The following is a 61404-nucleotide window of genomic DNA, read 5'->3' as shown; positions in this document are numbered from 1 at the left end:
TATTTCCTAGCCAACAATGTGTTTGTAGCACTAGACATGCTGCATGGAAAAGTAGATTTTTTAAAATCTGTTTCTATATTTTGTCTGGTTCCAGAAAACTCATTGATATTTACTGCATGATGTGTAATAAATCTGGAATATCTTCTCTTAACATTTTCAATACCATGGAAAAAATACCTCAAATTCATCAAAGGAACTAATTGTTGTCATTAGAAACTGTATGTCATTTTTAAAAAAACTGAGTGGGAGTGGGGGTGGCATACACATATGTAATAAAACAGCATGCCAAGAGTTGCCTGAAACAATTATGAAACGTTTTTTAATCAGTCAGTATAAGAAATTTCCATAGCAACTAAATATGATACATTTTCTGTTAACTTTGGTGGTGAGCATTCAGTTGTTTGATTAGCTGAAGTAGAACTATTGAATTAACCTGTAATTAACTAATTGTGACTAATGTAATTTTAAGTCCAAATCAGTGTGCCTTTATATGTCAAAAAAGCCTTTGAATTACAGATCCAATAATCCTGATGGGCTTTCACACCTTTTCCATCTATTCACTTTCACTCACACAGCTTGGGTTGACCCAGATCTATTGTCTAAACATGCAACTCATTGGAATTGAATCTGGGACCTCATGACTCTGAAACAAACTTCTCTTCCTAGGTGTCCATGATTAACTGAATAATCTTTTCTCTCATGTATGTTGTTGCAATCTGTGAACTTTTTCTGCTTCATACCTTCTCAAAAAAGCTCTCTTCACAATATGAGTGGTGTCTTTAATTACATCTATAATAATGGTGAAATATTTTGAAGAGACCTTGTTTCCAAAATATGTTGCTTCATTGGATTAACTCTTTAGAATTCAGATTACTCTGCTATCAAATGTAATGCTTATTTATTCACATTGTTTTGACTTAATCATGCATTATCTCATGCCTTTGGAATTTTAATGATGTGATTGTTTATTTTTAGAATGATGGTGCAGGATAGGGGTGAAAGGCTGGATCTGGCCAGTTTGAACATATTTGGACTGGATATGGCTGGTTTAAATGCTAAAGGGTTAAACTGATTCTGTTATCCAAGAGATATGTAGATTCTCTGGTATTCTTCTAACTGTTGTACATGATCTTGCAGGAGAGAGAAGGTTGTAGTTGAGAGAGAAATAAAGGATAACATATTTTACAGTAATATAAGCTTTTTCATGAAATCTGCAGTTAGATCTTTGAGAATAAGATCTCATCTTCTTTGCAGCTCTGTTGGATGTAAGATGTTTCCATTGTTTGGATCTTTGAGTTTATCTGATGATTCATTAAATGTTAAATCGTGTTCCCTTTCTGTCACTAAGTCTTACCTGTTTCCAAGCGAGGTGATATCTCTTCATGACCAGACATGTTTTCATAGAATATTGAAAATGAACAGTATTTATTTACAACAAACATGCAATATCAAGAAGACAAGGGGATACAAGCATACATATTCACAAACAACATATACATACTGTAACCACATCAATAGGAGATATAGTAATAACTCAAACCAACAGAACTATAATAATTGTGCTTTTTTAGACCCTGTTCACAGGATCTGAGATACTCCAGAGTACCAAACAAACAGAAGTCAAAAGTAATAAAAATTATAAATTTGCCAAAGAAAACGTTAACAGTAAGTGCAGGCATGGCTGTGTGATAAGAAGCTTCCTTCCCAATTATATGGTTCCAGGTTCAGTTCAACTGTATGGCACCTTGGGCAAGTGTCTTCTATTATAGCCTTGGGCCGACCAAAGCCTTGTGAATGGATTTGGTAGATGGAAACTGAAAGAAGCTTGTCATGTATATATGTGTGTCTTTGTGTCTGTGGTTATCACTCAGTACTGCTTGACAATTGGTGTTGGTGTGTTTACATCCCTGTAACTTAGTGGTGCAGCATGAGAGACTAAGTACCATGCCTAACAAAATATAAGTCCTAGTGTTGAGTCATTTGGCTAAAAGTTCTTCAAAGCAGTACCCCCAACATGGCCAGTTTAATGACTGAAACAAGCAAAGGATAAAAAATTTTAAAAAGTGCAGCAAATTACCGTACTCTCTAAAGGAGTCAAATTTACACCAAACTCTCAAAGATACAACTATGATAAAATGAAAGATAATATTTCAGAATTCTGCAGAAAATAATGATTCACAGAAGAGCCTATATGATAAGAATAATGAAGACAAACCAAAGGTAAGAAACAACTGCAACCATACTTCACCAAAAGATAGAAACAAAACATTGATGATTTTAGTAAATACATTTTAGATTACCCATGTGAATACACATGCAAACAAATACCTAAATCAAACTTTAGCAAGAGTAACATAAACAAATTAAAAAAGGGATGAAGAACAATTAAAGAGGCCAATATAGAAAAAATAGTAGTCTTGATTGAATCAGAATTCTACAAAAATCTTTTAGCAATATTAGAAGACAAACTCTATGAAAAGGCCCCAAACCACAATCAACAAGTGATCATAACAAACTTTAGAATATTAAAAAACTTATACTGAAAGGGACTCACTGACAATATGGCTATATTACAGATATTAAATGTAAATCTAGCCTCTCCTACAGCATATCAAATTTTCACAAAAGTGAAGAAATAAGGAACCAAACATACATCAATGTCCCCTAGCCAAATGACTTGAAATTAAGACCAATAATAAATGGTCCAGTGTGTGAAATTCATTGTTTGAATAACTTAGACATCCTCCTCAGGCCATTCCTTAAACACATTTGAGGAGACTTGACTAGCCTGGATTTTTTCTTGGGATACCTGAAAGAGGGTTTATGTCAACAAACCAGAGACCCTCGTGCAACTGAAGGAGAACATCAATAGAGAAATCAGAGAAGTGGGGTCTGAAACTCTTGAGCAAGGGCATGCGAAACCGAAAATGGCTGTCATTTTTTATATGTGATGTAGTGGTGGTTGTAAAATTTGACTTGTGCATATTAATTTCCATCATGTCCTTTATATTGTATCAAAATATCATGCATTTATATGTAAAGTCAAGGAAGTTATTGAAAATTGAAACCCATCAGTTACTTTTGGGACACCCTGTGTATGTATATATATATATATATATATATATATATATATATATATATAAAACAAATAATAAATGAGTATATGCATATATACGTACAGGTATGTGCATACCTACGTCTACCTGTATATATATAGGTGCATATCTAGGTTCAGTACATTGCAAACAAAACGTAGACAAGAAAATAATCGTTTTTTTAAGAAATTTGGAAACAACATGCTGTACTGCTTCGCATTCACGTCAGAAGCTCCAATATGAACATTTCAGGGTTTTTGGGGGTCAATCTGAGGATAGGTACCAAGAGTGACAAAAATCAAACATCCAGCCAACTTCATGTGATGGTGATGTTATGCCTCTATTTATCTTCTCACATTGCCGCAGACTCAACATGGAGGTCTACATCAAGTGCCAGGAGGAGATAGTGCTGCCCTGGGTCAAGAGGGTAGCTGCTGAAAGACAATATGTCTAGTAACAGGACTCTGCACAAAGCCACACAAACAGGAGAACCCAGTCATGGCTGTCAGACAATTTTTGTGACCATATCACTCCTAACATCTGGTCACCTAACTCCCCAGACTGCAACCCCCCTTGATTATTATGTGTGGGGCACAGTTGAGCAAGAGACCAACAAAACTCTTTGTAACGCCAAAGATGAACTGAAGGTAAGGATTATGGCTGTATTCACCAATTTAAACAAGGAGACCATCCAGAAGAGTTGCAGGAGATTCCAAATTTGTCTGGAGGTCGTGGTTGAAGCCAATGGCAATTTTATTGAATAAATTTACTCTTTAGTATTTCAAGATATTTTAATATAATTTTGGTAAATATATCTGTTAAAATGAGATGTCAATGTTATTTTCATTTTTGCGTTATTTAGATGACAGTTTGTTCACCGCACCCTATACATATACACTCTTCTTAAACCCGAAAAAGTTTTACAAACTCTATCACAAAGTTTCATGTTACCGTTCATCAGACAGCTGTGGTCATAGAGTATGACCACAACTGTCCAACAGATGGTAATGTGAAACTCTGAGTAACAATTTGTGAAGATTGTTTTGGCTTTAATAAAAGCATATTACTCTGCCTTTGATATTTGAGTACTATTTTTTACCACTTTGATTAGCATTTATGTGCTTACTTGAGGGTGTGGGCGTGTGTGTATATATATATATATAGAGAGAGAGTTAACAGTTGTAATATATACATACATATATAGAGTTAGTGGTTGTAGTAATATAATATATATATACATATATATATATATAAGTACATGTGTATATACATGTACATCTTTCTAACATTCCTATCATTTGCTCTTCATATCACACTTCTCTTATCATTCACCTTCTGTTGTGCATGCTGCTGTTATCCTGGCCCTCATCTCTCGTTTCTATTGTTATTACTTACTGCTCTTCTCACATTCGTTGTACTTTGCTACCAACATCATTAATAAGTGGATCTTTTTGGTGCACTGTCCATTACTTCCAGTGTAACTACGGATGTCACGAGACCTATCTAGCTCGCTCTCCAGCACTCCACTTCCCCCTCTTTCATTCTTATAACTCTACCTTTCTCACCATTTTGAGGTATGTAGTTAAGAGATCTCATTAGATATGCATGTACTCAGTGCATGCTCACCATTTATCCACCCCTTGCTGTCGGTCACTTTCTCACCCTTGTTCTCTTTAGTGCTAGTTCCACAATAAAATGCTCTTAGTTTACAAATGCTTACTCTGTGAAGTGTTTGTGGGGACTCTTTAGTTTTATTGAACATATAACCTCTCTAGTGCTGCTGCTAAGAAAAATGCACTTTGTACATTCTGTAAAGTGGTTGGCATCAGACAGGGTATCCGACTATAGAAACCAGGGCAAAAATGAAACTTACAAACAAGAAATGGCCTCTCAACACATTTAAAAGCGTAGAAATTACCTGTTCAACTCAATCCATGGAAAGTGAATTTAAAATGTCAATGATGATGTATATATGTACATATGTGTAGGTATGTGAATGAGTGCATATATGTATGTAAAAGAGTACTACACATACAGACACACACATAAACATAAATTAGATTGGAGCCTGGTGTTGCCATCCGGTTTCACCAGTCCTCAGTCAAATCGTCCAACCCATGCTAGCATGGAAGGCGGACGTTAAACGATGATGATGATGATGATGACATGCATATATGTAATATGTGTGTGTTTGTTCCTTCTTCTAATGCTAGTATGGGTTTTGGCCAGGAATACATTTAAGGCAGGATTATTTTATAACCAGATACTCATCCTGTTTGTCAAGCCTTGCCTGTTTTTCAAGTGAGGGCCTTCTTTTATTCCACAGATCTTTGAACATTCAGTTTGATGGTTATAATGTCAAAAGGTAAACGTCGTTCACTGTGTTCCTCAAACAAAACTGAGGAACGTGAACATGCACACACACACAACAAATATGAATAAGAGTATATTAAATAACTCAGAAGTTTAAATTTTTGATTTACTGAAATTATCCCTACTTTCAGAGAAGGGAAAACAATCATTTGGTGACAACTTAGACCAACTCCAAATGACAAAGGGAGATAATCTCAATCCCAAGAAACCAGAATTTTCTAATATTGATATCATCATCATTTAACATCCGTGTTCCATGCTAGCATGGGTGGGACGATTCCATTAAGAAATAAATCTGAAATCAAGAAGACAGTTGTGGAAATGTTTCTACCTCAATAGGGATCATCAATATGGCAAATGCTCTTTTTTATCTCTACTTATTTCCAGCAGAATGAGGCTCTTAGACATATACAAAAAAGAGAAGAGAGCTATGACCTGGCTAATTTGCAAAAATGAAATAAAAATGAACTAAGAGAACTCTGAACATGGATATAATTAAAAGAAATCAAGACATTATCTTGCATGTTACTTGCCTTTGTTCTTCAAATTCATGCCACTGGCCAAGAGTTACATTTTTTTTGCATCATTTTTGCTTAATTTATGCAAATTACCTAAACCATAAATGTGTTTTTATTCTTTTTTGCATATGTCTAAGTGTTACATTTTGTTGGACATAACGTAGGACAATGTATATATGTGTAGTATGCTCTGCTGAATGGATAATATCAGAGTGTAGGTAATTTGAAAGAAAAACTGCCTATACAAGGCATCAGATGTAGCATGCAAGAAAGAAGACTGTGTTGCTATGGTCATATAATGCATATAGATGAGGATAGCTGCATCAAGAAGTGCCGATCTCTAATTGTGGTGGGAACATGTGGAAGGGGTAGACCCAGGAAGATGTGGGACAAAGTGGTAAGAAAGAATCTTCAGACGTTAGGATTCACAGAGTGGGTGGCAAAGGACTGAAAGTTCTGGTGGTTTGCTGTACTTGAGAAGACGTCAAGCTAAATAAAATTGTGGTTGTCCTTGCATATAGGCATGTTCTCCACATACCTCTTTAGTTGAGTGATCCTAATCTTGCAGGCTTGTGAGTGCTGGTGTCATGTTAAAAATAACTATGCTGGTGCTGTGTAAAAGCACTTAGTATGCTTTGTAAAGTGGTTGGCTTTAGGAAAGGTGTCCAGTCATAAAAACCATGCCAAAACAGACTTGGAGCCTGGGCAGCTCTCCAGCTTCTATCAAACTGTCCAACCCATGCCAGCATGGAAAACATGTTAAATGATGATGAGGAGGAGGTCATGTCAAAGGTTTTATAACCAAAGGTCTGCTACTGGCATTTCTTTGGTTTGGTTGTAAGATCTACCAGTATAACCTGCAACTAAACTATTGGCAACTTATTTTGCAACCCCATACTTTAGGAGCTTTAGCAAGAAGTGTGAATTTGGATCACTCTGCAGGATGCAAGATAAAACGTGTCAAAGTGTAGGTGAACTCTATTGAATGAAGTGGTATTCTATAGTGTGTGTGTGGGGGGCGGTGAACATGCATGAGTATGTGTATGTATTTTTGTACGAATGTATGCATGCATGTATGTATGTATGTATGTATGTATGTACATGTGAATGCAAATGCAAGTGTAGTTTTCTCTCTCCATGCACCTGAAAGAGTATATGTGTTGCATGAATCTTCTTTTGAAATAATTGGCTTTTAGGTCAATATAATTTTTAATTCGATTTATGAAACTTAATACGTGAACAACAAAAATATTTTGTATACATGTATATGCATTATATATATATGTGTGTGTGTGTGTGTGTATGTATAGTGTACACATAGTTTATAAATGTTACAGTGGTAGATTTAGCCATGAGGATAACCGTTTTTAATAATGTCAATTTCTGTAGTCTGGGTGTTGTCTGACACAAATAAAATAAATTTATAACCAAAATTTAAAGGATTTTTTTTCTATGAAAGAAACAAAGGGCTGAAGAACTGAAAATATTAAAAAAATATGTAAGCAACTACCATAATCATTTACATGAGCCAATTTATAGAAATAAAGAGTTGTTAAACTAAGAATGACTTTAGCTAAGAGTTAGGTTTTATTAATTAGACAATGGGTGGTAGCTGGGTACATCTGTATGTTTGGGAAAATCTGAGCTGTAGTCGGAGAAATTTCAATGGTAGTAGGGAAAACAGGTATCACAGGGTATATTTGGTGAGAGGCTTCATTTGATGGAGCTGCCGATGTAGTTTGGTACATAGTTACTGTTTTAGTTTCATCATTGGGATCCATTGTAGCATGGGTTATGACCATATTGGTGCCATCACTTTCAATCATACCAGATGGATCTGCTGAAATCACAACTGCTAACTGTTGACAGTTTCCCTCAGGTGTGATAATATCTTCCTTCAGATCAACAAATTGCTTGGGAGGAACACAGCTCAGTTTACGTTCTCCTTGATTATTTTTCTTATGTTTTAGTAAGTGGTCTTTCCGTGAGAAAGCAAAACCACACCTGTCACAGACAAAAGGTTTCTCCCCTGTATGGATGCGATGATGAACTCTGAGATAAGACTTGCGTGAAAAACTCTTTTGACATATATCACAGCTGTAGAGTTTCTCATTAAAATGGGTTGACTTATGACGTTCCAGATTATCTCGTCGAGAAAAGTTCTTTGAACATATATCACACTGATAAGGCACAACTGTTTTCACATTAGTGTTTGCAACAGTATTGGTAGACTGATACACTTCTGTCTGTTGAGTTGACTCACTAGAAATTTGGTCTTGATCTAAAGACACACATTGGTTGGGGTGAATAATACTGCATGGATGAAAGGTAGCTTTATCATCCACACTGGTAACAGTAGTTAATAACTGTCCTTCTGAATTAGTGATAATGCTATTCTTATTATTGTTGCTTGTAATGTCGGTGCTTTTAAATACTTGTTGGATTTCAGCTATTTCAAGTTCACTTGTTGATTGTACACTAACAATTTGCACCTGTCTCACAGACGATGGCAGTTGTTGCTGAACTGTAGGTTCCACAATACTGGTATCTGTATTGTTTTGGTTTTGATTAACATCACTGATTTCTAAAGTTCTAAGAGTAACTGCTGCAGGAGTAGAAATTAGTTTTGACTCACCATGTTGCTTGCTACAATGTCGAAAAAGATGGTCTCCACGGTAGAAGGCACACCCACAGACATGGCATTTATATGGACGAGTATTGGTGTGGATACGTTGGTGAACAGTTAAGTAAGACCTATGAGCATAGGATTTGTGACAGATTTGGCAGTTGAACATTTTAATTCCTTGATGTCCTCTGATGTGGATCACTAAATGATCATTGCGCGAGAAAGCACGACCACACAAATTACACCCAAAAGGTTTTTCTCCTGTATGAAGACGACGATGCAACTTCAGATAGGATTTCTGACTAAAATCTCTGCCACATGTTTCACATTTGAAGACTTCACGGCGCAGATGACGAATGCGATGTCTCTCCATGTTGTCTCGGCGAGAGAACATCTTTCCACAAAGGTCACAGGTAGGCTTCTTCATTTTGTGTTATGAGGTGCCCAGATATATAAAGTAATTCTTATGGACCTAGAGAAATAAAATAGACAAGAATTATGCAACACAACTTTGAAAGCTTTTACCATTAAAATTTAGAAGCTTAATAAAGGTACATACTCAATTCATATCTTTGAAAACACTCTTTAATCAAACTTAATACAAATGGTAAAGAGGAAAATAGTTGAATTTTTGAAAATAGATATACTGTGGATTTGGGTCGTTTTTCAGTAGATTTTACTGAAACATTCATGTGGTATATTGCAAATAAATGCAATGCATTTCTTTTCATTCAAACAATAAAATCAAATCTAATGTTTATAATGGATACACTAGTAAAATATTTGTTCAAATTTCTTACATGTATAATAAGTATTATTCAAAGTGTTTTGCAATTTAATAACAGAGAAAATATAGTTTGGCTTGAGGGAAGAGGTTATTCTTATGGCTGTTTTATGCGAAGACCAAAGAGATTAACATGATTAATGTTCCTCTGGAATAATAGCTGTAAGATAATGCCTGTAGGAAGAATTATAAGCTGAGAGAGAATTCCAGAAGGTTACCTTTCTGGGGAAGAAGGAAATTTAGAGAACTGAAATTTATAAAATAATTTCAATATATTTCCAAACTCAGAAATTTATAAAACAAATATTAGCCTAATTACATGCTTTTTCTGTGGCATATATAGGTTTAAACACATGACAGCTACTGATAATATATCAATCTATTTCTAGTAAACTACTTTTCGATTAACTTGAAAGAAAGGATGTCACAGAATTTCTTGTAAGAAAATCAAATTAAGTTATATATTTACCACACAGTGATTAACATATTAAATCAAATAATCTATAAATCAACAATATGATGGTTTGCTTGGTAGACAGACTGAAATTAAAGTGGTGTTGTAGCCATAAACATCAAATAATACTTTTCTGATCAAAAACACCCCTTTCTATCAATAATACTCTGTGGTCTCATAGAAATTAACACTCTCAGTTAATTACAAAGCATATCCTCTAAGTAAATTCTTGGGTTCAAATATTGCTGAAACCATTTTGCTTACAATAGTATCTATATCCTGTAGGCAAAAACTGCAACCATCCTATATTGATTAAAATCAGTTGTATTCGTTACTGGGATCTTCATATTTCTGTCTGGATTAAGAAAAGAATACAACAAAATACTAACCTTTAAAACAACTCACTTCTTAAACTCTCAGCTTCCTATTCCAGGAAAATCTGAAAAAAAATTCTAAATTCTGATATTGAAGAAATTTTTTATTCATGGTGTGATCATAAAAAATCTTGAAGATCAAGTACGATGGTAAGGCAAGAGAAAAACAATAAGAATCTAAGAATCTTTATAGAAACTTTGCAATAGATAAGATTTTATTTTAAAACAAGGAGATCACTTTGTGGTTGTTCCAGCTCCTGAAAATATCTCCCTCATATCATTCTCTACTGTCTTAAAAAAAAAGAAAACCAATGTTGTTTACTTGAGACTAAAAACATGACTTATTTAAATGTTTGAATATGAAATAATAGCTGCCTTGAATTAATATAGTCAAAAAAATGTTTATATCATGAAAATTTGAAGCTCTACTTGTAAAAGAGACAACTGCGACGTTTAGTTAATAAAAATTACGATTGTCTCCCTTGAATTGCTGATTCTTTCCGAGATGTATTTTCTATTCGTTAATCAAAGCTTTCTTTAACTTCTTCCATTACTGAAAATAACCAAAGCAATTTATACTCGACAGACAATACTGTATTTATATACTAACTTCGTTGACTTCTTTCTTTTTAATTATTATTTAGATGCTATTGCCTAGATCTTGATGCAGCTGACCTATGATTGCCCTATAACTTAATATCCAGTCTCTTTTCAGTCATGGTGCTAACAGGAATATATTATCCAATTTGTAGCTTTTCCATTTATTTTAATGAATGATTTGAGGGATATTCAACTACTGTTTTAAACAGGTTAGTAACTATAAATAGACTCTTTTGTTGATTTATTTTATACCTGTTTTTTTTTTTTTAAGTTAGGAATGTCAATAACAAGTTCAACTCTATCCTTGGTGCTATATATATCTCAACTCAATGTAGTAAACTATTATTAATCTAATCTCTTTATCAATATAGCATACAAGGAAGTAAAGTTCACAGTTTTATGAAACAGAAGGACTATAAATTGATAAGTGCTCATTAGCTTGCAATGTTGAGTTCAAATCCATTCATTTTTATCAAGTTGTGACCATGTAGATGTTCTCTAGTTGGGTCAGTAGTACCCTAATAATTGTTAGAGTAGTAACAGTGAATTTTTAGGCAGCTGAAGCATGTGGCTGGTTCTAAATTGGTAATAATCAGCTGAACAAACAATAGTTCATCCCTCTAACATGTCCAATATCCTAGGCAAGGGTTGGCTGAAAAGTTCATAGGCTGACCAAGGTACTCTCATGGAATGTGACCAAATGAGTTTTATTTTTCAACTTGGTCCCCCTTGTCTACACACTTCTTCCATGGGTGTTGCCATGCTTGGATCCCACTGGCGAAGAAGCTTTCATCCTGTTGAACAAAAAGCCATCAACAACAAAAAAAGATGTCATCATCACTGTGATATTGGTTCCTAGCCAAGAGTTTTTTCATGTTGGGGAACAGCTGATAGTCAGATGGGGCCAAATCAAGAGAATAGGGAGGGTGACCAACCAGTTCAATGCCAATCACACATAACAATGATTTAAACCTAGAACATCGTCCTGATGAAACATAATGCCTTTTGTCAGTTTCCCTGTTTTTTTTTTTTGTCTTGTTAGCTTTCTATAACTGCCTTGGCAAGTTGGCACTTTCCATTGATGGTATGTACCTTTTGAAGATAGTCAATAAACATAATGCCTTTTGCATCCCAAAAACTGAGGCCATCACCTTCCCTGCCAATAAAACAACTTTAGCCTTCTTTGGAATAGGTGAGGAAGGGTGTTTCCACTGCATGAACTGTCTCTTTGTCTCTGGCTCAAAATGATGAACCCAATACTCATCCTGTGTTAGGAAACGTTGAAGAAAACCAGCTGGATCTGCCTCAAACAATGTCAAATTTTCCCCGTGATGTGATCAGCCTGGTGCACTTTTGATCAGGTGTCAGAAGACATGGCACCCATTGTGCAGAATATTCTCAACTCTCTCACAGAATGTGCTAATAGCATTGACTATTAGATTTATAATCAATCATCTGTCATCCATCACCATGTGTAGTGAACACAATCAATGTTTTCCTTTGTGATGGCAGTTGCAGGACCTCCAGACTTTGGATCATCTTCAAGTCTCTCCCTACCTCTCCTAAATTCAGCTGCCCACTTTTGCACTGTTGATAAAGCTGGAGCATCATCCCTTATCAGCATGAATGTCCTTGGGGGCTAAACCCTTTTCTGCACATACTTGATAACATCACAATGCCAAGTTTTGTTCATTTTCAAGAGAAGTCACTACTAGTTACTTTTGAAATCTTCTTTGAACAGTCAGATGTCAGTTTACCTGGAAAGAAACAATGCAGTTATTAATAAGATGAGTTGAAATTAATGCATGCCAGATTTCACAACTTTAGTATCACTCCTTCAAACTTAACCTACGAACTTTTCTCCCCACTTTAGTATACGATGACAATACCAAACAAAATACTCTAATTCATTTGTAAAGTCAGTAATCTGAGTTCAGATCTTGTCACCTCCACCTTTCCCCAATTTAATAAACAATGACATAAAATAAAATTCTTAGAGTACAAATTTATCAATGTTTCCTAGAAATACGACATCTACAGAACTATGTTTACATTAAGGAATAATACATTAAATTCCTGTATAGTATAGAAAGAAACACCCATTCAATAAAGAATTTATAAAATTCTATAATGCATTTTTATATTTTACGCTCACTCTTTCCGAACTTGTGGGTGAGGGTTACGCTACAGCCATACATTTGTGTTAATTATTGAAACGCGTTTTAAAACTGTTCTTACCATAACGAAAATTGTTGATCTGCGAATAGGAATGGCAGAACCATGGTAATTAGAGCAATTGTCTTACCTAATGTCACGAGAGAACACAAGAGATGTCTTTATGAGCTAATTCAAATGCAGGTAGATAATGATCTTTGTAGAATGGATCACAAGAAATTTTCAAGTTTTAGTAATATTTTCTACTTGATTAAAACATGGAAATATATCAGCTGAATTGATTTCTATAACAGGATTACTAGTATCGAATGCAGGTAAAACTCATTCTGCGACAGGTTTTTTTAAAAAAGGGGTTGGTGTACCTTACATGTAGTTTGTTTACATCGACTACCACACTAACGACACGACAAGATTCCAAAGCTATATGCCATTTTAAACCCTCTACAGAATTCAAAATTATTTTAAAATGTTTCATAGTAAACATTAAATATGCAATTTCTCTAGATGCTAGGGAATTTAAGGGGAACGAAGTACACGTATAAAAAGAGCTAATCCAGTAAAGCACAAACTTTAATATAGAATAAAATATTACTGTATGACGTGTAAGTCCGAAGTAACAACCGGAGTTATCTCAGTTGTTTAAAAGAATATATAATTTCCAAAAGTTATTGATTTATTTTTCTCTTTATAACTAACAAATCCAAAGGAGATCTATAGCCATTTGAAGTCTGGAAAAGGGATAGTTTTATTAGTATTATTATTGGGTCTGAGAATCCTTATAAAAAGAACTTTGGCGTTTGTTGATAGATGCATTATCAGTGTAACAGTTAAAGGGCAAAAGTAAATAAACCTCCAAACACAAAATACAATGGAACCACATTCTAATCTTTAGTGATAGGAAGGGAACGACCAAAGTATTAGAAAAAAACATATATATGTTACTTTCATCACAATGTATGAATATATAAAAATAAAGTTTGTGGAATTTTATTTCGAACACTGTAGTTCACAAATGTTTCTTAACGTTGAACCGATTGTGTAATGAAAAAATTTTTTTGTTCAAATAACACTCTGTGAACATGAATTAGAAATGTTTGTTGTTCTTATATTTTAATCCTTACGTCAAAAGTTTAATTTTTTTTAAAGAATTACCCACAGGTGTTTCTGCGCAGAAAGTTGACAATGTGAAGCAATAAAGATATGTACGCAAGTTTTTATAAATCCAGGAAAAATAAGTCACCAATATATAACTGATTTAATTGTTTTCTTTTTTTTCTTCTTCTTACTTTGTTTTACTTGCGATTGAATAAACATGCGATTTTGTAACATAGGCATGACGTTTATATCAACTGTTTTGTTATTGTGTACAAGTCAGATACGCCAGTTAACAAGCAACTTGAAATATCGTTTAATTATCTTAACTATTACTGACGCTATTTAAATAAAATGTGACATATTTTTCCTGTGAATTTTCCTGAGATTTTATTTCTGTCTATCGTATTTAGATCATTTGCTCTTTTCAGCATTCAGACTGGAACAGCTGAGAAAACGAATCAAGATCGAACCAATTTGTGTGCAATATACAAATAATCTGCAATATAGCTGTAGAATTACGTGATAAGCGAATACGGTGATAAGCTGTAATTAACTAAAACCGATATTAGCGAAAGACTAATTGAAAGTTATTATCTCTTTAAAGGGACGGAAATAAGATAGCACTTACCATAAACTGATTATATTTTTAATTGACAACAGTTGACACGCATAAAAATGATATGAAAAAGCAACAAAAATGCATGTTACATACGAACAAGATAATAAGTTTCTGAAGTCACATGTTATAAATGAGAACAACTTACTAAACGCAACTCTGGTCACATTCCAGACAAGATCAACATGAAACAGCCATCTTACTTTCATTTGTTTATGTTTGTTCAGGTGTTCTCAGTTTCTTGACTTTTTTGGTTTTTCATTTTTGGTTCTAGCATTCAGTAGTTACCTCCCTTCTATGCTCAACAGAAGAATGCGCTTTTTCATTGCTAGAAGTAATTCTTTGGCAGACTCTTCAAGGCCAGTGACAGTTATGACACCAACGTTCCGCTTAGCCTGTTGCACACTGGCGGCCTCGCAAAAGAAGAAAATGCACAAGGAGAATATTCATGATGACTGACATTCTGAAAAGGACTAGTTTAAGAGGGAGAGTCAATGACAAATGAATGAATGGAGGTGACACAAAAATACTCAACACCAACATGCAGAAGTCATTATAATAATGATAGAAACGGTGGCTAGAAGAGAGAACACATCTGCTGGAGTCTTTCTCAATGACTTTATATCAGTGGCCTTTATTGAGATGGGCTGTAGGATACCTGTGTGAGAAGCTGCAGCATCATCCCTGATGTGGAAGCTATATTCCATTGTGGTCTCATCTGAGGCTCTTAGAGCGTCAGTAATTGTTTAGAACTAAAGTATTTTCTGCCTCTGAAGAGATATGACTGTTTATGAGATACAGTCTTTGCCGATATTCTCAGGAAACTGTATTCCATTATGAATCTCACCTTAGAGGGTCAGTAATTGCTTGGAACTAAAGTATTTTCTTGCTATGAAGAGAAGCGATTGCTTATGAGATGCAGTCTTTGTAGATATTCTGTGTAGTGAGGCCTAGCATTTGAAGTGATCTTGAGGGTTCTACTCATATGATGTTGCACAATGTTAAAGTTTGAGAGAAGTGAATGAAAAGTGACAACGTTTTTTTAATATGTGAGGTAATTGTGTTTTATTTACTGTTATTGAAAGAGACAAGATTGTGAAGTTAGCGTTGGAAAAGTTTTTGAAGCCTCTCCACATGGATACAGGGCAGATTTGGCATGATATTTTTAGACACTTAACTGCCAAAGATTAGAGTAGACCAGTGATTTCCAACATGGGGCTTATCTCCAGAGAATTTTTGTCTTTTTTGTTTAGTGGGACATGGAATTTAAAAAATCTGTTTTTTCACAGCAAACATACTACACCTATACTCAGCCAGCCAAACCAATTCCCCCAGCTAAGTATACTGTGTGAGGATTGTTTGCTACATTATAGTTAGAATCTCACAGAAAAATCAAGGAGGATTTGGTGCAGCTGTTTGGACATTGACAATTTGACATGCCTAATTGGACATTTAACTTGCTTTGGTGACAGTACATTTTGGTATTCGCTAAGAAATATACACATGCAGACAGAAAGAGTCAGAGAGAGAGAGAGATTACAATTTATTAATTGAACATAATTGATATAAATGCTTTCTTTCTCATACACATAAATGACTATACACACATTAACAGAAAGAGAAGAAAAGACAGGGAGGGAGAGAGAAAGAGAAAGAGAGGGAGTGGGAGAGAGAATGACTGAAATATTAAAACATCTAACTTCAAATAAGTCAGTAATGGATCAGTGATGCCAAATAGGTGTCACCAAAACAGCTGGACCAAAATGTCTCCTACCTGTATTGGAGGATATTACCAAGTGTATGCTGAGTGGTGCTGAATGCAAATCTGGCAGCCAATGTAAAATCATTCTCTGCTTCCAGAACTATCATGTTTGAGAAGTGGAAGAAATGAAGATTCTGCAGTATCCCTTGTGGTTTGAATGATAGTCTTGTAAGAGTGGGTGACTTTCTCCAAGTAGTGTAGACTGAGAATAATTAGACTTAATACAATTGTTTCAATTTCTAATCAAAATATTCAATGAATATACTGTATAATATAAATATATCATCAATAAGTAATTTGCAATTATTAAAGGCAATGATCATGCAGAATTGTTACTGTGTTGGACAAAATGTTCAGTGGCATTTCTTCTAGCTCTCTACATTCTGAGTTCAAATGCCTCTGAGAGAGACTTTACCTTTCATCCTTTCAAGGTTGATAAAATAGGTACCAGTTGAGCACTGAGTTCGATATAATTGAAATTGCTGGCCTTGTGCCATAATTTGAAACCATTATTATAATTAGTTTGGTTCTGGACTGTCTCCATGTGGAACTAAAAACAGGTAATCATGCACCCCCTACATGATCAGGGTGTCACCCCAGGACATGATCAGGGTGTCACCAACTAAAACAACTCCTCTCTTTGAGTATGTCCCTTTGAGAAGGATGTGATGGGTAACCAGCAGAATTAAAAATAAAATCTGTCAAAGGAGAGTCACAGGCTGACTCTCTTCCATCAACCAGCAACTCACCAATCGCAGAAGAACTCTGTATATTGTTATGATGAAATGTTCTCAATGGTTTATGCCAGCAGAAGCGGGAAATTCCAGATAGACTGGCTATGATGGTGCAATTCAACCATAACTTAGAATCTGTGGTAGTCCATTGTAGTTTCATCTCCAGATCCTGTCTGTCTCATGCTTCATGTACCACAGAAGACGGTCTTGAAATCACAGAGCATGGGTCACCTCCTGGCAAGTTATGGCCCACTTTAATCAAACCCATACGATTGGCTCTCTTACTTTCTACAAATCTGGATTTCCTGTTTCTACTGTTCAACTTACTTTCCTGCTTCTTCTTTCCATGCTTAACCCTTTTGTTACTGTATTTCTTTAGAGATGCTCTGTGTTTCTTTCAGTTACTTTAAATATAATAAAGAATTTAGTAAAATAACTTGGTTATCATTCAGCTAGTGTTAGGAACATAAATTGTGACTAAGGTTTGGTGGAAGATTTTATTTTAAAACTTATGAAAACAAGACATTTGCACTCAGAGCCAGAGCCAGTTTCAGCTGGGTTGGTAATGAAAGGGTTAATCCGAAATGTGTAAAGTCCAATGGTAGTGGGATAAGGATAATAGAAGCAGGCTTAGGTGAAATTGGAGCTCCTAGTCCAGACCTACACATTGGCAGAGGTTGTATGATGGTTGCCTTCCCAAGACCCAGTGACTACTTGAGACTCCAGTCCTGCACTTGTGTCTGTTCAAGCCGTTTGAGGACTACCACTGCCCACCCCAAGTAGGGAAGACCTGATAAAAGGAAGACTAAACAATGGAGGTCACTTTTACTATCTGACAAAGTAGCCACATCTGGTGGGCCCCTTCATGTGGTCATAACACTAAATCTGGAACCAGCTGAAACCCTAAGGCCAAAGCAATACTGACCTTAGGAACCGGGAATGTGAGAACCCTTTTGGACACTGACTGTTCAGATAAACCTGAAAGATTAACTACCCTTGTCTCTAAAGAAGATGCTAGGCTCAGTATTAACATTGCTGCACTGAATGAAACATGATTTTCAGCTGAAGGAGAGCTTGAAGAGGTAGGTACTGGATATACTTTTTTTTTGGAAAGAAAAGGATCAAGGAAAGAGAAGGACCTGTGTTTTTTGGGTTTGCTGTCAAATCTTGAATCATGCATGATCATCAATTAACTCCAATTGCCATCAATGACCAGCTTATGACTCTTCATGTAACACTTGCAAAAGACAGTTTCATTCTCACCATTTCCACCCATGCCCTGACTCTTGACACCAATGATCAGATCAAGAATGAGTTTTGCCAACAATTTTCCAACATTGTCCTTAAGGTGACGCTTCAGATACAAATAACTACAGCTGTTAGATCAGGTTATGAAAGTTACAGAGAGGGTCATAGCCCAACTAATTAGGGAGCGAATCAATTTAGATGAGATGCAGTTTTGGTTCGTGCCAGGTAAAAGCACTACTGATGCCATATTTCTAGTAAGACAGCTGCAGGAGAAATACCTAGCCAAGGATAAACCTCTGTACCTGGCTTTCGTTGACATGGAGAAAGCCTTTGACAGGGTACCCCAATCCCTTATCTGGTGGTCAATGAGGAAACTAGGGATAGAAGAATGGTTAGTGAGAGCTGTGCGAGCCATGTACAGAGATGCTGCCAGTAAGGTGAGGATTGGAAATGAGTACAGCGATGAATTCCGGATAGAGGTAGGGGTCCACCAAGGTTCTGTCCTCAGCCCCCTCCTATTTATCATAGTCCTCCAGATCACAGAGGAGTTCAAGACAGGTTGCCCCTGGGAGTTCCTCTATGCTGATGACCTTGCACTAATTGCGGAGTCACTATCAGATCTAGAGGAGAAGTTTCAGGTATGGAAGCAAGGACTAGAATCGAAGGGCCTTAGAGTCAACCTAGCTAAAACCAAAATCCTAATAGGTAGGAAGGTAGATAAAACACAAACCCCTTCAGGTAGATGGCCCTGCTCAGTATGTAGAAAAGGAGTAGGTAGTAACTCTATAAGATGTACCCGGTGCAAGCTATGGACACATAAGAGCTGCAGCAATATCAAAGGCAGGTTAACTAGGAAGTTAGTTTTTGTATGTGGCAGATGTTCAGGTGCAATAAAGACTGTAAACAAACAGGAAACAACTCCTATCTCATTCCAGGGTGAAAAACTAGAGGTAGTCGATAGCTTCCGCTATCTGGGTGACCAAGTTAGTAGTGGGGGTGGGTGCGCTGAAAGTGTAGCTGCTAGAATAAGAATAGCCTGGGCAAAGTTTAGAGAACTCTTACCTCTGCTGGCGACAAAGGGACTCTCACTCAGAGTAAAAGGCAGATTGTATGACGCATGTGTACGAACAGCCATGCTACATGGCAGTGAAACATGGGCTGTAACTGCTGAGGACATGCGTAAGCTCGCAAGGAATGAAGCCAGTATGCTCCGTTGGATGTGTAATGTCAGTGTGCATACCCGTCAGAGTGTAAGTATCTTGAGAGAAAAGCTGAACATTAGAAGCATCAGTTGTGGTGTGCAAGAGAGACGATTGCGCTGGTATGGACATGTGGTGAGAATGGATGAGGATAGCTGCGTGAAAAAGTGCCACACCCTAACAGTTGAGGGAACCCGTGGAAGAGGTAGGCCCAGGAAGACCTGGGCTGAGGTGGTGAGGCAAGACCTTCGAACATTGGGCCTCACCGAGGCGATGACTACTGACCGAGACCTTTGGAAATGTGCTGTGCGTGAGAAGACCCGGCAAGCCAAGTGAGATTGTTGCCAGTACCCCTGGACTGGCTCTTGTGCGGGTGGCACATAAGATGCACCATTTTGAGCGTGGCCGTTGCCAGTACCGCCTGACTGGCCTTCGTAGGATTTTTGAGCGAGATCGTTGCCAGTGCCCCTGGACTGGCTCTTGTGCGGGTGGCACATAAAAGAAAGCATTTCGAGCGTGGCTGTTGCCAGTACCGCCTGACTGGCCTTCGTGCAGGTGACACGTAAAAGCACCCACTACACTCTCTGAGTGGTTGGCGTTAGGAAGGGCATCCAGCTGTAGAAACTCTGCCAAATTAGATTGGAGCCTGGTGTTGCCATCCGGTTTCACCAGTCCTCAGTCAAATCGTCCAACCCATGCTAGCATGGAAAGCGGACGTTAAACGATGATGATGATGATATCAAAATAAGCAACACGGATTTTAAAGATGACTGCAGTACGCACGTTTCATGCTACTCCATTTATTTAAGTAATGCGAGCATTACATTAAATGCAATATGTAGAGCAATCTTCAGCTGCTAGCCTTGGCTATGTCAAGATGGATTTTTACGTATTCTTCTTCCCACTTGGATTTTAAATGTTGCCACAATTATAATATGTTTATTCTACTGTAATTTTCTACACTTTGTGCAGCTGAAGATTGCTCTACATATTGCATTTAATGTAATGCTCGCATTACTTAAATAAATGGAGTAGCATGAAACGTGCGTACTGCAATCATCTTTAAAATCCATGTTGCTTATTTTGATTTTTTGATCACCTTGCTTTTGGAATGGTTTTTGGATAATATCATACTATATTCTGGTGCCCAAACATAAGTACCATATTCAATTTTGAATCTAAATCTAAATCTATATATATATATATATATATATATATATATATTTGTGAATGAATATTGAGTGGCATAACAACTTTAATGAATAACTGGGCAAAAATATCCCAACTGAATTCCCTACTTAAGTAATGTAATTAATTAAAATTTCTTTGTTTATTGCCAGTTATTTAAAAAAACCAACTTCACTATTAAGTTTCTTTCAATAACCTAAAATCCATACATTTACAACACATAATGACTAATAAGTATCACCATTAAAACAACTCATACACATGGTTGAAATATGAACAAATACGATAGCAATAAAGGTAGAGTGTGTGATTAGGAAGGGATTGCTAGTTTGTAAAGAGATTCCAGCTTTTTTTTTTAGTTAGTTTAGAACCATAGCCATAAAAGGCAAGATCAGCTATGGGAAATTAACTGTATTACCATAAAAGACATGAACAGTCATTCAGTGTCAGTTAGTATATAAGCAATAAAGGGGTACACTTGAAAGAAAGTTGTGTGAAATTCCCACCAAATAGTTTTGCCAAAGGTTCTGGAAGGTTTACTGAAAGTTATAAAAAACTGAGATATTGAACTCCAAGACAGAATCACCTTAGGTGCTGCATTGGACTCTATCACTCAGATCCATGATAGGTGTTTCCATTTTATCTGCTTGTTTTGCCTATAACAACTATCTTTTATCTGTTTCAGTCACCAGACTGCAGCCATACTGGGGTACTGCCCTGAAGAGCCCTAGACAAACAAATCAACCCCAGTACTTATTTTTTAAAAGCCTGGTACTGATTCTATCAGTTGCTGAACCATTTAGTTACAAGGACTTAAACACACCAAGTCTGGTTGTCAAGTGATGGTGAGGGACAAACACATACACACACGCACACCATATGCTTCTTTTAGTTTTTGTCTATCAAATCCACTCACAAGGCTTTGGTTGGCTTGAGGCAATAGTAGAAAACACTTACCCAAGATGCTACACAATGGGACTGAACCTGGAATCGTATGGTTGGGAAGCAAACTTCTTACCACACAGCCACACATGCACCTATGAACATTTATCCATATGATTAACTAAAATATTATTTTTCTCTTATGCAGTGTAAACTTTTAAATATCACATCCATGATAGCATGTATGTTTTCCAATTCTATTAATCTGTAGTGCATATGTAAATACAACTGTTTGGAGTTATAAAATAAGGAAATATATATTATTATTAATGTGGTCTTTCTCACTTTAATGCATTCTACAAGCTTACCTTCTTACTATAGTGTATTAGCAATGATGATATGATGACCACCACTAAAAAGGGAAATAATGTCCATGACTTTTGTAGGCCCCTTCAGATTGGTGAGGGCATTATTGTTTAATTTGAACATCTGAAGGTCAATGTCTGCAGAGGAAAAATAGTAATGTGGGAATTTCAGAAATACTGGGCAAATAGCCTAGAGTAGAGTCTAAAAGGACAAAAGAACAAAATGAAGAAAGTTGAGAGATGGGATTGGGGAAAGAATGTATGCACAGAACTAGTCTAGAGATGCAGAGATCATTGTAGTATGGATAGTAGAAAAGGAAACAATGCGTCTGTGAGCGGTTATTGTAACAGTTTGTGGATTGCCTATTTGCTAATCTGCTGGATGATCTTCTTTCAGATGTAGTCTAAAATGTTTAGATGTGTAGCAACATTGGTTACAAATTTAGACACAGAGCCAGAAACTTTGGAGGAAGGGATAAGTTGGTTATATCGACTCCAGTGCTCAACTGGTGCTTATTTCATCAACCCTGAAAGGATGAAAGGCAAAGTTGACCTCAGCTGAATTTGAACTCAGAACACTGAGACAGACAAAATGCTGCTAAGAATTTTACCTGTTATTCTAATGATTCTACCAGCTCGCCACCCTAATGTGTAGCCATATTGACATCTCAAATATATGTCAGTATTCCAATATGGGTCACAGACTTTGTAGAAATCACTATATGTCTATATGCTATATAATCCTACCTAAAAAAAAGAAGCCTCACTTTCCTCTGATGAACTGTTTTTAATTTTTAGATAAGCTTATGATACATATGGAGATATGAGCATTGACATTCTGAATAAAGGTCTTCTTGGGAGAGAAAAATTCAAATGTGTAGAGTGGCACTGAATAAATGCTATCCTGCATCATTTCCCACATCTTTGTTTTTGATGTTATTTGCTTTTTAAGTAATTATTTATTTAAATGCGACCATGTTTTCAATTCTGCTGAACTCTTACGATTGATGAGGCGAGATCATGACATCAAACATTCCCCACTAAGAAAACAAGCCAACATATATCAGATTTAGTGAATCAGAGCATAACATTGCCACTTGCGATCATCATCATCATCATTATCATCATTATCATCATCATCATCACCATCACCATCACCATCACCATCATCATCATCATCATCATTTAACATCTGCTTCTTCATGCTGGGGTGTACTTAATACTTTTTATACAGTACCAACATAAGTGAGGTGCCACCATAGATCATAAGAGTGAGATTCTCCTCAACTGGGTGAAACAGCTGTAGAGAGGGAGGTTGATTCGTGCTAGGTGATGCAAGGTTGAAGTATGAAAGATGGGAGCTGGAATAGGTTTCTGCTGTAGTGGAGATACATGGCTACCTTGCATTATATAAGAGTAGCATGAGTTACTGGGCTGGAGCTGGAAAGAGAAATAAGAATGGTGGTGGCACAGGGCCAAGGTGAGTCCTCAAGATAAAAGAAAGTGAATAGAAAAAAGTGAAGGAACAGATGAACAGGAAGGGTGGCTGGTAGAGACTGAAAGAGTATATGGAGAGAGTGAGAGATGACTAGAAATGGAGTAAGGGTAGAGGAGTAGTCAGTAATAAATATAATCGTAGAGAAGGTAGGAGAGAACAGGTGATGACTGTATAGATGAGGTAGGAGTTAAAGATGAATTCAGTGAATGAGGAACAAGAGTTGTTGATGATAAATGAGTTGGAGAAAAGATAGGGGAGAATAAAGGATAGCTGGCAATACTGAGGGGGAAGAGCAACAGAATAGTAATCATACAGTAGACAGGGAAGGATGAGAGAAAAGGGGATGAAAGAAAGATGGGTATGTTGTAGGAATGTTTAGGGAGAGTGAGAAACATGGTGATAAGGGTATAGGAAAGTGGGTTATACATCATTAGATGTATACCTGACTTTCCTATATAAAATTTAAAATTAAACGGAACGCTGAACTCCAGACTATCAACTTAAACAACATTTATTCAGGTGGTAAATATATACATCTTTAGCTCTTGTTTGTTGTTACAGCTTCTGTGTGTGTGAGCATTGTTGTTGGGACGTTTGGTATGTAGATGTAAGCGAGCTGTCGAGTGTAAGTCCGAAAGATGGAGAGTGACATTTAAACACGTCCATGCTCAATCGCTGGCCAGCAAGAAAGAGACAGAATAAAAGTGGGAACGCTTGGTTGTTTAATTCCACGCATGCGTGAGACTACACATGCGCATGGCGTTACTACAGGGCTCCCTTGCCAGTGCAGAAACACCCGATAATATGAAATCTGTTGGAACGCCTGAGGCAGGATGGCCACTGAAAACCACCCACAAGATGTAGCACAAAACACACACAAAGAAAAATGAAAGAAATGAAATGTACACTCGTGTGATACATGCATGCAATGTACAAATGAAATGACAATGACAAAACAACCGTGATGACAACTGTCCAGGAAACTGGAATCACGCGATGTAAAAGTCTGATTTTTTGTTCTTTCTGAAAGGAAAGAAAATATGAGTGCACAAGTGTGTGTGTGTGAGTGAAAACACAGAACAAGTGAAAGTGTCTGTAGTATAGACTGCGTTCTGTATGTGTGGTGGTAATGATGTTGACAGTGGTAATGATGTCCTGTTGAAACTTGGCGACATCGGGGGGAATGCTTGTAGTTGGTAGTAGTAATTGTTGTCGTCGAAGTGGTAATCTTGGTTGAACGAAGCTGGTGGCGAAAAGGTCATTCGGTGATGGTGTTTGAAGAGGTGTGCTTTTACAGACGATCGACAGACAAATCTCTGTACAACCATTAGCGAAAACCTTGAAGAAAAATTTTCTTAACCCAAGATGAAGGAATGACAGTGCGAACTCAAAAGGAGAAATGGTGACGAATGGAAAAACAGAGGACTCCTTTTATTTAAACGTGTCACACAGTTGAACACAAAATAATATATCAAAGATGATATACAAATAATTATGTTATATTACGATGACATAAATAGCCAGTAACGAGACGATAAAAAAGACAACCGTATGAAATGAATAACAAGAGATATTTAGTGTGGCATAAAAGATGTATGTGTATGTGAGAGTGTGAATGCGACATATAAGAACATAATAAAAAACAGGCCGTCTATATGTATGTGAGATATCACAGCAGATAGAAAGTCAGTACACGTGTGAGTTTTATACCAAGTTTTTTGAGTACACAATTGGAAAGTCGCAGGCTGTAATTCTTGTCTGTTTATCGTGAGTGGAAACATTCACTCTAACAGAGGCAAGATAAAAACCGCGCTTGTTGATGTTGGTAATACGTAGTTCAGTCTCCATGGCCGCATTTGTTCTTTAGTCGGGGTTCACCAGTTATAGGTTAGTAGTCCAGAGTCCATGCTGCGTTTGTTTCTTCATCGGGGTCACCACTTTAGTGGAAAGTGGGTTATACATCTTTAGATGTATACCACTTTCCTACATAAAATTAAGAATATAACGGAATGCTGAACTCCAGACTATCAACTTAAACAACATTTATTTAGGTGGTAAATATATACATCTTTAGCTCTTGTTTGTTGTTACAGCTTCTGTGTGTGTGAGCATTGTTGTTGGGATGTTTGGTATGTAGATGTAAGCGAGCTGTCGAGCGTAAGTCCGAAAGATGGAGAGTGACATTTAAACACGTCCATGCTCAATCGCTGGCCAGCAAGAAAGAGACAGAATAAAAGCGGGAACGCTTGGTTGTTTAATTCCACGCATGCACACGGCGTTACTACAAGGGTAAGTCAACAGGAAATGGTTCACGGGTCAGATATAAATAATTGAAGGGTGATCAATGTAAAATGTTAGTAGAGAAGGACAATATTAGAAATGAAGGATATATGTCAAAAGAAATGTCTCTAGGTCATAGGAGAGATAAGTGGGTGATCAGGAAAAAAATGATCAAATCTGTAGTTTGGCTCTCTTTTAATTAAAGTAGCAGAATCTGCAGTAGTAAGGCAAGTGATGCAGGGATCACTGATAGAGAGGTGAAGTGGGGTGGAGAAGGATGACAGACAAACTGTGCAATGGGCTCTGTTATGTATATACCCATTATGCTTCTCAATAGATATCAGAGACTCATTTTCTCTGATATCTATTGATTTTCTTGAGCACTGAATATTGCCAAGCATCTCAGTCCTTTGTAATTTATTCCATGAGATTCAAAAACCCATGTCATCCTCCCATTCCACAAGCTCCCTCTACAATAAGCAATGAGGACTTCTTTGTACAGCTGTCCTCATCCCTACACATCATATGTTCATATCACTGCAACCTTCTCTTTTACACACTACATCTGATTCCTCTTATGCCCAGCTTTTCTCTCAACACACTTTAACATACATGCACACTGATGTTGTATATCCAATGGAGCATACTAGCTTTATTCTTTTCAAAATTTTGCATGTTATCTGCATTTAGGACCCACATCTTATGTTGTATTGCTGTTTGTATCCAATCATCATACAATCTGCCTTTCATTCTGAAAGAAAGGCCTTTTTTTACCAACAGAGGAAATAGATCTTGGAACATATTCCATCTTGTTTTTATTCTAGCTACTATACTTCCAGAACATCCTTTTCCACTGATAGATAGGTCTCCTAAGTAGCAGAAACTATCTACTACTTCCAGGGAATCTCCTGACCATTTGATAAAATATATTTCCTGTATATTCTCAGAGGTTATTGTTCTTGCACATCTGCCACATACAATGTACACTTCCTCTGTGAACTATTCTATGATTCCATTGCACTTCTTGTATATTTATAGCTTGCACTGAGTACACTGTATGGAGTTTCTGTCTGCACTTTTCCTATATATTGAGTGTGGAGGCGCAATGGCCCAGTGGTTAGGGCAGCGGACTCGCGGTCATAGGATCGTGGTTTTGATTCCCAGACCGGGCGTTGTGAGTGTTTATTGAGCGAAAACACCTAAAGCTCCACGAGGCTCTGGCAGGGGATGGTGGCGAACCCTGCTGTACTCTTCCACCACAACTTTCTCTCACTCTTACTTCCTGTTTCTGTTGTGCCTGTAATTCAAAGGGTCAGCCTTGTCACACTGTGTCACACTGAATATCCCCGAGAACTACGTTAAGGGTACACATGTCTGTGGAGTGCTCAGCCACTTGCACGTTAATTTCACGAGCAGGCTGTTCCATTGATCGGATCAACTGGAACCCTTGACGTCATAAGCGACGGAGTGCCAACACACACATATATTGAGTAGGACCATTTTCTGGAAGGGAGTAGAATCTTGTATGTTTTCTTGCTTACTAGAACTTTGTTCTTTGTTAAGTTAACTTTAAGGCCCTTTGATTTCAAGTTTTGCTTCAACACATGAAATTTCTTTTCTAATTCTACTTCATATCTAACTATAAAAATGATGTCATTAGCACAACAGTTTCCACAGGAATCTGGTCTTAAACTCTTAAGTTATTACCTGGAGGATTATGATGAATAAAAGGGTACTAAGAACTGAGCTCTGATGAATTCCTACCTGCACTCTAAATTCATAGCTGTACCTGTTCTACCTAATGGACAGTATTTCTAGCTTCTTCAGTGACCACTAGTTAATAGAACAAGGACTTTGATGAAGGCTTTCTCCAGGTTAACAAATGGTGAGGCTTACATTTAGCAAAATATTTCTGCATTTGTTTCACCAAGAAGAGAGCATCAATAGTACATTTTTTTCTGGCACAAAGCTGAATTGCATCCAGTCTATTTAGTCTTTCTTGTTTCTGCTATCAACATAACCTTTAATTTTTACTAAAACAGCAATACCTTTCTTGTGAAATTTCCATCTTCAGGCTTTGCGTTTATTCTTGTCATGTTAGATCAATTTTAACTTGGATATTTAAACTGAGAAGTTTAAACTAACAGAAAAAAAATCATTTCTTGCTACTTCAGAAGATTCTTGTTTTGCTTGTACAGCAGTCTATGCTAAGTGTTCTTTTATTCTTTTATTCTTTATATTTTCTATTTTTCATGTATCTAACTTGTTTAATTCCAACCAAGCAGTGAGGAGTTGTATTTGGCAATTCCTAATCCTTCTTGGTGCATTGTGTCCTTGAGCAAGATGCTTTATTTCATGTTGTTCTAGTCCACTTAACTGGCAAAAATGAGTAGTACTTGTAATTCAAAAAGGTTGGTCTTGTCACACTGAATATCCCTGAGAACTACGTTAAGGGTATACATATCTGTGGAGTGCTCAGCCACTTGCATGTTAATTTCACAAGCAGGCTGTTCCATTGATCAGGTAGATAGATAGATAGATAGATAGAGAGAGAGAGAGAGACAGAGAGAGAGAGAGAGAGGGATAGTGAGAGAGAGAGAGAGAGAGAGAGAGAGAGAGAGAGAGAGAGAGAGAGAGAGGGAGAGGGATTAGAATGTATTAAATGACCAAATAGTTTTGGTTATTGACATTTCATGTACGGTACCATTAGTCTTACCTACAATCAATTGCATGCCTTTCATCCCCTAACTTATAAAGCTGTATTCACACAAATATTTAGTTATATCATTTCTTCATTGCATATACTTACATATGTAAATATCCATATTCACATACATGCACACATCATAAACATATACTAGACATGCACACACGCACACCCTGTTCACTGAAATTTATTCACATGTTAATTTTTACCTCTTCATTTTCATTAGTGGTTCTCAACCCTTTCTTTACCTATGGACCCCTTTGATCCTTACTTTACTCCACTGGACCTACATAGCTATTTGATGTTTTAAAAAATCTTATTGCATTTTTATAATTAAATATTATTACGAATTGTATTAAAAAAATTGTTGAAATATTTTGTGTATTGTAGAAGTATAAGCAATTTATTACACATAAACTTTAACAACAAAATCTTATATAGACCCCCGAGGGTCATATGGACCTGTAAGGGTCATATGGACCCTAGCTGAGAACCTCTAGTTTACACACTGCAAATCACTGTTGAAGATGAATTTTGTTTGAAATATCTGGTCTGTCACAGCATTAACTCTTCTTTGAATCAAGATTTTAAGTTCAAACAGTTTGTTATAAAAATGATTACAGACATCTCATCTCAGAACTATTTAAATCAACTGAATTCATTGTGAGGAATATTAATGAAATAATTAGAATAAAAAGGATACAAATTTCATGCTGTGAGCATGTTATTCTAGTTTGTTTTGATCTAAGGTTTTCTAGAGAGCTAAGAACATTTCGTACATAATATCCTTTTCATTTTGGTCTCTTAATTTATCTTGTGGCTACTCAATATCAATAATTAACACTCTTTCTTATGTGCTGCTTTTCTTCAAATGCTATTACCATAGTATGATGATGGTAGTGTGACGATGATGGTAGTGTGACGATGATGATGACGACGATGACGACGACAAGAAGGAGGAGGCTGATCTTATTAGTATTGTAGTTGGTGATGTTGAACAATATTTCTAATGAAATGCACTGTTTTGCTTAATTTTCAGAATAGGAATATTGAAGGAATTTACTAAATAATTAAGCTGGAGTTTGAACAATATATGATGATAATTGTTTCTATTTAAGTCTGAAGTCTTTAAAACAATGACCTCAGGTGGGTTGACATTGGTTACAGTCTGCAATTATTCCTCTGTTTGCTTTCTATCTTCCATTTAAGAAATAAATCTGACTTGATGAAATGAAAGGCTTCCAATTCCATTTTAAAATCTGAGATTTCTTAAAATCTACTAGAAATAGACACCATATTTGGAATTATAACGTACTGTTTTAATTGTTACAAAGTGAAAGTTGAAAGATTAATGGAGTAAACATTGTAACTTACAGTCAAATTACAAAGTTTTTTCTAGAGTTTAGTCTCTGGACTGTGTAGTTTAGAAGAAGTTTGGTGCTTTAATGAAGAAATTTTCAAACATTTACCTTAAAATATTATTTGTCATTTTATGCAATACATTTTCTATTAAACATTTGCTACAGAATCATCTTTGTAATTTTAACATAATTCTTTTTTTAGCCGTTAATATAATAAATGTTCTTTAACCAAGGCAATAAGTAAAACATGTTGAATATGTATATACATTCTCTTGGCATTTAAAAACAAGCAGAATTGTTGGCACACCAGATGAAATGCACTGCGGTATTTCATCCATCTTTATGTTCCGAGTTCAAATTCTACTGTGGTCAACTTTGCTTTTCATCCTTTCAGGGTTGATAAACTAAGTACCAGTTGAACACTGGGGTTGATTTAATTGACTGAGCCCTCTCCCCCAAACCTGCTGGCCTTGTGCCAAAATTTGAAACCAATATTTTATACTTTGTTTAGAAAATATTGTCTGCATTACTCAAAAGGTTTGGAACTCTTTGCAATTGTGAAATGTTAATATAATCACATGAAAATAAATAAGATACTCATGTAGATAAGAGAGATCAGGAATTTATTTCTATCTCTACTACTAATTGCTAAGGTACATTTTTTTATCGGGAAAATTCATGAAATTATTCAGCACAGTTTTCCAAAGTCACAAATAATATCCCAATGTAGAGATAATATCCAAATCAAACCAAAAGTTCAGTATTAGTATCATCTGTAAATATAAATATTGAAAACATCTGTAGAATATGTAATATATTTGGTAAATTAGTACATGTCATATAATCAAATATTTCACAGTAAATATAAAGATATTTTTTTGTTAGATTTTAAAGAAATGTTAAATAACTATACAACTTTTGCTGTTTTGCTGTCTAATATTTTGCTTTATCAGCTTATCCCTACTTGTTCTTTAATTATGTTTCAGGCTATCTTCAACTCCATTAGGATTGCTGTATCACAAAGCAAACTTACTGCCTCTCTATTGAATTTCACTCATACAATTTGTTTTTTGTTGGTCTGATTTGCTGATCATCTTTCCACCATGATAAAGATTTTTATTTGTTCTCAAGTTGAAGTCATAGAGGAATCTTTTGATAAATAATTCAACAATGTATATTTCATTTTGCAATATAATGCAATAAGATGAGCTCAAAGCCTACAGATCATAACCACAAATTTAGTGAAAGTGTAATATTCAAAGTACAATATAATTATGATGCAAATAAAGTTACAAAATGCAGAAAATGCTTAAATATATATAATGGTTTGATAAAAGGCTACTTACTCAGGTGGAATATCAAAGTTGAAATATACCGGAATTTCTTGCTGTTGAAGCTTAACTGGAAAATGTTAAACATATTTAAGAAGAATCATATAATTTTAAAAGAAATGAAAATATCACAGAATTTAAACAGTAATCACAACAGACAAAAATGTGATCCAGAAAGTTCTTTAGAAGAATATAGATAGAATATTTAAAGATGAGTATTTCATAACAAATGATTGTATTGGAAAGATTTTACATAGTTAAGACAAGTGCATAAACTCAGACTGTTATTTTTTATCCTTTTATCAGTCTTCGACTGCAGCCATGCTGGAGCATCATAAATTGTTGAAATATTGAAGCATGTTTCCTTCGCTAACACCACTGGTAAATTGGATTAATTGGTATTGGTAGGTGCAAATATTACTTTCCATTTATTTTAGAAATGTATACTTGTAATTCAATTAATTTTTATTGAGTTATTTTAATCAGTTTGTCATATTCATTAGATGAGAAACAGCTTTCACCTTCTTTAATAAGAAGCTTCTACTGACGTTTGCATACTTTTGATTTCAATTGATATTCTATGGGAACTTGTGAATGACAATGACATCCTGTGTCTTACCAATAAACACACTGTCTCAATGATAAAAACATTAGGAGTAACCCAATCTATCAGAGAATGCCTGGTTTATTGTTGATGTGAATGGAATTTATTGTGTAATTGGTGAGAGCATTTCAATTAACAGTGCTGCTCTGAAGAGCTTTTTTATGAATGAAATCACTTATAGGATGGGATTCCTATTCATAAAGTGTAAGACAGCCAAAAGTAACTTAAGTACTTTTGTCTATTACATATGATGCACTTCAGCAGACAGGAAACATTTACCGGAATTAGCAATAAAAGATCATTTCCTTAACTTATATCCAGTCAATAATCTAATGACTCAAATCATGTCTTTGCCATCAATACTGCTGGTATAGTCTATTCCATCAACTTAAATCATTAAATTAATTGAGTAAATCATTGGATTGTTCAATTTGTCATTAGGTTTTCCTTTCTTTATCTTCTTCCAGTATATTATACTTCTGTTATACCAGTGATTCTGAAAACATGTTGCTTATGAAAATATGTTGCTCATGAAAGTATGTTGCTTATGAAATTATGTTTTGTCATAGCTTAGCTTTAGCTAGATTGTGTCAAACAACAAATATTTTTGATTGCCTAATCTGTGCTGACCTTTTCATTTTTTCTCAGTTTAATGCAATCAGATGATGGTTGAGCAAGTGAAACGGTTAAATATTTTTCAAATCACAAAAGCTTGTAAGGCTGGGACATAACTCAGATTACTGTAGTTATTAAGCAGTTAAGAAGCAAATCTTCTCTTGACCAATTCTTTCTATAGTCTATCATGAGTAACTTTCCCCCAAAACCCTGAATAGCTGAATGAATTTAAATTTATAGAACTAAGTATCCAGCTAAAATACTCAATGTCATGTTACAACCCTAACCTAAATATTAACATTATAACCACTATTGTGCAAGTACACACACACCAGCACACACACACACCAGCATACACACACACACACACACACACACACACACACACACACACACACACACACATGCAACAAGCTTTTGTGTTGATGCTTGTTTTCCCCAGCAGTACTTGGCAACTGGTGTTAGTTTGTATATGTCCCCACAATATATAGCAAGTCAGCAAAAATGAGACCAATAGAATAAGTGACCAACTTCAAAGATAAGACCTGGGGTCAATTTGATTGACTAAATACTTTGAGGCTGTCTCACAGTCCAGTGACTGGTATAAATAAAAGAGCAAATGTGTATACCTCTCTTTGTTAGTTTACCATAATTCAATATGTGATGATTGCTGGCTGAAATCAACATTCTTCTTGACTTCTTTTAATTGGAATAATCAATAATATTTAGCTTACTATGTAGATAAACAACACAAAACTAATTTGAGTTGCATAATTAACTTTTAGCAAAATTAACTTCTTTTTACACTTATGTATTAGTTTTGCAAGGTACTTGATGTGAAAACATGTCAAAACAGACATTGTTATATTTGGGGATGGTCAATCTTTTTTTTTTTTGTTTTTTTGTTTACCAGTTAAACACATGCATTATATATTTAGTCTTTACTTCGGCATTATTATCAGTTTAGCTTAGTTGTAGTTTTTTTGTCAAAGTCCTTTTTAACTTCTTTTTACTTTTACCTGTTTCAGTCACTTGACTGAAACAGGTTGAAGACTTTATGCCAAATAAATCAATCCCAGTACTTATTATTTTTAAGCCTGCTACTTATTCATTTGGTCTCTTTTGCTGAACCACTAAGTCATGGGGATATACATCAACACCGGTTGTGAAGTGGTGGTTGGGAACAAACACAAACGCAAAGTCACACACACAAAGATATATATACACATATGATGGGCTTCTTTCTGCTTCCATCGACAATATCCACTCACAAGGCTTTGGCTGGTCTTGGACTATAATAGAAGACACTTGCTATGAGACTGAACCTGGAACCATGTGGCTGGAAAGCAAACTTCTTATCACATAACCATGTCTGCATGTATAGAAATTTTGTATTTTCTTACACTTGTAATCACTAATGGGGTATTTTGTAATTTGTCTAAAGTAATTTAACTGCACAGAACTTATCTCCCTCCAGGTCATTTATTCACTGTTTGGAAATTGTCACTATGGTCGGCAAATAAAATTTAAATGACAAAGACAAGAATCAAACCAAACCTACATTACAGACTTGTCTCACTAGATACCACAACTGTATGATATTTGGACATTGTTTTGCATACCATAAGTAAAGTCTTTTCTGTAAGACATAAAATCTGGCTAGCTTCGCTGGTATCAGGATTGGGGGTGTCAAGTTATTTTATAGATCATATTAGGAATTCCAGTGATATTTAAGTTGCTGGTCAAACATATTTATTATGAATAAAATATCAAAACATTTACCTAAAGTTTCACTGTGCTAGAATTTGCCAATCATTGTCCACATGTTGGTGATAATATTTTCACATTGTTTATGACACAATAACAACTGAAATATTTCTTATCAGAATTTGCTCTGTTAAAAGGTCTTTGATAACATGAAATTTTGTCCACCCCATTAATGTAATGGTAACAACTAGTTTTCAATTCCAGTATATTTTAATATACATGTAAAATACATAAATACATAAATATGTACATACATGCATACATACATGCATTCATACATACTTACATACATATATATGTATGCATATGCGTGTATGTTTATGTGTATGTATATGCATGTATATATATATATATATATATATATATATATATATATATATATATCATCAGTGTCATTATCATTGTTTTCATGTCCACTTTTCCATGCTGGCATGGGTAAGAAAGAGTTTATTGAGGCAGATTTTCTATGGTTCCATGTCTTTCCTATTGCTATCTCCGACCTGTTTCCAAGCAGGATGCATTTCCTCATAGTCAGACACACTTTCACAAATATTGGAAACAACTGACAATGCTTGTATGACAGTGATACTCATTTATAACTGTCATGTGATGTCAAAACAAGGAGACACACACATATATATATGCATTAACACTCACAAATATGCATAGATATATATGATGGGCTGCTTTCAATTTCTGTCTACTAAATATGCTCACAAGGCTTGATTGGCCTGGGGCAGAAGTTAGCTTCTTAACTACACAGCCACACCTGCACCTCTCTCTCTCTCTCTCTCTCTCTCTCTCTCTCTCTATATATATATATATATATATATATATATATATATATATTAGTTTATATATATATTAATATTATCTCAGTTATTAAAACCTTTGATAATTTAAATACGTTAATAGTTACCAGAGGTAGCAAAATTACACTAAAAAACAAGATATCACAGCCGTTTTACAGGTAGAGATACCAAATTAAAGTGATGCATTTTGAGAAGATATGGATTATATATATATATATATATATATATATATATAATGGAGATAAGCAAATTAGACATCAAATATTAAATATATTAAGTACTTCAAATACAAAATATGTATATTTGTATACATGCAAAATGAGAGAAAGTAAAAGGTGGAAACTTTCAGATGGTGAATAATGAATTTATACGTATAAATATATATATATATATTTATATAACTTACACATAATACAAACGACAGACAAATTTAAAGGGGTGGAAGAAAGGTTACTATCAGTCTAACAACTGTTTCTGGGGGCTTGATGATCCATAATAATGTTGGTAGATTTAGTTCATCAAAATATGTGGCCGTATGGATGCCTTTAACATAGGATGAGATGAGTCTCTGTCATCAGGATAGAGAAGATCTTGCATTTCAGATTTTAATGCAGAGAAGTTCAAAGCTGGAATGATTAAATGTGGAGAGTGAAGTGTGTCAGAGGGGGAACTGGGGTGGTCGGGTGGTATTAAGATAGGGAATGGTGAAAGGAGAAATGATAGTTCAAGAAGAGGGAGGGGTTAATAATGGGGATAGTAAGGGAGTAGTAGTAGAGGTGGGGAGAAGGAAGGTGAATAGGAGGGTGGGGTAGATAGTATGTGAATGTTAGTCCATTGTGTCGAGTTTGTTGAGGTGTAGGGATGAAAGCTATAGAATTATTGGTTGAGATGGTGAGAAAAGGAATTGCAATTATTTGAGGGAAGTAAGGTGTCTAGTTCAGTGACAGAGGGAGAATACTAAGTTATGTAGAAGGGTATGAGAGAGGATAGTGGTGGGTGGACAGATTGGGGGTTGAATTGGTGGTCAAGATAGCAGTGATTAGTAAGATAATGAATGTGGGTTGGTATTGGAGGTGGAGTACAGTGGTAAGGAGAAGTGTATGAAATTGAATAGAGAGAAGTGAATAGATAGCAGGAGAGGGGCTGACAGGTTAGTATCCAAATGAGTAGGGTAGTATTAAGTGCTTTTGGTTGAGGAGGAGAAATGAGAGGAGACCACTTGTGAGGGTGGGGAGGCTATGAAGGAGGTAGGATGTAGTGGGTTAGTGGAATTTGCAAAGGTAACAATGAGAAAGGATAGTTTAATAAGGAGGGTAGTATTAGTTGAGGTAGTAAGTTGCTAAGCTGACCTTGTCATGCCTCAAAGTTAATTTTGAGTTATGATACTTATAGTTAAGGGATTACATAGATTTAATAAAATGCGTAAAGGATGAGTAGAACCTGTGTTTACAAGATAGTATTACATCTGAGAATCTATTAAGTAATGAGGGGTTTTGGTGGCAAAGGATGGTTAGCGATTCTCTTAAACATAATTTACACATACCGATGTTTGCATTATCTTAGGGAACCTCACCTACAATGGACCAGGATAGGGTAAAGGGAATATTTTGAGATTTAAAGTTGTGTATATAAATTGCTAGGGAGGTAGATAATTTAGAATTTGGATTGGAGAAAGAGTTCATGTGTGCATGGTAGCAATGTTTGAAATCAACAATGCCGTTGATATAGACCTTTGCTTGGTAGGAGCATGCTGTTATAACACGGCACTTGTAGACTACATTTTTACTCAGACAGAAACTGCCAAGAGGGCATAGTAGAGAAACCCAACAATTGCAAGTTTTCCTAGCTGCTCTGTGGTTGGAATTTACCGCTGGGGAGGTCAAACTGCAGCAGTCCGTTATTATTGAAGGACAACCTGAAGTACAATCTGTATCTGTATTGGATTGGGAATGGGGTATTGCTGCTAGTATATGTAGTCACATGGGTAGAATTGTGGGAAGTTGCCTTGTGTCTGATATTATTATATACATATTTTGCATTTGATGTACTTAATATATCTAATATATTTGATCTAATTTGCTTATACCCATTATTGCTACTATACCTGCTCAACCTAATTCCTCTTATAGCCTTTCTTTACCTTGTGGAGAGTACTACTACATGTCTTCTTCACAGAGAATATCTGGATCTCATCTGTGAACTATCATCATGACCATCAACATTTAATGTCTGTTGTCCATGCAGGCTGGACAGTTTGACAGGGCTGGCACGCTGGAAGACTGCACCAGACTCCAGTCTAATTTGGCATGGTTTCCTACAGCTGGATGCCCTTCCTAATGCCAACCACTCTGAAAGTGTAATGGGTGCTTTTACATGCCACTGGCATGGGTACCATTTGCATGACACTGGGGTGTGTTTACATGCCATCAGCATGGATGCCAATTTGTGTGATGCCTGTATCTGCCACGACTGATTTTGCTCAGCTTGATGGGTCTTCTTCCCAAGCATGACATAATGCCAAAGGTCTTCATCATTGCCTCTGTGAAGCCCAACACATGAAAGGAACTCAGCCACTTTGCCTCTGTGAGGCCCAATGCTTGAAAGAAACTCAGCCACCTTGCCTCCATGAGGCAAGGTGGCTGAGTTTCAAAAGATGTTCTTCACATGCCACCAGCACAGGTGTACTTGGCTTGATGGGTCCTCTCAAGCACAGTACATTGCCAAAGGTCTGGGTCACCAGTCATTGCCTCTGTGAGGTTCAAATTTTGAAGATCATGCTTCACCACCTTGTCCCATGTCTTCCTGGGTCTACCTCTACCACAGGTTCTCTCCACAGTTAGAGATTGACACTTCTTTACACAGCTGTCCTCTTCCATATGCTTCACATGACCATACCAGCACAATTATCTCTCTTGCATACCACAACTGATTCCTCTTATGCCTAACTTATCTCTCAAGATGCTTACACTCTGTCGAACATGCACACTGACATTGCACATCCAGCGAAGCATACTGGCTTCATTTCTTTCAAGCCTATGCATGTCCTCAGCTGTCATAGCCCATGTTTCACTACCATGCAGCATAGCTATTCACACATAGGCATCAAACAATCTGCCTTTCACTCTGTGAGAGAGACCCTTTGTTGCCAGTAGGGGTAGGAGCTCTTTGAACTTTGCCCAGCCTAATCTTATTCTTACACCTATTCTCTTGGAGCATCCCCCTCCACTACTAACTTGGTCACCTAGATAACAGAAGCTATCCACTACCACTAGCTTGCCCCGCTGACAATCGATGGAGTCTCTTTTCTGCACATTTTCAGCTTTTATTGTATGTGTGCACCTTCCACATACAAAAGTTAGTTTCCCTGTTAACCTTCTTCTGATGTTGCTGCAACTTTTATGTGTCCAAAGCTTACACTGGGTGCATCTTACGGAGTTATTACCTACACCCTTTCTACAGTTTAAGCAGGGCCATCTACCTGAAAAGATTTCTGATTTGTCTACCTTCCTACTTACTAAGACTTTGGATTTTGCTAGGTTACATCTAAGGCTCTTTGCTTCTAGACCTTGCTTCCATACCTGGAACTTTTCTAGTTCAGGTAGTGATTCAGCTATAAGAGCAAAGTCATCAGCATAGAGGAGCTCCCAGGGGTAGCCTGCCTTGAATTCCTCTGTTATTGCCTGGAGAACTATGATGGACAAGAGGGGAGCTGAGCACTGATCCTTGGTGAACCCCTCCTTGTACCCTGAATTCTTTGCTGTACTTGTTGCTCACTCTCACCATATTGGTAGTGTCCCTGTACAAGGCTTAAACGGCTCTCACCAATCACTTGTCTATCCCTAGTTTCTGCATTGACCACCAGATAAGGGATCAGGGGATCCTGTCAAAAGCTTTCTCCAAGTCAACAAAAGCCAAGTACAGAGGTTTATGTTTGGCTAGGTATTTCTGCTGCAGATGCTTTACCAGAGATAAAGCATCAGTGGTGCTTCTACCTGACACAAAACTAAACTGCATCATATCTATCTATTTATCTATCTATATATATATATATATGTGTGTGTGTGTGTGTGTGTGTGTGTGTGTGTGTGTGTGTGTGTGTGTGTGTGTGTGTGTGCATGTGTGTGTGTTTGTGTATATATATATATATACATATGTATATATGTATGTATGCATGTATGTATATGTTTTTGTGCATATATATATATATATATATATGTATGCATGTGTGTTTGTTTGTGTGTATGTGTGTGTGTGTGTGTGTGTATATGCATGTATTGCATTGAGTCAAAACTTTTGCAATATTTTGGTCACTTAGTTGCTTTATTCATTAAGTTACCACCAAAGTGACCTATCATTCAAAGTAGAGGCCATCGTGTTGCACCATCTGAAGCCACCTTTCTGTCAGTGCTTTGATTCCACACTAATACCAATTCTTGTCGTTCGAGGCACAGAACTCCTTCACTTCAGCTTCTGCCTCCTCTTGGTTGATGAGCTGTCACAAGTGTAGAAGATGAGCCATAGATAAGAACAATTAATAATCTGTGGGAGCTAGGGCTAGACTATATGTTGAGTATGGCATCAGTTTGATTGCCTCAAGTTCCTGGAATTTATTCCAAATCGTTTGAGTGGTAGTAAGTCTTGTGTTGTCTTGCTGCAGAAGAGCACACTTTGTTAACCAATGCCAGGCATTTTTGCTGTGCAATGGCTTACATCCACTCCAACTGTTTGGAGCACTGGTTGGATTTGATCGTTTGACTATCGAATGAACATGTAGTAAATCATCCCCTCATAATTCCACCAAATGCAGAGCATCACCTTGTGTTTTAAATGCCCATGTTTGGCAACAGGTTCTGCTTAACCAGTGCTTATTCATATTAGAATTGCAGAAAAATATCTCCCTCAGGTTCTTACTTGTTCTGGTCCATGGCTCACTTCCTGTGCATGTGTCACTTCATCAACAAAGAGGAAGTGGAATTTTCAGAGGAGTTTGTCACCTTGAAGGTACAAAACTTTTCACTCAACACAATGTGTGCATGTGCGTGCGTGTGTGTGTGTGTGTGTGTGTGTGTGTGTGTGTGTGTGCGTGTGTGTGTGTGTGTGCGCGCGCGGGCGTGTTTGTGTGTATGTGTGTGTGTGTGTGTGTGTGTGTGTGTGTGGGTGTGCTTGTGTGTGTATGCATGTGATTGTGTGTGAATCTTTTATCTTTTATCTTTTAGTTGTTTCAGACATTAGACTGTGGCCATGCTGGGGCACCATCTAGAATTGTTTCAGTCAAATGAATTGACCCCCGAACTGGTAAGTTATGGTGACATAAACACTAACACTGGTTGTCTAGTGGTTAGAAGGGGACAAACACAGACACAAAGACACACACACATGCATACATACAATGGGTTTCTTTCAGTTTCCATCTACTAAGTCCACTCACAAGGTCTTAGTCGGCCTGAGGCTATAGACACTTGCTCAAAGTTCCATGCAATGGCACTGAATCTGGAATCATGTGGTTGGGAAGCAAACTTCTTACCACACAGTCACACTTGCAAATATGTTGATATTCCATGCCCGTCAATAGTGTATATGCATTATGTATGATACACAAATAGCATTTATGATTTAATGCTGTTTCAATTGCATACACCAAGTGTATGTATATATATATATATATATATATATATATATATATATATATATATATATATATATATATATATATATATATATATACACTCTTCAAAACGCCTGTGTTCTAATGGTGGCAGCTGATGAAGGAGATGTTTCTATGTGGCTTGCTTGTTTGTTGTACCTTGTTTCTCATTTTGTCCATGTTCTTTTGCCACGTCATGTACCCAGTTATGTATCTATATGTACATGTAGATGAAGGTATGTACATACATGTACATATATATGCATATACTCATATATTGTTTATATATATATATATGCATACATATATAGATACATATGTATACACACACATATGAATATATATATATATATATGTATATATATATATATATATATATATATATATATATATATATATATATATATATATATATATATATATTTGTTTATTAGTTATTCATTTGCTTCTTTTATCAAAGATCTTTTTCACAATCTCCACTGATTTCTCACTTTAGGAAAATAACCCAATTAGATTGTAGCATTGATTGATTTTGTTTTTCTTTTCCAGTTCTCATTATAATTCTCTTTGACTGTTTTCCATAGATTTATCTATAATGTCCCTCCTTTTTTGTTTTGTGCAATATGAATGAACATGTAAATAAAAAATGTTCAATTCTTCTGACTGCCAGTGACTACCATGTTTGATGACTGACCTGTTAAACAGGATGTTGCCATAAAGGATTTCACTGAATGTTACAGAAAAGGTGATTTTTATCCTTCAGGTTTTAATTTAGTCTGAAGAAATTCAGTTTCAACACTGCAAATCACTTAAACCACTGCCTAATTTCCAGTTAGTTAAGTGTTTTACCACAGAGACAGTCTGTTTTTTCACTTTTTCTCTGTTGCCCCCTCTCTCTCTCTCTCTCTCTCTCTCACTCTGTGTGTGTGTGTGCCTCTTTCTCTCTCTATTCTTACCTGCTCTCAGGTCAGGTAAGTGGCGCAGGAGATGTGGGGTGCTTGGGACATTGTCGGCGACGGGGCACCTTATTCCTATTGCCATTGCGAATCCGAAGGACGACAACCCCAGGTTTATTTTTTCTCCTTCTCACACGGAATTCTGAAAAATATCATAAACCAAGTATTCTTTCTATCTATATATTTACAAATGTACTTTGAAAGAAAATAGTTGAAAGTACATTTGTAATTATAAACTGAATATAAGACAGGGTAAAAAAATGTTAGCAATTGAAACAGTGAAAATGAGGAGGGAAAGGAAGGCTGGAGAGAGAGAAAGAAAGGGAGAGAATCTCTGAAAGTTTTGTTCCATTCATGGATCTTTAATTTCTTTACTTACCATCTCTGTAGTGATTTTTATAGTTGTTCATTTCACTGAACATGGGCTATTTTCATTCTTTTGGTTCAATAAATTTACTTAAATTCTTCCCATAGTCACCAAGGATAAATTATCAAATTATCATTGCTATACTTTCTCTGATGACTTTTCTCTTGGCCCACTTCTTTTGGATGCAGAACACTTTTCAAGCCATTTCTATATTTCTCAGAGCCAGCTAGACCTGACATTTAGACTTTGTTCATGCATCTTACTTCATTTCTTCTATTCGTTTCAGCTTGCATCATATATTTAGCATTTTCATTCAGTATAATATTCAATTGCCATTTTATCTGCTGCTTCCTTCATTCAATTTTTCTCTGGCTTACATCAGGTTATCTCTTTGAATGACTAATTCTCACTAACACTGAACAGTTTCTTTACTATTGCCTATCTGAAAAAGGAAACATGACCCTTATTCTTGGATAAAACAACACACACACACACACACACACACACACACACACACACACACACACACACACACACACACACACATGCACACACACACACACACACACACACACACACACACACACATACATATGTATATGTAGGCAGGGTTTGTAGTTAAGAAGCTTGCACTATGTCATGGCATCTTGGACAAGTGTCTTCTACTATAGACCCATGTCAACCAAAGACTTGTGAGTGGATTTGGTAGACAGAAGCTGAAAGAAGCCCGTCACACATACACACAGGCATACATATATCCATATCCATACATACATTTATATGTACATACATACATATACACACAAGCAAAGGCTGGGCAACTTAGACTAAGAAGATGGTTTGCAGCCACATGGTTTCAAGTGTGGTATCTTGTGAGTGAAACTGATTGATGGAAACAGTGTAGAATCCTTTGAGAGTGTGTCTCTCTTTTACTTCCCTCCTTTGATATATATATATATATATATATATATATATATATACAGAAAAACAAAAAAACGAAGACAGATGTATAAACAACAAGCAGGTATATTAGTTTGTTCCATGCTGGTATGGGTTGTACGATTTGACTGAGGACTGGCGAACCAGATGGCTGCACTAGACTCCAACCTGATTTGGCAGAGTTTCTACAGCTGGATGCCCTTACTAAGGCCATTCACTTTACAGAGTGTACTGTGTGCTTTTTACATGGCACTGTCACTAGTGTTTTTTTACATGGCATCAGCATCAGTGGTTTTTACATGGAAGTAAAACAATGAATGATGTCGCCATTCCTTTTTGATTTTGCAACTGAGTGCTGTGTTTTTGAAAATCTGTGGAATAAAAAATCCCTTACTTCAAAAACTGCTTAGGAAGTGCATCCAGCTATAAAATCCCATCTCAAATACATCCCCATACAACACATGCTAGCACAAGAAAAATAGAAGTTAAACAAATGAAATTAAAGAGCATATGTATGTGTGTATGTGTGTACACACACACACACACACAGTGCTACTAGTAAGCTGACCCTCACAAAATATTTTTCATCTTTTTTGTTTTGTTTTAAGTTTTTTCTTCAATATCTTTATGCTTATAGTTTATTCTGCAATCAGATAGGATGCTTTCTGCTGTCAGTGATGGATGTGTGCTATCATTAGCCTGTCTCTCTTTCCAACTGATAAGTATTCAACTATTATACATTAGGATTTCTATGTTACATATTGGTTTTAAATTTTGGCAAATGACCAGCAATTATGGGGAGGTACTAAGTTGATTAACTCAACCCCAGTGCTTAACTAATACTTATTTAATCGACCCTAAAACGATGAAAGGCAAAGTCAATCTCAGTGGAATTTGAACTCAAAACACAGAAAAGAAGAAATACCACTAATTATTTTGCCCAGTGTGCTAATGATTCTGCCAGTTCACCACCTTTTCAACTATTCATATTAAGATTTTAATGCTAATCTTTTATCATTCATCCATTTATTAAAATTATTTGCTATTATTATATTTTCCTTGCCAATTATTAGAGCTAGTTTTGCTGTAGCCTCATAAAACAGACTTTTCTACTTGTTAATGCATAAATTTAGCATAGTTTCTTTGGCTCAAAATGAGACAACTTCAAATAATAGGTATCAAACAAAGACAATCTTCAAATTATGAAATATTATAAGTATAAGTATTTGTGCATAAAAGTTTTATAACTTAACTTTCCTTATGTGAAATGTGCATCCTTTTCTCTCCTATAATAAGATTCTAATCTTCTAACAGCTTATTTCTCTTTTTGGCACTCTGTCAATTATTACAAGTGTTCTAGTTGACCGAGTCAACAGAATAGCCTATTTATGAAATTAACACACAAGTGGTTGAGCACTCTACAAACAGATGATATATTTAATGTGGTTCTCAGGGACATTCAGCATAATACAGAATCTGACAAGACTGGTCCTTTGAATTATAGATACAACTAATTTTTACCAGCTGAATGGACTGGAGCAATGTGAAATAAAGTTTCTTGCTCACTTGTTTAATGAAACTGTAAAAAGTGGTAGGACACAGTCATTATAAATAGAGCAGCAGCTGGTCATCAAGAGAGAGAGTCGAGTGTCGAAGAGTTGAGAGTCAACAGTTCGAGTCAGTGTCTTGTGGAGCTATCAGTGATAGTAAGGCAGAAGAAGTCAGTGTATTACTATTCTGATATGAAGAGATACAACGGTATCCAATGACTAGTAGCTATTGTGGCTACTAGCGTAAAACAGCAACTATAGTACAATGGCAGTCACACATTAGACCAGTGGGAGGAACCCACTTTACAACAGTGGTGACAAGGAAAAACAAACTTACACAGAGTGAAAAAAAAACATTCATACAAAGAGTTTAAACTAATTCACTCGGAAAAGTAATAATTCGACAAAAAAGAAACAAAAATCTTGTGCGCACTTATGAAAATCGTAAAATATGAAAGACTTGTTAGCTGGAGTAGTTGAGTTGCAAAAACAGCAATGACAACAACTCAAGGAACAATGAGAACAACAACAAGGATTGCAGCAGTAAATGTTACAACTAATGAAGTTGATAACCAAACTGGGGAATACATTTTCACTTGACCATGTAGCAAATTCCATAAGTGAATTCAAACATGACCCTGAATTAGGAGTAACCTTTGAGGCTTACTTTTGAAGATTTGAACAAATTTTTTTGAAAAAGAATGTCAGGATTGGATGGATGAAATGAAAATGCGTCTAGTTTTAAGAAAACTAGCAAGAGCATAGCATGAGAGGTATAGTAACTTCATATTGCCAAAAAAAGCATCTGACATATATTTTACAAACACAGTTGACATTTTGTACAAAATGTTTAATGAAAAGAGCTCACTGTTTAACACTAGATGGAAATGTTTAAACATAGAAAAAAGCAAAGATGAAGACTGTGAGAGATTTAGGCTAGATATGCTTACTCCAGATTCTTTCAAGTGTTTGATTTTTGCACAAGGATTGACAGATAAGAAGGATGCAGAAATCCTAACGAAAATTCTAGCAAAACTGGAAAGGAACTAGGATTTGACATTCCAGAAACTGACATGAAAGAAATTCAACGGAAAGAGTGTTTTCACATAAGACCAGTGCAAAAAATTCAGAAGACAAATAAAGTGTTGCAGGAAAAACAAAAAATATCAGGATGTAAGCCCATGTATGGAATGTGGTGAGATGCAACTGAAAAAAGATTGTCCGTGTGAAAAAGCAAAGTGTTTTCACTGTGGATTTACAGGACATATAAAATCGAACTGCAAAACTAGAATTATAGGAAAATGGAACAAACAAGAAAAAATAAATACCATAAAAACCCATGTAATTTATGCACTTTTTATCGCAAAAATAAAAGTAAACTTTAGAAGGTTTGTAAATTACATGAGTAGATTGTTTCCAGAATTTGAAAAAAAAAATTTTTGTTGAAAAAAGATGTACAAAACATAAACATTCGTACTGGAAGTTGACTCATTTAATGTCAGAATAGGTTTTTGCAGAAAAAATAATGGCTTAAATATAATGAAGTTGATTTTTATTTATGCTGGACGGTATAATGCTTACTTTTTCTGTATAAATTTAGTAAAACCATTAAATGGTTAACTACCTTATGAAGTCTGACATTCATGTTAGTAAACACGGTCTGGGCCATATTTTACATCACTTGGAGTTTCTACCTATCACAATGGAGCACCATTGGCATACATAGTGGTATGGATATTCCTGACTGAAAAAAAAATGTAATGATATGGATAATCTTGATTGTATGTTTTTATTTTTGTCTGGTTATTACTAGGCACAGTTTTAAGTTTGTTGTACTGTTTGTGCCAATCTGGCAACTCTATTGCCACATTCAAATGCATATTCAACATATTTAATTTCTCCTTCGCAGTAAACGGTTCATAAGTTTTGCCCATGCTGACAATAATGGTCATGACAAATTTTTAAGTTTGCTTAACATTTTATAAGTGTGAAAGGGATTAAAATTTCAATACTCCATATCAAAGGTTCCAATAAGAATAGGCAGAAAAGAATTCTGTTTATCTAATCAGTTTGATTGGTCACCTTCCTCTGTTGACTGAGTAAAGTGTCATCCAAGCTGATGTTTATTGGAAATTAAACTTAATTTGCAACACCTGTGCATATTTATCAGCTTTATTTTTGTTGGCAATTCTTATCAACAACTTTTCCTGTGATCATGATTTGAGAAGATACAGCAGTATGTTAAAGACCAGACATAATCTCTTGTGGGCAAGAAATGTAAAATAAAGTTTATTATAAACAACACAAACATTTTGTAACTTAATAGCTTTCAATGTGATACCTGTTAAACAGAAATTATTTTTATTTAATGAAAATTTAATAAAATCTAATCAAATGTAAGTGAAATTATGCTAAATACAGCTAAATTGAAAACCTTTCTCTCTGGCTATATCGGCAATTCTGAAAACTTTTGGGTGTGAATTTTACATGAGTAGAAGCTTTTTTTAACAAATTTTATCCTGAAAATCACCTTCATAAATTACACAGGGGTACAAATTATATGGGTTTTTATGGTAGTTTTTCAACAGGAAAAGTTGTGACTACAACAAACAGAAAATTCATGAATGTGAGAATTGAAACCACTAGTGTCAGAATGCAATTAGACATGGGAAAGGACATCACAATCATAAATGAGAAAACATAGGAATAAATGGGTAAGTCAAAATTATGTAGTCCAAACAAAATAGTGTATAATGTTAAAGGAAGAAAATTATATTTCACGGGCGAATGCATTTGTAATGTTCAAAGGTCAAACCAAAAAAGTGAATGTTTATGTATTGAAAAAAAATCCATGAATTATTTATTTGGTACCGAATCTATGGAAAAATTTAATTTATGGGATACACCCATAGGCATTTTGTGCAATAACGTAAACAGAGCAGTCAAAGAATCTTCGTGGTTTCTGTCACTGTTTACAATTATCATTAAAAAATTTTTTTAATGTATCATATAGGTGTAATTTTTGACGCTGAATCCGAATTTGTTATTCGTTTATTCCAGAAAAGTTTTGCAAAAATGTTACAGGCATTTTCAGAATTTTCAGCCAATCAGAAAACAGCACATTCGCTGCCTCTTCCATCATGAAATGGGGGAGGGCATCAGCATTTCAAAACATTAAACTAGCTATGCAAGCAAATTAAATATTTAAAAGCTACTAACAAGCAAACCAACAGGAGTCGCTGGAAATAACAGTCAAAACATTAAAATATACACGAGCAAAGTTAATATTAAAACATCCGCAAGCAAATTGAATACTTAAAAGTTACGAACAAGCCAACAGGAGTTGCTAGAAATAAGTCAAATTATTGTTTAAAACAGACATTTATTAGTTAAAAAAATTCAAGAACGAAAGTTTGCAAAATACTCTAAGAATTTATAAAATAAATTGTTTCTTGTATTTCCTTCTCTACATAAATTCACAAATATAAGAGTCAACCATACCAAAGTACTTTCAGTTTGTTTAGTGTGAGTCCCATCTGTTATAAAAACAAGCAATTATAGAACAAGTGGTGGTTACACTCCTTGTGCGCATGTACAACATCTTTGGTTACTATGGAAACAGAGTTCTTCCCAATCAGCTATGGAACACGTGGTGCTTCTTTTCAGTGGTTACTATGTCTAAAATACTCACTTCTAATTGGCTAAAATACCCAAATTTTGCACATTTTAAAGGCTAATAACTTTTTAATTATGGATTTATAAGAAAAAGGAATTTCCTTTTCATACTTTGTATAGAAAACTTAATCGATATACCAAATTTGAAAACAATTGGAACAAAATTGTAAACAGTGACGAAAACAACAAAGATCTCAGTCAAATGATTGAATGAGGTCAATGAACTGAGACAAAAAATGAAACAAACTTTCTCAATAGTTTTTTGGAAGGTTTATGCTGTTGCACAAAAACAAAAGCAAGGATTGCTATCAAAGAAAATTCAACACTGATTTTAAGGCCCAAATGAAATGTGCCATTTGCAGCAGTAGAGCAGGTGAATAAAGAACTAGAAAGGTTGGAAAGCCTAAATATAATTGAAAAGATTGACCATACAGACAGGGCAGCACTGGCGGTCTATGTAAAAAAAAATAATAAGCTAAGAGTGTGCGCAGACTTCTCAGCTGGATTAAACAACTGTTTACTCACACACAATTACCCACTACCAAGCCCAGAAGACATATTTGCTAAACTAAATGGAGGGAAAATTTTCTCGAAGTTTGACCTCTCAGAGGTGTACCTTCAAATTCAGTTAGAGGAAGATTGCACGCATCTACTAACAATCAACATGCACCATGGATTGTACCAGTTCAAATGACTACTGTTTGGAGTAAAAGTGGCACCCACCATATTCCAACAAACAATGGATGTTAAGTGATTGTGGCTTCACCATTGCATATCTCGATGACATTTTGATAAAGAGTGAGTAAGGGTGCAACACGTTGATCACAAAGAAAGTATTCAAGAGAATAAGTGAATATGGGCTAAAACTTACAGAAGAAAAATGTGAATGTTTTATGGAAAAAAGAAAATACCTAGGTCAAGTAATTGACAAAAGTGGACCCATCAAGGGTGATGGCAATACAAAATAAGCTGCCCCCAACGAACCTGACAATGCTACAAGCATTCCTAGGCTTGGTAAATTATTACTAAGTGTATATCCCAAATATGCACAAGGTAAAGCACCACTTAATGAATTACTAAAAAAGATGCCAAATGGGTTTGGACTGAGAAATACCAGAAAGCATTTAATGAGTTGAAAGATGTGTTAACTTCAGACTTGTATCTTACACATTTCAATCCAAAGTTAGAGATAATACTAGCTACAGATACTAGCAAGTATGGAATAGGAGCCATGCTCCTACACAAGGATAACGATGGCAGGAGAGAGGCCATAGCTCACACATCAAGGACATTATTTCTGGTGGAAGAGAGCTGATTAAAAAAGAGGTGTTGGCTATTATATTTGGTATGAAAAAGTTCCACAGACATTTTTGATTGCAAACGCGCCATAGAGCTCTAATAACAATATACAGATCCAAGAAAGGAATCCCCACACATATGGCAAACAGACTGCAGTGGTGGAGTACCATTCTATTAAACCACAATCATAGAATGGAATATCTGCCTTCAAAAACGTTGGGGCATGAAGATGGTCTGTCTAGGTTAATTCTAAGAAATAATGAACCACTGGAGAACATCGTAATAGCAGAGCTAAGAACGGAAGCTGAAACAAAAACGTAATGTAAAACATCATGCGTGAACTACCAGTAACTTTGGAAGAAATAAAAAGAAATGCTAGTAATGACTAATTTATTAACGAAACAAAAAGAAACCTGTGGTTGACAAAAGAAATAAAGAAAGGTCTGATGCAAAGAACCACCAAGATGTGAGCATGTACTCTATATGTGATGGTGTACTAATGTATACTCAGAGGGTGGTCATACCACAGATATTACAGAAGAGAATGCTAAAAGAGTTCCATGCGAAGTTTCGTATACTGGCCAAGCATGGACAGGGAAGTTGAAAACCTTGTAAAAGGCTGCAGAGGATGTGTGCCAGCAGTGAAACTACCTACTACAAAATGTGAACGTTGGCCAGAAGTGAAAATACCATGGTCCTGATTGCATATCGATTTTGCAAGCCCAGTAAATGGATATTATTACTTAATAGTAGTAGACAACTAAACAAAATGTCCTGAAGTTGTGAGGTGTTAATGACCAATCTCATATAAGGTAATAAACAGCTTACATGAGCAGTTTGCAAGATTTGGTGTACCTGATATAATTGTCTCTGATAAGAGAACACAGTTTGTATCCAGTGAGTTTAAAAGATTTTGCGAGAGTTCACATTAGAGCATAAGCCTACATCTCCGTATCACTCTACACCGACTGGAAGGGCCAAACGGTTCATGGACACTTTTAAGAAAGCTTTAAAGAAAGCTAATAAAGAAGCCATGGATGAGGTTGAGATCCAACAGTTGTTAAGGGTATACAGGCTAACTCCGAACCCAAATGCACTAGAAGGAAGTTCACCAGTAGAATTAATGTTTGCTAGAAAGGTGAAGTCAGTATTCGATAAACTGTTACTAGTAAAGAAAAAAATACATGCTAGTAAAGACATGCCAAAATTCTTTAGAATTAGTGATAAAATATATGTAAGAATGCACAAAAAGGGGAAGCAATTCTGGGAAGAAAGAGAAATTGTAACATACATAGAAACAATGATGTATGGTGTAAGAAACAGAAATGGAATGGAAAGGAGACAGAAATTAGCTTAAGGAAAGAGTCATAGAAAAGGAACCAACAAGAGTAGAAATACCAATGGATTGAATCTATAAGACTTTTTAGGTTCCAGCACTGTTACAAGAAGTCAAAACCACAAGTTCAAGGGAAAGAGAAAACACTGAATTCCTAAAAGTAAACTCTAAGAAGAAAAGATATTGAATATATATATATAAATTTTTCCTCCTAAGAATTTTATCTATAAGTAGGACATTCTGAAATACTTAGGGGTCAAACAAATTTGCTGGAACAGGCCCCTTAAATTGGGATATATGGTAAGCTTTCTAATTCATATTCAACAATTAAATTGTGATTATTTTCCACTAAAATCTTACTTGATAAATCTTTAAATAAATGGATTATTTGTCAAGAGTGCAATTGAATAGCTCATTAGAGTAATGAAATGAGATTTCATCCACAATCAAAGTAAATAGAAGCAATCAAGTTACAAAATTAAAATTATTAAAAAATGTTTTTCTTTCTACTCACCAAACTTGAATTTCTTCTCACTAGCTATAAATATCAAAATAAAATACCAATAAAATACCATTTGTAGGTTGTGTACAAAATGTTTTTGATATTAGTGTAACAAATACAACAAATACATTGTACTCAAATACAATATTTGTAAATTTTTTGCAAGATTATGCAAATATTTGATTTATCTTACATAATGTAGCTGAGCTGAAATATTTTGCAAAAAAATGAAGAATTACAATACATTTTTAACAACATAGATTAATGTCTTGTTTTAAAAGGTTTTGAAGAGTAAACATCTTCAATCATTGACACTCAGGCAGGCTAGATACTGACAAAAGTAATCAAGTAGGGGTTGAATAAATTTATTCATTATAATTATTTCTACTCAAGGCACAAGGACCTGAAAATTTTGGGGAAAGGGACTAGTTGATTACATCAACCCCAGTGTTTCACTGATACTTAATTTATCGACCCCAAAAGGATGAAAGGCAAAGTCGACTTCAGCAGAATTTGAACTCAGAACTTAAAGGCGGACGAAATACTGCTAAGCATTTCGTCCAGTGTGCTAACAATTCTGCCAACTCACTGCCTTAATTTATTCATTATAATATTGCAAAGACAGTTAACTATTGAAGGTTTAGTATATCTAGCTGCAAATAAATATCATTCATGATGCATTCCACTATTATAAGTAGTAAAACTGCTACTGTTTCATTCTACAGCAAGCATAAATATTTTTTCATACACTGAATTAATTGATCTCAGCTCTTAGTGCATAAAAATATCCTCGAGTCTATTATCAATTGAAAGTCCATTTTTGTATGACAATATGCTTTGTGGATAAAGTAATAGAATAAAATTCAATCTATTACTGATTCTTATTTTGTATAATAATGAACTGAAAATAATATATTCAAAATAAATCATTTTAATAGTTTATCTCAAAGTGAGTGCAATAACTAATTGTTTCTAATATACTCAGTTAAAAATTATTTGAATATGTCCGAAGATTCACGTTACCAAGTAGCTTCCAAACTTTTTTCATTCCAAAGAACTTTTTACCTAATATATTGATTTCAAATTTTGGCACAAGGCCAGCAAGTTTGGGTGGGGCATAAATTGATTATATTGGCCCCATTGTTCAACTGGTACTTATTTTATTGATTCTGAAAAGATGTAAGACAAAGTCAGTCTTGGGGGAATTTGAACTCAGAATGTAAAGATGAAACACTGCTAAGCATTTTGCCCAGCATGCTAACAGTTCTGCCAGCTTGCTGACTTTTTTTTTTTTACCCAATATATTACAAGCTATTATTTATAACTATTCACTTCAAGATAAACCTTTGCATTTTTCATGAATCTTCTATATTTGTATTCTATAATGTAAACAATATATTCAAAATTCATTCAAAATTAATACAACACATTATATGTGTGTGTGTGTGTGTGTATGTATACACATGCATACATACATACATACATACATACATACATACATACATACATACATACATACATACATACATACATACATGCATACATACATACATACATACACATACCAACATAGTGTGAGGGGTATTTGAGGACACATTCAGTCGTTGTTGCCATGTGTGCAAAACACAGTGATTTAGAAATTTCCCAGTTTTCAAATGTTGCAAGACTTTTGTACCTAAAGTTTGAATGGAACTGGAAGCCTCTGGCAGGATTGCTTCAACTGTATCAATGAGGAAAACATATTCTAAACATTCAGACACTATAAGGATACCATAATTTCATCCAATGCATTAAAAACATTATTGTTGATGATCCTGAAAAATCAATGAAGGCCATCACCAAAGAACTTCAAATATAGGAGTGGACTATAGTGTATAAAGACATTTGATGCAAGTTGTATATATTGAGGAGAGGATGCTAATTCATGTCTGTAAAGACACAGGAAAAGTTTTTGACCATGTCAGTGATTACTTAACAAAGTTAAAAAAACCTTCTGCTGAAAGAGGGAAAAAAGTATGTAGTGGCGTGTGTGGCTGCCATTGGCCGCCATCTTGGGAAACAGCCATTGCGCATGTGCAAGGGACTTGCCATCAGCGGAAGTACCTGAGCACGCATGCGCAATACAACAGGTGGAGAGAGAGCAATAGCATTCAATCTCTTATCCATCCAGCAGCTGTCGCAACAGGACGTTCTTCCAGGCTCTCACAACTCGACCCCGACATGTGGTCGAAGCTTCTTTGGTATCCCAGCGGCATGCCTGTTCACCCAGGAATGAAACGGCTCTACACCAACCTAGAATAAATTATTGATCTGTTGTTACCGTTATCCCTCGTGTTGTTGTATTTCTGGATTTTAATGATTAATATAAGAACTGGGGAGAGATGGCTGAGCCGTCATATCTCATCCAATTCTTATAAGTATATATAATTCTGTGTGGAACAAAAAAAAAATCGAAATAAGAAGGAAAATAATTCTGGTTAGAAAAAAAAGAAATGGAAAAAAAAAATAATGTGTTGAAAGAAGAAATTTTTAAAATCTCAAAGGGGAAAGGTATTGTGGCGGACGCGTCCAGGTCCACTACTAATAAATAGTGGATTGACACAGTCAGTAATGTCAATCAGTGAGGTACATTTTTCCAGCCAGTCCTGCAGAGACGACGAAATATGTTGTCATAATGCAGGACATAACACATCCTCACTATACCATGGCTTCACTGAAAGCCTTCATTGTTCAGGTGATAGCTGAAAGAAATGAGAACCATTTAGTGGAGGCATGTCAATGATTCCAGTCCCACATTGAAGATTTATAGAATAATCTTATAAGAAAGCTTATTGAGCATATTTGAATTAAAACACTTAGTTTCTGCAAGATTTTGTTATTTTATTAAATTACCAAATATGTCCTCAAATACCTCTTGCATCCTGTATATATATTTCTTAGACAAAAAAGAGATAAATATGCTATGACACTGAAAGATGGATTTCTATGTAAATGCAGAAAATGTTTGTTGATGAAGAATTATATGTCAGAAATTAGATGGAAAATGGAATAGTGTTTAACAAGTGCTTACCTCTTTTCAGTCTGAGGGGATTAGAAGCAGTAAAGTTAAAATCCATTTCAGATTGTTGTAACTGTACTGCAAAATTGAACAAAATTTATAACTTACGCTTATTAGTTAATGACAATAATTGTTAGTTGTTACTATTACTATCACTAATACTACCACCATGGTCATTATTACTATCATTCCATTAACTTCCACCACTAACACTCCATTTTATGCAGTCAGAAATATAACTTCAGAACTAAATCTAGTTTCTTATATTTCTGGGCAAAGTAAAGGCATTAAGGTTTATCAATGTTCTAAATAGCTACTCATGGATGCAGTGCTTTAGTGTGCATTATATTATCGGTGCTAAGTAAGAAATTTTCATTATTACCAAACAACATATTAGTAAAATATAATTCTCGAGTACCTTTCAGTAATGTGATCAGTTAGTGAGATAGGTTTCACTTAGTATGTGGACAGAGAATATCACTTCAACTTATGAGATATCACTACTGTTCTGTTCTTTTACTACAAGCATAATGGATAATGGTTACTGGTTGATGTTAATTTTAGCCACTAGAACATGATCTCTGCCCTTTTCTGTATTTTAATGGAAAATTTATATTTCTGTTATTCTGGTTTCTGCAGGAGAGTTGAGTTAAGAACTCAGTCAGCTGAATATGGAAGCTAGTTTGATTCCATTAGTGAATTAAGAAAAGGTATTAATATCATCACCTTCCATTTCACCTTTCCTGTGAAGTATAAAATCTTTGAACTTAATCAAATAAAACCAATAATATCAGCCTCATACTGTAGCAATGTGGTTGAATATCTCACTAACTGTTTTATTGTACTTAATTTTGTCCTTTTGAAATAAGATGTCACCAGAGCCCATTTTGTCTTTCATTCTTCAGAATCATTAGGATAAGCATTGGTATTAATTCAGTCATCTGCTTCTTTCACACTATATTTTAAAGACATTATTGAGTTGGAATTGGAAATCACTTGAAAACTAACTTTCCTTTTGTGCTATTAAGATGCTAAAAGTATTTGAAAAGTAAATGATGAAGAGAAATTTCATAGCAGAACATAGTTAAAATAGTTCCTATATTTGTTTACATGATGATTTAATATCAAATATATTGAGTAATAATATTACATAACTACTCACCTGCTTGTTGTCTTAGAACTGGAAAAAAAAAAGAAAGGAAAATATGTATATATATATGTACTCTTTTTTTTTTTTACTTGTTTCAGTCTTTTGACTGTGGCTATGCTGGAGCACTGCCTTTAGTTGAGCAAATTGACCCCAGGACTTATTCTTTGTAAGCCTAGTACTTATTCTATCGGTCTCTTTTGCCGAACCGCTAAGTTACGGGGGATGTAAACACACCAGCATTGGTTGTCAAGCGATGTTGGGGGGACAAACACAGACACACAAACATACACACATATATATATATATACATATTTACGATGGGCTTCTTTCAGTTATATATATATATAAAATATAAATAATATCTGAATTAACTAGACAGCATATGTATGTAGGTAAAATGTACATACAAAGTGCCACATATAGGAATTGAATCTGAAACCACGTTTGTGAAGCCAAGCTTCTTAACAATACAGTGATTCCTCTACCCATACATATGCCTGTGTGTGTGTGTGTGTGTGTGTGTAGTGTGTAGGTTTATAAACAAATTCCATCATATGATAAAAGTACTGGAACAGTGTATACTGAACATTATCAAGTACACTTCCAGTTGACTGAATTTAAGTGTAAGTGACTGATCCAGCTTAAACTTAATTTTCAGGAAGAATCAGCATGATAGAGTGTGTGATAAGGTTTGATCTTTAAATTACTGATAGAGTCCCCCTTTCAGGCTTCAATGCTGTTTTTTTCTTCTCAATTTCATTCACAAGGCTTGGGTTTATCTAAGGCTACGATAAAAGACACTTACACATGATACATTGCAGTATGACCAAACTCAGACAACCGCCATATGGTCGACCCTTTAACATTTAAACCGGCCATATCTGGCCAAAATATTCTACCTATTTTATGTTAAAACTGGCCAGATCTGGCCCCTCACACATGCCCTACAATATCATTCTAAACTTTAAGTTACCTCATAAAAATCTGAAGCTATAAGACAATGCATGATTAATTCAAAACAATGTGAATAATAAGCATTACATCTGACAGAATAATCTGAATGCTAAAGGGTTAAACTATACATAAATAAGAAGGTTTGTAGACGAGCACTGGCAAAATATCCTCAACATGTAGAATTATAAAATTCAGATTCAGTGGGAAAGAAAACTAGGGATGCAAAGAGATGTTGAAGAAATAGTAAGGTCATATATATCAGTGTGGAGGCGCAATGGCCTAGTGGTTAGGGCAGCGGATTCGCGGTCATAGGATCGCGGTTTCGATTCCCAGACCGGGCGTTGTGAGTGTTTATTGAGTGAAAACACCTAAAAGCTCCACGAGGCTCCGGCAGGGGATGGTGGCGAACCCTGCTGTACTCTTTCACCACAACTTTCTCTCACTCTTACTTCCTGTTTCTGTTGTGCCTGTAATTCAAAGGCTCAGCCTTGTCACGCTGTGTCACGCTGAATATCCCCGAGAACGACGTTAAGGGTACACGTGTTTGTGAAGTGCTCAGCCACTTGCACGTTAATTTCACGAGCAGGCTGTTCCGTTGATCGGATCAACTGGAACCCTCGACGTCGTAAGCGACGGAGTGCCAACAACATAGATCAGTGCTACTCAAAGTGGCGGTCCACAGATCGGTGCCGGTCTGCAAGCCATCAGCTACCGGTATGTGGCAAGTTTCCAGAAACATTATAAAATGCTTATGTAATGTTGTATTATTCGTTTACAAAATAAATATAAGATAAAAAAAATTGCCAACTTTTATTATATTCATTATATATATATTGCTTCCGGTATGAATTAATATTACTAAGAAATATTACTGGGCCCTGGCATACTGGAAAAAAAAAGCTGCCAGTATGCCACATCAGATAGTTTGAGAAGCAATGATATCATAATGAGAAAGATTGATAAGAAAAGAAACAAAAAAAATTGTTATAAATATACTGCATGAAAATCAAGATTGTTAGGTGACAGAGTATCACCATCATCGTCATTGCCATCGTTGTCTTCGTCATCGTTGTCTTCATCATCGTTGTCTTCATCACCGTTGTCTTCATCACCGTTGTCTTCATCATCGTTGTCTTCATCACCGTTGTCTTCATCATCGTTGTCTTCATCATCGTTGTCTTCATCATCGTTGTCTTCATCATCGTTGTCTTCATCATCGTTGTCTTCATCATCGTTGTCTTCATCATCGTTGTCTTCATCATCGTTGTCTTCATCACCGTTGTCTTCATCATCGTTGTCTTCATCACCGTTGTCTTCATCATCGTTGTCTTCATCATCGTTGTCTTCATCATCGTTGTCTTCATCATCGTTGTCTTCATCATCGTTGTCTTCATCATCGTTGTCTTCATCATCGTTGTCTTCATCATCGTTGTCTTCATCATCGTTGTCTTCGTCATCGTTGTCTTCATCATCGTTGTCTTCGTCATCGTTGTCTTCATCATCGTTGTCTTCATCATCGTTGTCTTCATCATCGTTGTCTTCATCATCGTTGTCTTCATCATCGTTGTCATTGTCATTGTTGTCATTATTGTTGTTATTATTGACATTGTCATCAGTGGTGGCAGCATCATTGTCATTGTCATCGTTGTTGTTGGTAGTGTCAGAATTGGCAACGTCACAGGCATCGCTATCATCGTCATCAGTGACAGTGGCATCTGTGGTTTCTATGGCGGGATGCCCTTCCTAACACCAACCACCCAGCAGAGTGGGCCGAGTGCTTTTTATGTGACATCAGAAGCAGTGAAGTTACCAAGTAATTTGCAAGACAAGACCCCTCAACTGATGGGGAGTGGTATGGGGGGAAAGAAAAGGTGTTTTGCATTTGAAGAAAGATATGGCTACTTCAAATAGAGAGAGAGAGGGAGAGAGAGGAAAGAAAGATGGTGAAGATGTGACAGAGAGTGGGTAGAGACTGTACTTCAAGATCATAGTGAAGAGGACCAGGGATTTAAGAAGGTGGGTTCCCAAGATTTTGAAAGGAGAGTAGGAGCTAGAGGTGGGGGGAAGGGAAAGGGTAACAGAGGCATATTTTGTACAGGTAGGTGTTTATGTGAGGAAGAATGGAGGGGAGGCAGGAAACAGCGGTGGTGAGCATGGGTGCATTGTGGAGGCAGGAGGAGGCCATGGATTGTACTTTGTGTTTTCTGCATAGCATATTGCTAGTTGTCTCAGACCTTTGTCATTTCCTCTGTAAGGTTCAACATCCAAAGATCATTTCTCACCACTCCATCCCACATTTTCTTGGGTCTTCCTCTTCCTCATGTTCCCTCCAAATTTAGAGATCAGCACTTCTTTATGCAGCTGTCCTCATCCATATGCATCATATGACCATACCAGTGCCATCTTCTCTCTTGCACACTATATCTGATGCCACTTACACCCAATTTTTCTCTCAAAACATTTAAACTTTGTTGTACATGTACTGACATTGCACATCCAGCAGTGTATTCTGACTTCATTTTTCTTTCAAGCTTTCACATGTCTTCTGCAGTTACAGCCCATGTTTCACTGCCATGTCAGTACACAGCATCATACAGTTTGCTTTTCACTCTGAGGGAAAAGCCCTTTGTTACCAACAAAAGTTATAACTCTCTGAACTTTGCCTAACTGGTTCTTATTCTAGCAACTATGCTTTCAGAGTAACCTCCGCCATTGCTAATTTGGTCTCGTAGGTAATGAAAACTATCTACTACTACCAAGGATTCCCCCTAGACACTTGAGGAAATTTATTTCCTGTATGACAGGAGAAGATAAAAATGAATGATGATTTATAGGCATGAAACCTTAACATAAAATGAATTAGGCATAACATATGTGAACATGCATTTCTCATATGATCCAAGAGAAATAGATTTCTTTCTGCTGGAAGTCAAAACCAGATCATAGACATTTCTTTAGGAAATTACTGCCATTAAATCAAGATAATATGAATAATGAAAGCTGGGAGAAAGAGTTTTCTAGCTAAAAAAAATGGCAAAATACTTTTCCAAATCAATCTTTTCATTACTTTTATATCATATGAGGTATGAAAACCAATATGTAAAATGAAAATGAAGACATTGATTTAATGAAGTTCTGTATCAGAAAACTGAAGTAAAATTTGAATAATTTTATGTCAGCAATTAAGGAGTAGTATAACTAGACATTTACTTCAGTCACTAATATATAAATTTATTCTCAGATACTAATTTCTGAATCGTTACAATATAACTTTGAAATGCACCTATATGTTTCAATATCAATAGTTTGTAAAGATTTAAACAAATAACTTTTTTCATTATTTAGCTGCTGTTTGTAATGTAACTCAAAAGATATTTAACTTGTTTGTTACAAACACACAAGAGACTGTTCCAAGTTCTATGATACAAACTTCTTGTGTTTAAGTGATTTAAATTGAAACTTTCAATCAAAATTTTATTTTAGCTTATGTTTCAAAGACCAGATTAATAATGACAAAACTATTGTTTTTTTAATTCTTCACTATTTCAAAAATTATTTGAAACAAAAGTAGTTCAGTTCAATAGAATTATGGTAAAAAGAAAAGAGGTTAATTAAAATTATGATGGAAAGTTTAATTTAAATGCAAACACTTTTTAACAAGGTGTGATCATAGATTCAGAGACAATTTCAGGGATATTGGTATCAAAAAGATTATTCAAATTCTCTGTTTTGAAAGAATAAGGATTGACTTACATGAAAGAATTTACCTTTATATTCAGTAAAGGTATAATTATTAAAGGGCATAAAATTGCTTCAGACAAAAGAAGTGAATGTAAAGTGAAAAAATAATTGGATCTGAAATTTGAATAAATAATATTTTTAATAATATATAAAAATGATGATTTGGCTTTCTTCAAAATCAAATATGAAAATATCCTACCTCTTCCATTTGTTAACCCCAAAATGACCAACAATGTGAGAACAACACCAATCCTGAACATGGTGAACAATTTTAGACAAGGAATAAAATGGTGATTGAGCAAAAGGCGAGCAATGTGTGTTATATATACGCACGCACGCACACACACACACACACACACACACACACACACACATACACACACACATACACACACATACACACACACATTCACACACACACACACACACACATGCACACATGCGCGCATGCATGCATACACACACACAAACACACACACACACAAATACATATATGCACATATATATATGTATGTATATATGTATATATATGTGTGGGTGTTTTTTCAAAACACTGTCTGGTTTAAAAAGCCACATCAGACGCCATGAAAGGGCTAAGGTGTAGGTGCAGGAGGTGGTCAAACTCTGTTTAAGGAGTAGACAACCACCATATATATGTGTGATAATGTGTATATGTATATGTATATGTGTGAGCGTATATATATATATATATATATATATATATGTGTGTGAGTGTATATATATATATATATATATATATATATATATATATATATATATATATATATGCATACATATATACATATATATATATAAATATATACATACGTACACATATACATATATATACATTTATGTATGTATGATGTATGTATAAACACAGACACACACACACACACACACAGAAAATGCAGTGATAGACAAAACGAATGATAAAGAGAAAAGGAGTGAGAAAAAAGTAAAAGCTAAGCTTTGTAAGATTTATTGAATTCTGCAGACAAAATCACAGACAACAAAGCATTTGAAAGTTTAATTTTGTTTGTCCTATTCAATGTTGGATCTTTATTCCAGTCTCAGGCACGACTTTTCCCATCACCAAATCAATAGTAATCTTATTTATTTCAAATTCTTAGACCTTTCTTGGAACCAAAACAGGTGTCTTAACAATAA

The 61404-nt window shown here is 35.6% G+C and overlaps 1 protein-coding gene and 1 long non-coding RNA gene across 8 annotated transcripts; both read right to left on the bottom strand.

Moving 5' to 3' along the window:
* Positions 1-7176: 7176 nt before the first annotated feature.
* On the bottom strand, positions 7177-15024 carry LOC106884045 (uncharacterized). Of its 5 annotated transcripts, none has more exons than XM_089362518.1 (3): positions 14859-15024; positions 10240-10289; positions 7177-9084 (listed from the first exon to the last, which is right to left on the bottom strand). In XM_089362518.1, exon 3 carries the CDS (start codon positions 9037-9039, stop codon positions 7567-7569), a length of 1473 nt encoding a protein of 490 aa, XP_089218644.1. In that variant the 5' UTR covers positions 9040-9084; positions 10240-10289; positions 14859-15024; the 3' UTR covers positions 7177-7566. The 5 variants fall into 5 exon arrangements, with proteins under 5 accessions (XP_089218644.1, XP_089218645.1, XP_089218646.1 ...); XM_089362519.1 differs by having other exon boundaries at positions 10240-12581; positions 14859-14984; XM_089362520.1 differs by having other exon boundaries at positions 10240-10302; positions 14859-14925.
* Positions 15025-30540: 15516 nt separating this feature from the next.
* On the bottom strand, positions 30541-60558 carry LOC149132644 (uncharacterized). 3 transcript variants are annotated; one of them, XR_016244239.1, is made up of 7 exons: positions 60434-60558; positions 55552-55569; positions 54402-54467; positions 51344-51367; positions 41664-41805; positions 31281-31335; positions 30541-30707 (listed from the first exon to the last, which is right to left on the bottom strand). It is a non-coding gene; the product is annotated as an uncharacterized LOC149132644 (long non-coding RNA). The 3 variants fall into 3 exon arrangements; XR_016244240.1 differs by lacking the exon at positions 41664-41805; XR_016244241.1 differs by lacking the exons at positions 30541-30707; positions 31281-31335; positions 41664-41805 and adding an exon at positions 46055-46263.
* Between the last annotated feature and the right edge of the window lie 846 nt (positions 60559-61404).

This window comes from Octopus bimaculoides, chromosome 14, assembly GCF_046866305.1.
Source record: "Octopus bimaculoides isolate indiv1 chromosome 14, ASM4686630v1, whole genome shotgun sequence".
Classification (NCBI taxonomy): Eukaryota; Metazoa; Mollusca; class Cephalopoda; order Octopoda; family Octopodidae; genus Octopus; species Octopus bimaculoides.
This window is presented reverse-complemented; position numbering and strand designations above follow the sequence as displayed.

Excerpts from the sequence above, each read along its gene's own strand:
- LOC106884045 (XM_089362518.1), bottom strand. The coding sequence starts at position 9,039 with ATGAAGAAGCCTACCTGTGACCTTTGTGGAAAGATGTTCTCTCGCCGA.